The sequence below is a fragment of the Bubalus kerabau genome, chromosome 5 (assembly GCF_029407905.1).
Source record: "Bubalus kerabau isolate K-KA32 ecotype Philippines breed swamp buffalo chromosome 5, PCC_UOA_SB_1v2, whole genome shotgun sequence".
Classification (NCBI taxonomy): Eukaryota; Metazoa; Chordata; class Mammalia; order Artiodactyla; family Bovidae; genus Bubalus; species Bubalus kerabau.
In genome coordinates, this window is record NC_073628.1 from 109,294,003 (window position 1) to 109,366,091 (window position 72,089).

Genomic DNA, 72,089 nt, shown 5'->3' on the forward strand with positions numbered 1-72,089 from the left:
AGAGATCTAACCAGTGCGTGTTTTCCAGGGATATGAAGCAGAGGAAGGACATTAAAGGGTAAGGAAGGCCCTGTCAGAAGAAACTGAACAAGAACACCAAAGGATGTAAACTTCTAGCCCAAAAAGATCATGAACTTTCATGTTTTCTGAAATAATTTTGCAAAGTGTGTTAGGGGACCCCATAACACTAGGCTATGATCCAGGTAGCCTGGATTCTCTGCTCTAAACTATTTTATGGCCTTCCAGTGAAACTAGAGCTGGTTGGTTCAGTCTCTCAGATTTGTTATTTTTTTATCATCTATAAAATGGGGGTAATATTTGTCTTACTTATCTTGCAACATTTGGTGAAGATCAAATGAAAGAATGAATGTGAAAATATTTTCAAAAGTATGAATCATCATACATCAAAAAAAGAAGAAGAAGAATTATACTTTAAGGATGTCTAAAAGAGTCTCTCCAGACTGGGGTAACTTGAATTTCTAGGGTTGTGCTAAACTAAGTGATGAAAATTTATTGAATAGCTAGGTCATTTCCAAATAAAATAAGATTTTAAAACATTAATCACTAAGCACTAACTCACTCTTACAGAGAAACTAAAGAGATTTTGGACTATTAATAATTATGCTTGGTGCCATCCTGAGATGTTCTGTATAACAAAGCAAATGTTTTTAGAAATTATCACTGGTATTTATGTTCACCAGTCTACAGAATGCTAATATGAAGGACAGTTTATGGTTACTTAAGGCAAGTAGCATGTGTGTTTTTAGTAAAAAAAAGTGTAAAAAATGAAATTACATTTTATTAAGGAAAAAGAAAGGAGGCCTGACTTAAAGGTGGCTGTTTCTAATTGAACAAAGTGTTAAAAATACAAAGAAAAAGAGGTCTATGAAAAGTGGACCCCAAGAAAAGAATTTTGTGTTTTCTTGAGATGTTGAACTGCCCTTGATAACGGATTTTAAATTTCTTTACCTCTAAAGTGATCTGTTCTATGTTTACCTTTGAAAGCTTCTGTTACTTTGGCTAAGTGAATAACTGTTGTTTCACAGTGACCTTTTATTATCCTATCTGAATGAGTGTTATAAACCCTTTTGATATTTTTTGGCAGACCTTCCTAAAATTAAATTCTAATGAAGTTCTTTTGACCTCTAGCTGACTTTCAGGTGCTTCAGAAGGCCCATGAGACATCCTAAAGAGAGATATTAAACTGCATGTGTTTATTTGACATGTTAAATTACATGCAAAGTATTGTTGGAGGACTGATAAGTTTTCTTAGATTATACTGTATGATTGATGTTGCTAATATCAGTATCCTAAAAATTAGGTGGAAATCTTAAAGATTTGATATGTCCTGATAAAATATTGTCAATTATAGTTCTCACTATCATATTAAAGAGTTAGGTGTCACAGCAATGACCAGGTTGCTTTGTCAATTCCAATACAATCACATTTTTTTTTTTTTTTTTACAATCACATTTTAAACATGCCTTCTATGATTTCACTCTGATGCCTTTGGAAGAATACTGCTACTTCTCAAAAATTTATGGAAAAGATGTTTTAACACTAACCAGATAAACAAATTTTGTTATTAACTGTAAGCTGATACACACAGGAATTTGGTTTTCTCTCTCTGTTAAGAGAACAAAGTTTTCTTAGAATGTGGCTGTTGATAACAGATTGTGAATTTCTTTGCCTTTATGTGATTTATATTTGTTTTAAAAATCTTTTGTTATTTTAGTAAAGTAAATAAGTATTATTTCACAATGATCTGTGAAGACTATGGTATGTGTAGATAAAGCTCATTCTGCTTAAACAAAATTAACACCTCACTGTCAAACTATTGCTATCCTGATGTCCTTAAAACATGGACATACCACTGAAGACTAGCTTGAAGGATTTTGAGCATAACCTTACTAACATGTGAAATGAGTGCAATTGTACAGTAGTTTGAACATTCTTTGGCATTACCCTTCTTTGGGATTGGAATAAAAACTGACCTTTTCCAGTCCTCTGAACACTGCTAAGTTTTCCAAATTTGCTGATATATTGAGTGCATCATTTTAACAGCATCATCTTTTAGGATTTGAAATAACTCAGCTGAAATTCCATCACCTCCACTAATTTTGTCCTGGTAATTTTTCCTAAGGATTCTTCACTCAAGGATGTATGGCTCTAAGTGAGTGTTCACAACAGTGTGGTTATCTGGGCCATTAAGACCCTTTTTATATAGTTCTTCTGTATATTCTTACCACCTCTTATTCCTCGATTCTGTTTTTATTACATCCCATTTCTGTCCTTGATCTTGCCCATCCTTGCATGAAATGTTCCCTTGATCTCTCCAATTTTCTTGAAGAGATCTCTAGTGTATCCCATTCTATTGTTTTTCTCTATTTCTTTGCATTGTTCTCTTAAGGCCTTGCCTCTTCTTGTTTTTCTCTGGAATGCTGCATTTAGTTGGGTATATATTTCCCTTTACAAATCTTCTACCTTTTAACAGAGGAACAAGAAGAAGAGCTGATGTAGGGCCGAAAATGAGGGCAACAGAGGGAAATTGCAGATAAGGTGGAGATCGGGTACTTTGGCTGTCACAGGGCTGTGTCCTTTCAAGTCTGGGGACTTGTGTCTAGACCTCTGAGGGTCACTGCAGGCCTGGATTTGTGCTTGTGAGTTCCTAAAAAACTAGAACTTTCTTACACTGACCTGCATTAGACTACATTGACTGACCCACCCCAACTCCAAAGGTACAGAGTGGCCAATGGCAGTTTGGAGAGAGAGTGAATAGCATCCATTCTGTTTTGTTGTTTTTAATTTTATTTTGAATTGGGGTAGAGTTGATTTGGGGCTTCACTTATGGCTCAGATGGTAAAGAATCTGCCTGCAATGCAGGAGACCCAGGTTTGATCTTTGGGTCAGGAAGATCTCCTGGAGAAGGAAATGAGAATCCGTTCCATTGCCAATCCAATCTGAGTATTCTTGTCTTGCCTGTAAAATTCCATGGAAAGAGGAGCCTAGCAGGCTACAGTCCATGGGGTCACAAACAGTCGGACACTATTGAGTGATTAACAATGTGTGACTAACAACTGAGTGACTAACACACACATAGCAGATTTACAAACAATGTTGTGACAGTTTCAGGTAAACAGTGAAGGAACTCAGCCATACATGTACATGTATACATTTTCCCCCATACTTCTCTCCCACCCAGGCTGCCACCTTACATTGAGCAGAACTCCATGTGCTATACAGAAGCTCCTTGCTGGTTCTCCATTTTAAATACTGCAGTGTGTACATATCCATCCCAAACTCTCTAACTACCCCTTTCTCCTATCCTTCCGCCAGGGAAACCACTCTCTAAGTCTGTGAGTCTCTTTCTGATTTGAAAGTAAGTTCATTTTTATCATTTCTTTTTAGATTCCACATATAAGGGATGTCATACCATATTTATCCTTCTCCGTCTGACTTATTTCACTTGGTAATTAATGTCCATTCTGGATGCAAAGATGAGATGCAGTTTGGGTGGTAAGTGGAGGATCCCCCATCTTGGTTGAGGCCAAGGAAAGGGATGAATGTTCTTTGGAAATTTGCAATTTAGTCTTCTCATACATCACAGCCTTCAGACTTTGAGAATTGTGCTTTACAGAAGGAAATGAGAAACTATGAGGCCTAGTACCGTGTTGTTGTCATCCAAGTGATACCAGGTTGTCTGCTTTGATCCATAGAAATGTCATGGGAGATGAAAGTCAAAACACATCACTTTGGTTGCCTGACACAGATCAAAGAGGAACATAGGGACCTGCAGTGGCTTCAGTGGCCCTGGCCTGGCCTCCCCTTTGTGGGAAAACTTCTTTACTGTCCAGAGCTGAGGACGGTAGGAACCAGTGAAGATGCTGATGGGTAGAGTGACTGCCCCACTCCAGTACTTTTGCCTAGAAAATCCCATGGACGGAGGAGCCTGGTAGGCTGCCGTCCATGGGGTCGCTAAGAGTCAGACACGACTGAGCGACTTCTTTCACTTTTCACTTTCATGCATTGGAGAAGGAAATGGCAACCCACTTCAGTGTTCTTGCCTGGAGAATCCCAGGGACGGGAAGCCTGGTGGGCTGCCGTCTATGGGGTCGCACAGAGTCGGACACAGCTGAATCGACTTAGCAGCAGCAGCAGCAGCAGAGTGACTGCATGTTGTGGGATCATGTGTTAATGAGCCCTCAGTGTACTTTCTTCGCAGTTTTACTTTGAACCAAAAATTACTCTAAAAAAGAAAATCTAGTTTTACAAATATAACTGTAACCCTTCCTGCTCTAAAATTTTATTATACTAAATATTTTCTAAAGTAGAAGAAAAACTAATGCTCATTGATTGTCAAAATCAGTTTCTAAGTCCTATGTTTTTGAGATGCCTAACCAAGTTAAACATTTTGAAGAATCCACATTAAAATAAAACTAAAATTTAAAAAATTAATTAAAACTCCAAACAAAACAGTTATATCCTTTATAACTTTTTGAAGAGCATTTATATCTTAGGTATTTAAATGAATATTATTTAGTCACACAATTATTTAGTAAACTAGCATTTACAGAAAAGTGACTTCCCAGGTGACTCAGTTTGTAAAGAACCAGTGTATGATGCAGGAGACACAGGAGACTGGGGTTTGACCTGGGTCTGGACAATCCCCTGGAGGAGGAAATGGCAACCCACTCCTATATTCTTGCCTCATGGAGGGACCAAGGCAATCACAAGGACTGCTCATGTCCAGGGTCATGGCCTGAGTCAGTAGTGAGGCTCCTCCTGGGGTCTGCACTCGAGTGGCTCACTGTACACAGCATGTTCCTCTCAGTGTGTATAAACCCCCTGAACAGCCCCAGAAGTGAGCAAGAAGGTCAGAGATGCCCCATATAGAATAAGGAACTGGTGGGAGTGTTAAGGTTTTAGATCATAGACAACTTAGTGGCTTTTAAAAAAAAAATCAGTGTTTGGAAATTCCCATGGTATGAACTGAAAAATTAAGACAATATATCATGCACAGCAGCAGCAGTAGCCTTACAGTGAGGGTCTCTTTATTTCTGACAATTTATTTATAACTATCTACCCAGGGATAGCTTCAACATGTGAGTCTCAACCTCAAATCCACCTAAAGAAATTTAGGTTCCTATTTCTGACTCTGCAGGACACATGTCCACAAATATTCCATTACCACAGAGACTACATTTCCCCCTGCAATCTTGCTCCCTGCAAGATCACATTTCCTTTTCACATTCACATTGAGAAGATGTCTGACACCAAGGGTCTGTTTTCCCTTCACAATGTACTTTGTCCTAGATTTCAGTTCCCAAGTACTCAGAAGAAAGCTTTTCACTGATGCACCCAACTAGGTAAGGGTTTTATTGCTGTATATGATGGGCTCAGGTTGACAGAATGTGTTATCTCCACAGTGTGGACAGGGGGTGAAGCAAATCCAGATGGTCCTGGGACGTCCCAAGTCCTTCAGAATCTCCAGCAGTCCAGTCCGACACTGGGAAAGTCTACTTGGTTGGAGGATTCCCTGAGAGCTGAAACTCTCCTGAGGGGCAGTGTACAGCTCTCCACTTAAACTGGGCAGTCCAGAGGTGTGTCGCAGCATCTTCTCCATTGTGGCCATGGAGAAGAAGTTTCCACGCAGACTAAAGGATGTGAGGTGGATGCAGAGGCTCAGGGCTGACAGAAGGAATTCCAGGTGGAAGTCCTTGATCCCACATTGCTCTAGGTACAGCTCCTGGAGAGTGGCTGAAACTTTCTCCAGCAGAGCTGGGAGGAGCTCAGGACTAGAGTAGGTCATCATAACACCACTCAGATTCAGGCCCTTTAGCTGACTAACTTTCGGGCTCTGGGACAGATGGGTCAGGTCTGAATCTGTAAGGAGGCAGCGAGTTATCGCAAGGGTGTCCAAGGGGGTCATCAGGCACCTGGGGAGAAAGAGAGGAATTAGGTCTTAGAAACTGAGGTGGAATTTGACTGCAAGTTGAGAGACAAGTGATCTGCCCAAGCCCAAGTTTGGTCAAATCATCCAATAAGGATTAATACCCAGAATGACCAATCTCAATTCAGTCAGTCATTTCACCTTCTCTTTGTGACTGGGTCAAGTACATAGAATCTTTTTTTTTCCCTTATTAGCAGATATTTTTATTCATGAAAAAGATCAAGCTATCAATTTTTTTTAGGTTGACATTTTAAGGAATTTTCTTTTATTTTTTAATTTATTTTAATTGGAGGCTAATTACTTTACAATATTGTGATGGGTTTTGCCATACATTCACAAGAATCAGCCATAGGTGTACATGTGTTCCCATCCTGACCCTTCCTCCCACCTCCCTCCCCATCCCATCCCTTAAAGTATATAGAATCTTAAAAGCTCTCTCTCCTCACTACTCAAGCAGAGTAAAACTTACTTTGCTTCCTTATGAGGATGAATGAAGACAATGGAATGCACTAGGACAAGCTCAGAGGAGAGCCTGACATTTTACTTCAATCAATAGTGGACATCACCAAATGTTAATAGTAAGAGATATACTTAAAATGCTTCCTAGGCAGGCTTCATCCCATCAGGCTTTGGCCCTGGACACCCATCTCAGGCAGGTGAGGCTTCTGGGTGACATGTGTAGAGGACCAACCTGGGCAATATCCCATGACATCCACTGAGGTTGACAGTCTTCAGGGGCTCACCTACATCCCTGCTTTATCTACAAACTATCTACCAAATTTTATGATCCCTTTGACCCCTGCTCTATTACTATCAACTTCAGGATCATGTATTTTCCATATATTAATTGCATTATCTGGATCCACAAACAAGCTTTTACACAGAGCGTATTTGATTCCCTGCCCCCTCCGTGGTATCAGGTTTTTTATATATATATATAAATTCATTTATTTTAATTGGGGGCTAATTAGTTTACAACATTATATTGGTTTTGCCATACATAGACATGAATCGGCCACAGGTGTACATATGTTCCCCATCCTGAACCCCTCTCCCACCTCCCTCCCCATCCCATCCCTCTGGGTCATCCCAGTGCACCAGCCCCGAACATCTTGTATCATGCATCAAACCTGGACTAGCGATTTGTTTCACATATGATATTATACATGTTTCAATGCCATTCTCCCTAATCATCCCACCCTAGCCCTCTCCCACAGAATCCAAAAGACTGTTCAATACATCTGTGTCTCTTTTGCTGTCTGGCATACAGGGTTATCATTACCATCTTTCTAAATTCCATATATATGCGTTAGTATACTGTATTGGTGTTTTTCTTTCTGGCTTACTTCACTCTGTATAATAGGCTCCAGTTTCATCCACCTCATTAGACCTGATTCAAATGCATTCTTTTTAATGGCTGAGTAATACTCCATTGTGTATATGTACCACAGCTTTCTTATCCATTCATCTGCTGATGGACATCTAGGTTGCTTCCATGTCCTGGCTATTATAAACAGTGCTGTGATGAACATTGGGATACACATGTCTCTTTCAATTCTGGTTTCCTCGGTGTGTATGCCCAGTAGTGGGATTGCTGGGTCGTATGGAAGTTCTATTTCCAGTTTTTTAAGGAATCTCCACACTGTTCTCCATAGTGGCTGTACTAGTTTGCATTCCCACCAACAGTGTAAGAGGGTTCCCTTTTCTCCACACCCTCTCCAGCATCTATTGCTTGTAGACTTTTGGATAGCAGCCATTCTGACTGGTGTGAAATGGTACCTCCTTATGGTTTTGATTTGCATTTCTCTGATAATGAGTGATGTTGAGCATCTTTTCATGTGTTTGTTATCCATCTGTATGTCTTCTTTTGAGAAATGTCTGTTTATTTCTTTGGCCCATTTTTTGATTGGGTCATTTATTTTTCTGGAATTGAGCTGCAGGAGTTGCTTGTATATTTTTGAGATTAATTCTTTGTCAGTTGCTTCATTTGCTATTATTTTCTCCCATTCTGAAGGCTGTCTTTTCACCTTGCTTAGAGTTTCCTTTGTTGTGCAGAAGCTTTTAATTAGGTCCCATTTGTTTATGTTTGCTTTTATTTCCAATTTTCTGGGAGGTGGGTCATAGAGAATCCTGCTGTGATTTATGTCAGAGTGTTTTTCCTATGTTCTTCTCTAGGAGTTTTATAGTTTCTTGTCTTATGTTTAGATCTTTAATCTATTTTGAGTTTATTTTTGTGTATGGTGTTAGAAAGTGTTCTAGTTTCATTCTTTTACAAGTGGTTGACCAGTTTTCCCAGCACCACTTGTTAAAGAGATTGTCTTTAATCCATTGTATATTCTTGCCTCCTTTATCAAAGATAAGGTGTCCATAGGTGTGTGGGTTTATCTCCGGGCTTTCTATTTTGTTCCATTGATCTATATTTCTGTCTTTGTGCCAGTACCATACTGTCTTGATGACTGTGGCTTTGTAGTAGAGCCTGAAGTCAGGCAGGTTGATTCCTCCAGTTCCATTCTTATTTCTCAAGATTGCTTTGGCTATTCAAGGTTTTTTGTATTTCTATACAGATTGTGAAATTATTTGTTCTAGCTCTGTGAAAAATACCATTGCTAGCTTGATAGGGATTGCATTGAATCTATAGATTTCTTTGGGTAGTATACTCACTTTCACTATATTGATTCTTCCAATCCATGAACATGGTATTTTTCTCCATTAGTGTCCTCTTTGATTTCTTTCACCAGTGTTTTATAGTTTTCTATATATAGGTCTTTTGTTTCTTTAGGTAGATATATTCCTAAGTATTTTATTCTTTTCATTGCAATGGTGAATGGAATTGTTTCCTTAATTTCTCTATTTTCTCATTATTAGTGTATAGGAATGCAAGGGATTTCTGCGTGTTGATAGGGTATTTGAAATAGGCTTATAGTGGTCACAGAACTGGAGGGCACACAGCTTCAGTTTATAAATGCAGGCCTGGTTGAGTTGTCCATCTTTGATGCCACATTCCCTTACCCATTTTCCTAAGTCATCTAGGAAAGATAACGCTAACTAAAAAGGAAATCAAATACCCACCCCACTATATTCTAACCCCTAGTCTATAGCTTCCTAACAGGCTGTCCCTTTCCAGAACTTCTGTCCCAGTTTGGACCCCTACCTTGATTTGATGGTTGTGTGATACCACATTTTGGGATAGAACAGCAAAGAAGATAGTGCATTTGATATCCTAGTGTTGTTTGCTGTTACCTGGCCAGCCATGCACACTCACCTGAGCATCTGGTCCAGGCAGCCTTCAAGGTAGAAGGGGGATTCCAGATGAAGATCCTGGAGGTGGTGCAGCCTCAGGAACTGAGATGTAATTTTGACAACGTGCTGCTTGTCCTGCTCCCTGGGAGCTGGCGGGTGAATGTGGGAGATGAGGAGTCTCTGCACTTTGCATATCTGGCCCAGGAGAGGAGCAAAGATGGCCAGGGTGGGCAAATACCAGGTGCAATTCACATGTACCTCCTGGATACAGTCCAGTCCCACCATGCTTAGCACCTTCTTAATATTTTCCATGGGAAATGAAAGAATGCTTAGTTTCTTACAGCACAGGTGTATGGAAGCTTTTCTCTCCTCCACCCACTTTATGAGGTAGGTGAGGAATCCATCCATGCTCCTTTCCTTGAGGTGAAGTTCTATGAACACCTCGAAGGGAACCAAGGGCTTCTCGGCCCTCAAACTGTCCACAACCCCTGGTGCCATTGATGAGCTTGAAGACACATGGATCTTGGATCCAGACCACATTTTCCAGGAGTTCTGGCCAGAATTCCTTAAATCCAGCACCTGCAATTTGCACCTCCTGTGGGGAAACAGCAGATTGGCAAGGATGATTTAAGATCCACACAAAATTTAGGCAACACTCTGACTTCCCACCTGAACTTTTACTTCATATTCCTGATATCACCTGCTGCCTTGCCCCCTTCTTCTGTCTTGCCTCACCTTCCTTCATCTCCTTTTCCTCTTTCATTTCTCCTAGCTTTATACTTCTAGTGCCCTTATGCATCCCTGGGAGGAGGCTGGGACATACTTTTAGATTCCCTTGCGTCTTGGACACTGATGCACTGCTGAAAGACATGTGCTTAGTCCCTTCAGTCATGTCTAACTCTTTTGCCACTCCTTGGGTTGTAACCCAGGTTCCTTTGTTCATGGACTTTTCCAGGCAAGAATACTGGAGTGGGTTGCTATGCCCTCTTCCAGGGGATCTTCCTGACACAGGGATTGAACCCATGTCTCCTATGTCTCCTGCATTAGCAAGCAAGTTCTTTACCACTAGTGCTACCTGGTATTTCTCAAAGTGAGCTCAGCAATGGCCACATCTCTGTATCTCTTCATTGGCATCATCAGAGGCCACTGGCCCATCGATTTGCTATCTACTCTCCTGACTTCCCTGATAACTCAGTTGTTACAGAGTCTACCTGAAATGCAGGAGACCCCGGTTCTATTCCTGGGTCGGGAAGATCCACTGGTGAAGAGACAGGCTACCCATTCCAGTATTCTTGGACTTCCCTTGTGGATCAGCTGGTAAAGAATTTGCCTGCAGTGCAGGAGACCTGGGTTTGATCCCTAGGTTGGGAAGGTCCCCTGGAGAAGGAAAAGGCTACCCACTCCAGTATTCTGGCCTGGAGAATTCCATGGACTACAGTCCACGGGGTTGCACGGAGTCAGATGTGAGTGAGTCACTCAGTTGTGCGACTTTCACTCACTTCACTCCTGACTTTGGCTGTCTCTTCAGGACTGCCCATATCTTACCAGGTTACCTGCATCAGACTCACCTGGGCTGATCCTTCTGTGCAAGCAGAACATCAAGGCCATCCAGGACTGCTTGTAAGGTTCCCAAATGAGGCGTCTGCACCAGGCCTCCCAGAGGCAAGCGGACAAAGGGCCAGGCTTGCACCAAGGCCTTTAAGGTCTTTCTGTGTCTTCCACAGAATGCTTCCATGAAGAGCGGGGGGAAGAGCTCGATGGGCAGATACTCCAGAGCAGAAATTGCCAAGGCCTCATTGGCTAGTAGGCTCTTTCCTGCGAGGTTCAGGAGTCTCAGGGGGTTCTGGACACTCATCCTGAATCTGCTCCTAAAGGAATCCTGTGAGAACTTGCAGGGAACAAGGCATCTTTCTCAGGTAAGCATGAACACCCCTTCATCTTTCTCCCCACCCTTCAGAGGAACTTACAGTCAAAGTCACTGCTCTGGCAGTGGTGGAAGAGCCTCAGTTTTTGTACAATTTCACTCTGGGCTCAGTGGGCAGAAAACCATAGTTCTGCCCCTACAGGCACCAGAACAAGCATCTCAGAAAGACCAAGGAGGAAGAAACACAACCCACTAATCCATCCATTTCCATCCACTACTTTGCTCATGGGAAACTTATACCATGAGTTGAATGTTAAGCTCCATCTTTTTAAGGGGAAGAAAACTTTAAATCATCACTTATAGCCTAAAACTATGGGATTAATAGCTTCATGTACCCAACACAGCCTTTACCCTCAGTTCCCACAGTTAACATGCTGGGATGAAACAGATACTCCTTATGTGAATGCTACTTGCACAAACTATTTTCAATGTTGAGAAATAAAATTTCAAAAATTTAGATGTTTTCTTTGAAAAATAAAAGCTTGTTGATTAAGATATTTTTAAATGACATAAACCAAAGCACAAATTCAGATGTTTGGGATTAAGGCAAAATTACACGTAGAGGCAAAACCAAAGCCTTACGTTTACACATCTGGAAAGAAAGAAAAAGGAAAATCTCCTTGACATCCATAGCTGCACACCACCAGTGGAAACCTGCTGACCATAGGTAAGATGAGGGTGTCCTTTGCTGAGGTCTGTAACTTACCAGCTCTGCTGTGGTTGGCAGTGTGCTCAGATGGATCCCAGGCAGTGACTCCAGAGAAAGAAACTACTGCACCTCTTCTTTGATGCCTGGGGTTTTTATAAGCCTTTCTGATCACATCATTTCCCTGTCCAACTGCTACCATCCAATCAGAAAGTGATGCCTGATTAGATTTGGGACTGTCCTCCAGGAAAATCCTGATTAAATCTTCACATATAACCAGATGAATTGATTTAGTCAGATATTCATTCAGGAGGGAATATATGGGGGGGAGAGGAATCAAAGACTCAATCATGGATTCACTCCTGGAACATTGATTTTCACTAGTAGGTCACTTCTGGGGGCTTCCCAAGTATCTGAGTGGTAAAGAATCTGCCTGCCAAGCAGGAGACTCAGGTTCTGCCGAGGTTGGGAAGATCCCTGGGGAAGGAAATGGCAACTCACTCTAGCATTCTTGCCTGGGAAATCCCATGGACAGAGGAGCCTGGTGGGCTATAGTCCATGAGGTCGCAAAAGAGTTGGACACAACTTAGCACTAAACAATAACAACAAATGGGGTCTGTTATAGCCATGGGTGTGAGACAGGAAAGCCATTATTTGTTCCTGCCATTGGAAAGCTAAAATGAAGTTTGAAAGCATCATTATATTGTTTGGGAATGCTTTGACAGATCGATATACACAAAATGTCCCACTATTAGAGCAGCTTCAAAAACATGGTAGTGTCATTCCCAAAGGAAACAACATAAATTCCTCTGTGTCAAGTTGTCACTTTGGCTTTACATCAGAAATAGCAGATCATAAGCCCATTAAAAGGAGCAAGGGAAATGCAATTGGGCATATGCTTGGTTCTCTGGGCTTAAGCCAAGGCTTCTCTGAAAGAGCTGGCTCTAAATCACAATAAAGAGTAAGGGTGGGGACTGGGTAGTGAGGCAGGGGGCTGGGCGTGGGGGGGGGGGTGGTGTTCCTAAAGGGTCCCTGTGAATGACACAGTGTAAAATATCATTTGTCTTTTTTTTGTTGTTGTTTTTTGTTTTTCCTCTTGGAGAACAAAAAGAATAAAAAGATTTTTGGTGGGGTTTAGCAATTAAAACCCTTTTACAAATCACTGCCTTATCGTCGCAAAAAGGCTTGCGTAATTCAGTGAAACTATAAGCCGTGCCGTGCAGGGGCACCCAAGACAGATGGGGCATAGTGGAGAATTCTGACTAAACATGATCCACTGGAGGAGGGAATGGCAAACCATCCCAGTATACTTGCCGTGAGAACCTCATGAACTGTATAAAAAGACAAAAATATACGACACTGAAACATGAGCTCCCCAGGTCAGAGGTGTCCAATATGCTACTGGGAAAGAGCAGAGGACAACTACTAATAGCTTCAGAAAGAATGAAGCAGCTGGGCCAAAGTGGAAATGATGCTCAGCTGTGGGTATTTGGTGAAAAACGTAAAATTTGATGCTCTAAATAACAGTATTGCATAGGAACCTGGAATGTTAAGTCCAGGAATCAAGGTCGAGATGGAGATGACCATCTTAGGAATCAGTGAACTAAAATGGATGGGACTGGGTGAATTTAATTCAGATGACCATTATAGCTACTACTGTGGGCAAGAATCCCATAGAAGAAATGGAGTAGCCCTCACAATCAACAAGAGTCCAAAATGCAGTACTTGGGTGCAGCCTCAAAAACAATAGTGTTCTTGATTCATTTTCAAGGCAAACCATTCAACATCACAGTAATCCAAGTCTATGCCCCAACCACTGGTGCCAAAGAAGGTGAAGTTGTCCAGTTCTATGAAGACCTACAAGACCTTCTAGAACTAATAACAAGAAAAGATGTCCTTTTCATGATAAGGGATTGGAATGCAAAAATAGGAAGTCAAGAGATGCCTGGAATAAAAGGCAAGTTTGGCCTTGGAGTACAAAATGAAGCAACGCAAAGGTTAACAGAATTCTGCCCAGAGAATCCACTAGTCATAGTGAACCCCCTTTTTCAACAACACAAGAGACAACTTTACACATGGACATCACCAAATGATCAATACCAAATTCAGATTGATTACATTCTTTGTAGCCAAAGATGGAGAAGCTGAAATCAGTCACCAAAAAATAAGACCCAGAAATGACTGTGGCTCAGATCATCAGCTCCCTATAGCAAACTTCAGGCTTAAAATAAAGAAAGTGGGGGAAACCACTAGGACAGTCAGGTGCTGACTTGAATCAAATTCACTATGAATATAGAGTGGAAGTGATGTATAGATTCAAAGGATTAGATCTAGTAAACAAAACGCCTGAAAAACTATGGACAGAGGTTCTTGAAGAACACTGAACAGGAAGCAGTGGTGGAAACCATCCCAAAGAAAAAGAAATGCAAGAAGGCAGGCTGGTTGTCTGAGGAGACTTTATAAATAACTGAAGACAGAAAAGAAGCAAAAAGTAAGGGAGAAAGGGAAAGGTACACCCAACTAAATGCTGAGTTCCAAAGAATACCAAGGAAAGACAAGAAAGCCTTCTTCAACGAACAATACAAAGAAAGAGAGGAAAACAACAGAAGGGGAAAGACTAGAGATCTCTTCAAGAAAGTTGGAAACATCAAAGGAACTTTTCATCCAAAGATCATCACAATAAAGGACAGAAATGATAAAGACATAATAGAAGCAGAAGAGATCAAGAAGAGATGGCAAGAATACATAGAAGAACTGTACAAGAAAGATCTTAATGACCCAGAAAATAACAATGGTGTGGTCACTCACTCAGAGCCAGACATTGTGTAGTAAAGTTAAGTGAGACTTAGGAAGCATTCCTGCCAATAAAGCTAGTGGAGGTGATATAATTCAAGCAGAGCGATTTTAAAGCCTAAAAAATTATGCTATTAAAGTGTTGCACTTAATATGTCAGTAAATTTGGAAAACCAGCAGGGGTCACAGGACTGAAAAAGGTCAATCTTCATCCCAATTCCCAAGAAGGACAGTACTAAAGAATGTTCAAGCTACCAGACAATTGCACTCATCTCCTATGCTAGTAAGGTTATGCTCAAAGTCCTCCAAGCTATGCTTCAGCATTACATGAACTGAGAACTTCCAGACAATCAAGCTGGTTTTAGAAAAGGCTGAGGAACCAGAGATCAAATTGCCAGCATTCCCTGGATCATGAAGAAAGCAAGGGAATTCCAGAAAACAAACAAACAAACAAACAAAAAAACATCTACCTCTATTTCATTGACTATGCTAAAGCCTTTGACTCTGTGGATCACAACAAACTGTGGAAAACTCTTAAAGATATGGAAATACCAGACCACCTTACCTGTCTCCTGAGAAACCTGTATGCAGGTCAAGAAGCAACAGTTTGAACCTTATATGGAACTGACTGGTTAAAATTGAGAAAGGAGTACTATAAGGCTGTTTATTGTCACCCTATTTATTTAACTTATATGCAGAGCACATGATTTGAAATGTCAGGCTGGGTGAGTTACAAGCTGAAATCAAGGTTACTGGAAGATATATCAACCACCTCAAATATGCAGATGATACCACTCTACAGTAGAATGTGAAGAGGGACTAAAAGGCCTCTTGATGAGGGTGAAAGAGGTGAGTGAAAAAGTCAGCTTAAAACTCAATATTAAAAAAACTAAGATCATGGCATCTGGTCCCATCACTTCATGGCAAGTAGAATGGGGATTTAAAAGGTGGAAGCAGTGACAAATTTCCTCTTCTTAGGTTCTAAAAATCACTGCAGATGGTGACTGCAGCCATGAAATTAGAAGACAATTGCTTCTTGGCAGACAAGCTATGACAAATCTAGACAGTGTATTAAAAAGCAAAGACCTCCCTCACTTTGCTGACAAAGGTCCCTATAGTCAAGGCTCTGGTCTTTCTAGTTCAGTTCAGTTCAGTTCACTCGCTCAGTCGTGTCCGACTCTTTGTGACCCCATGAATTGCAGCATGCCAGGCCTCCCTGTCCATCACCAACTCCCGGAGTTCACTCAAACTCAAGCCCATTGAGTCGGTGATGTCATCCAGCCATCTCATCCTCTGTCGTCCCCTTTTCCTCCTGCCCCCAATCCCTCCCAGCATCAGAGTATTTTCCAATGAGTCAACTCTTTGCATGAGGTGCAAAGTACTGGAGTTTCAGCTTTAGCATCATTCCTTCCAAAGAACACCCAGGGCTGATCTCCTTTAGAATGGACTGGTTGGATCTCCTTGCAGTCCAAGGGTCTTTCTAGTAGTCATGTACAGATGTGAGAGCTGGACCATAAAGAAAGCAAAGTGATGAAGAATTGATGCTTTCAAACTGTGGTGCTGGAGAAAACTCTTGAGAGTCCCTTTGACAGCAAAGAAATCAAACCAATCTTAAAGAAATCAACCCTGGATACTCATTGCAAGGACTGATGCTGAAGCTGAAGCTCTAATACTTTGGCCACCTAATACAAACAGCTGACTCATTGGAAAAGACCCTGATGCTGGGAAAGATTGAAGGCAGAAGGAGAAGAAGGAAACAGCAGATGAAATGGTTGGATGGCATCACAGATTTAATGGACATGAGTTTGACCAAACTCCGGGCGATGGTGAGGGACAGGGAAGCCTGGCATGCTGTAGTCCATGGGGTCGCAAAGAGTCAGATATTACTAGTGACTGAAGACCACAACAAATAAATTAAAAAGGAAACAGGATCATCTTTGAGGGTGTCTCCTTCCAGAAAGATGGGATCAACACAGTAAATTGGCATGAAAGAATGTGAACAGAAGGAGAGCTGGGAAGCCATACATGTCTAAGACTGAGAGGCACTGGTGGTGGGCACTGTGGGTTCTTCGGGAACTTGGACCCAGTGGAGAAAGTGAACATAGATAACTTGCATCTAACCCTTCCCTCATCATGGTTGCTGCTACCAGTATACATTTTTTTAGGTTCTTCCCAGGTGTCACAAGTGGTAAAGAACCCACCTGCTAGTGTAGGAGATGAAAGAGATGGGTTCGATCCCTGGGATGGGAAAATCCTCTGGAGGAGGGAATGACAATTCACTCCAGTATTGTTGCCTGGAAAACCCAATGGACAGGGGAGCATGGCAGGCTACAGAGTCACTAAGAGTCAGACGTGACTGGTGGCATTTAGCACACATGTCAGCACACACAGTAGATACAACCGATGGCAGTTTGCTCCAGCCTTTTTCCTGGGGGCTTGGCAGTGAAACCATAATCCTACTGGCCCCTTTCCAATATGTTTTGATAATTCTATTTCCTCAAAATTAGAAAAGTTAAAAACAATTCTGGCCAAAGTAATGCCATTAACTACAAAATAAAATTCTGTTCTTCTCCTCCCAGTATGCACTGTTCACAAATATCAACACCTTTCCCTACAAAATTCAGAGGCTCTCTCTCCATATATGTGTATTAAGGATCTGCCATGCTCAGGGATGATTCCCACCCTGGACTGCATCCCAAAGAAATTAGAAAAAATTTTTGCAGTTTCAGAATGCAGAGAAAGACCCTCCCTCTACCCCCAAGAGATCTCCATGTCTGTCTTTCCTCCATTCACTGAGATGTCCAAGTAATTCAGTTATAAAACAGCCCCAAAAAGCTAGGAGTTTTATTTTACTACTTACTTACTTTATTTATTTATTTTTGGCTGTGCTGGATCTTTGTTGCTGCACAGGCTTTCTCTAGTTGCAGCAAGCAGGAATTCTCTTCATTGCTGTGTTCTGGCCTCTCACTACAGCGGCTTCTCTTGTTTCAGAGTATAGGCTCTAGGGTGAGAAGTTTTCAGTGTTGTGGTACACAGGCTTAGTTATCTGGCAGCATGTGGAATCTTCCCAGTCCAGGGATCAAACCTGTGTCCCCTGCCTTGACAGACAGATACTTGTCCACTGAAGCATCAGAGAAATCCAGGACTAGGAGTGCTGAAGAGTGTTCTCCCGCTTGGTATCCTTCAGGAGGATTCCTTTCACCATATTTCTACCACAGATATAAATGGCTTTTGCATAAAGTAAGGTTAAATTGGATTATACTCATTAGACATTTTAACTCCCAGACCACCAAAAGCCTTTATTAATGACCTTCCATAGAGTGAATTAGTAACAAAGATAATTATAAACATCTCTGTTTACTGAACACCAACTGGGTGAGCAAAAGTGCCAGCACTTTTTACCCACTACCTCAAGTAAGCCTCACAGGAAATGTAAAGCTAGCTGCTCTTTTCCCATTTTTAAGCAGGTAGATTCAGGACTGGGCTTGGGAGAGGAAATTGCCAACTTCTACATGGTAGAGTCCCTCAGGTAAAAGGTTCAGAAGGCCCCCCAAGTTGTCAGACAACCTAAGTGTTCGGGTGGACTGACTGACAGACTTAATATGATGTCAGTGGAAAATAGGAAATATCAGAGTCCAAGCTGAGGATATTTGTATGGAATTCTGGCTTCTGTGATAGCCAAGAAAGTAGGAGCACTCCAAGTATTGGAGTATTCTAGAAATTATAAAAGCCCAGCCCTCTCCCTTCCCCCTGAGTAGAATGTAACATCCTCTGTCCATCTCCACACAGAGCCTGCTTGCTCAGGAGACACTCTGTGTCAAGGAGAAGGGAACCCATGTGTACAGAGGTGCTGTTCTTCCCTCCCCTGCCCCCAGTTCTGGGCCAGTAGGACTCCCAGGGTCTGGTAAGGAGCCTGGGTTTGGCAATTCTGCCCTGTCCTGGTTTCCTCTCTTCATGATCGTGTTTGCTGCCCTGCTTAGGGCAGCCCCTTGAGCCCATCAGGGGATTGTCCTGTTCTGATGCTCCAGTGACAGGATCCCAAGTGAGATTTCAAAACAGCCTCTGGCTCCCTGCTCTGGCATTTAGAATGTTTCTTTCTGTGCATCCAGTTTCCTCTCCCAGAATGAGCTGGCTCAGAGCTCTCTTTCTTCAGCCCACCACCATCTCCTCTCCTAGAATCCGGAGCGTGGCTACAATGTTGGGGCACCCTTCCACTGGGACCAGTAGGAATCAAGGGATTCTTCTCAAATTCCTCTGGATTATTTGAAGTTTATGACTAACCTCAAGGTGCAGAGTTCACCACCGCTCCTCTGGATCTATTCAGCACCCAGGAATGCAGGAGGCAACTCCACCCGGGTTACAGAGGAGGACCCTGACTCCTCTGCTCTTCCTAGAGGTGACAACTCTTGGGAGACCCTTGGGGCCAGACCCCTGCAGAGGTCCTCCCCTCTGTGGCTCTCCTGTTCCAGTGCTGGAGCTGACAAAGTTTTCCAGGTCCAATAAGTCTTTTACTCTCCCAACTCAGATCTCTTCTTGCCCTGAAATGTCTTGCCCTTTGTGCTTTTTTAAAAGTCCAGGTGTCTGGATCAGCCTTCCTTTCTCCTTCCAGTTCTCAACAGGCTCTGGTTCCACTTTTACCATCTTTGCGTAAGCAAGGAGTTGTTGCTCTTTCTTTCTCCTCAGTAAAGGCTTGATGACATCATTACCCTGGGTCCAGGCAATTAATCTTGAGGGATAGGCATACAGATACATGGCGGTTGGGGAGGATGTCTGGGACTCTCTCCTGGTGGTATTGGAAAACAGGGATTGGAAGCAGCTGAACAAGAGACCATGTCTTCTGACTCTCACAGGGCTGTGTCCCTTAAAGTCTGGGGACTTCTTTCTGAGACCATTGGGGGCACTGAGGACCAGAGTTTGGAAGTGTGAATTCCCAAGAGACTGGATTTGCTTGCCCTGGCCTGCATTAGGCTCCAGTGTCTGCCTCTACCCCCAGCCCAAGGGCACAGAGTCACCAATGGACAATCTGGATAGAGAGAGTGAAGAGCATCCAGAATGGATGCAAAGACAAGGAAAAAGTTGTGTGGGATATGATGCAGGGTTCCTATCTTGGTTGAGGCCAAGGCAAAGGATAAATATTCTTTGGAAATTTTGATTGCAGTCTAGTCTCCTCACTCATCACAGCCTCCAAACTTTGAGAAGTGGGCTTTTCAAAAGGAAATGAGAAAGAAGGAGGTCTGGCACTGAGTCCTTGTCATCCAAGTGACCTCAGATTGCCTACTTTGACCCATAGAAAGGTCATGGTAGATGAAATCTCATGTGCCACTGGCTGCCTGGCACAAATGAAGGAGGAGCACAGGGAGCTGCAGGGGCTTCAGGGGCACTGGCCTCCCCTTTGTGGGAAAACTCCTCTAATGTCCAGTGCTGAGGACAGCAGGAGCCCAGCGTGAGGGACTCTGTGCCACCTGCACGAAGTCTCCAGTACACGACACCCCTAACACTCAACATCTGATATTGCCCCTCACTCCTCTCTACCTGATTCATTTCAAAATCCTTGGGTTTTTCTTTTTTTTTTAAATTTAATTTTATTTTTAAACTTTACATAATTGTATTAGTTTTGCCAAATATCAAAATGAATCCGCCACAGGTATACATGTGTTTATTTTTTTTATAACTGAAATTTTGTACCCTTCAACTTCTTCTCTCCATTCTCCCTGGCCCAGTGCCTGGCAACTACCATCCTATTTCTGTTTCTGTGAAATCATTTTTTTGTTTGTTTCATTTTGTTTTTATTTTTGGATTCTATTTTTTTTCAAGACCTTAATTTTTATTTATTTTTATTTTTTTATTTATTAAAAAATTGTTTATTATTATTTTTTACTTTACTAAATACAAATGATTCCATAAAAAATTTGTCTTTTTCTCTCTGGCTTACTTCAGTTAGCATAATGTCCTGCAAGTTCATCCACGTTTTCACAAATGGCAGGATTTCCTTCTTTTCATGGCCTAGCAATACACTGTTACATACATATATATATACTTTTACTTACTCATTTATCCACCAAAGGACATTTAGATTGTTTCCATATCTTGACTATTGTGAATAATGCTGCAGTGAATATGTGTGTTCGGATATCTCTTCAAGGATCTAAGACACACATGGTGACTATAGTTAATAATACAATACTGTATAGTTGAAATTTGCTGTAAGTAGATTTTAAGCATTCTCACAACCCACACACACACAACAGTTAACTATAAAGTGACAGATGTCTTTTTTTAAGGTTTTCCCATTTATTTCATTCTTATTTTATATATTATTTATTTATTTGGCTCCCTTGGGTCTTAGCTGCAGCATGCAGGATCTTCACTGCAGCCTGTGGGACTCTCTAGTTTTGGCATGTAGGCTCCAGAGCTTGTGGGCTTCAGTATCTGTGGCTCAGAGGATTAGTTGCCCTGGGGCACATGGGATCTTAGTTCCCCAACCAGGAGTCGAACCTGGGCCCCCTGCATTGCAAGGTAGATTCTTCACTAGACCACCAAGGAAGTCCCAGATAGATGTCTTAAGTCTCCTGATCTTGATAATCATTTCACAATGTTTTTGTCTATCCCATCATCACCACTGTGTATTTTAAATATCTACAATTACATTTATCATTTATTACACAATTAGAAAAGTATATAAATGTATTTACTTAGTGTCTAGGGTGTGCCAACTAATACTCTGGGTGTCAGGGAAATATTCTATCAATGTGACATGATACTACTCTCATGTTACCTCTATGAATAGTACTTACATTCTATTGGTTTAGACAAAAAATATATAAACTGAAAAGCAAAATTAAGAAAATTCTGAAAGAGATGGGAATACCAGACCACCTGACCTGCCTCTTGAGAAATTTGTATGCAGGTCAGGAAGCAACAGTTAGAACTGGACATGGAACAACAGACTGGTTGCAAATAGGAAAAGGAGTACGTCAAGGCTGTATATTGTCACCTGCTTATATAACTTAAATGCAGAGTACATCATGAGAAATCCTGGGCTGGAAGAAGCACAAGCTGGAATCAAGATTGCCGGGAGAAATATCAATAACCTCAGATATGCAAATGACACCACCCTTATGGCAGAAAGTGAAGAGGAACTCAAAAGCCTCTTGATAAAGAGGAGAGTGAAAAAGTTAGCTTAAAGCTCAACATTCAGAAAAAGAAGATCATGGCATCTGGTTCCATCACTTCATGGGAAATAGATGGGAAAACAGTGGAAACAGTGTCAGACTTTATTTTTGGGGGCTCCAAAATCACTGCAGATGGTGGCTGCAGCCATGAAATTAAAAGATGCTTACTCCTTGGAAGAAAAGTTATGACCAACCTAGATGGCATATTGAAAAGCAGAGACATTACTTTGCCAACTAAGGTCTGTCTAGTCAAGGCTATGGATTTTCCAGTGGTCATGTATGGATGTGAGAGTTGGACTGTGAAGAAGGCTGAGCGCTGAAGAATTGATGCTTTTGAACTGTGGTGTTGGAGAAGACTCTTGAGTGTCCCTCGGACTGCAAGGAGATCCAACAAGTCCATTCTGAAGGAGATGAGCCCTGGGATTTCTTTGGAAGGAATGATGCTAAAGCTGAAACTCCAGTACTTTGGCCACCTCATGCAAAGAGTTGACTCATTGGAAAAGACCCTGATGCTGGGAGGGATTAGGGGCAGGAGGAGAAGGGGATGACAGAGGATGAGATGGCTGGATGGCATCACTGACTCGATGGACCTGAGTTTGAGTGAACTCCGGGAGTTGGTGATGGACAGGGAGGCCTGGTGTGCTGCGATTCATGGGGTCGCAAAGAGTCGGATATGACTGAGCGACTGAACTGAACTGAACCTATACTATAGTAGTGAAGGAGGGTGACGGTATTAAAACGCCACCCCCAAAATGTGCCATGTTGGTATGCATTTTTTTCTTTTTTTGAGCTGTAGGCAATCCAGACACTACCAATTGAAACAAAGAAAACTTTCTTTCTCTGAACTATCTGAAAGAAATTAGAAAGGGAGCCTGAGAGAGCTATTACCAAGAGACAACTTCATCTGAATGACATCTGTATGGCAGATTGCTATTGTGGTTATTTAGTCACTAAGTTGTGTCTGATGCTTTTGTGACCCCAAGGACTGTAGCTCACCAGGCCCCTCTATCCATGGGACTTTCCATGCAAGAATACTGGAATGGGTTGCCATTTCCTTTTCCAAGGGATCTTCCCAACCCAGGGATTGAAGCCACATCTCCTGCATTGGCAGGCAGATTCTTTACCACTGAGCCACCTGGGAAGCCCCCTGTATGGCAGGATAAACTTATAATTATCAAATGCCTGCTTTTCTATAAATCACCCTTTTCTTTGAAGCCCAGGACCCATCTCCCTATCCATGTCCTGAGCTCATACCTAAGCTTCAATTTCTTGGCTTCTGCTGGGGACTTACTGTGCTTGTCGGATTTACAAACATTTCTGTTTAAACTTCTTTTCTTTTTTCATTTTAATCTGTCTTATGTCAACTTCATTACTAGACCAATTAAAGAATGTAGGGAGATTAGAGGAATTATTCCTCCCCACATTGATAAAAATGAATATGCAAACAGAAGCTACAATACTATGTTAATAATCAGTACAAAAAATTACGATTATTGTCCAACCTTTAAAAAAATTTGAGAACTTTCTTGCTGTGATTATAAATATGCAGATGAATGAAAACTAGTAAATTAATATTTACTTGCTGCTAAGTCGCTTCAGTCGTGTCTGACTCTGTGCGACCCCATGGACTGCAGCCTACCAGGCTTCTCCGTCCATGGGATTCTCCAGGCAATAACACTGGAGTGGGTTGCCATTTCCTTAATATTTACTTAGCACACTGTAATTTAAAATGTAGAGAAATGCAATGTTTTGTTTCTTTGTGAGAAACTTCTCTAAAGAAGTGTGAGCAGTGACTGCTTTCTTCTCATGGCATAGTTGAAAACAGGATCTGAGCATCTCTTTTATGCTTTGTAAGTTGTCATCCTGAGTTTGGATCAGCCTCCCACATTGGATCCTTCATCCTTCCAATGTCATGAAATTCCCTGAAAGTTCTGTGAGTGTGAAGTTTTGGCCCAGCATCACCTCCTCTGGGGCTTCTTTGTTTTTAATTTTTTTTTTGGTTTAATTATTTATTTCCTTCTTTGCTGTGATGTACCTTTGCTGCACGTGGACTTTCTCTACTTGCAGAGATCGAGAGCTACTCTCTAGTTGGAGTGCTTGGGTTTCCCAATGTGATGGCTTCTCTTACTGCAGAGCATGGACTCTAGGGTGCCTGGGGCTTCACTCTTGTGGCTGGGGGGTCCTAGAGTGTACAGCTTGCAGTAACCGTAGCATGAGGGCTCTGTAGTTGCAGCACTTGGTCTTAGTATCTTTCAGGCATGTGGAATCCTCCTGGCCCAGGGATAGAACCCATGTCCCCTGCATTTACAGGCAAATTCTTATTCACTGTATCACCGGAATGTCCTCTTCATTCATTCATTTCTTCATGCAATTTCCTCCTTCCTGCCTCTCTGGGAGAAGGTGAGTGCAACCTTGAGAGGAACAAAAGCCATGGGGAGAGGGTCACCCTTGACTGATTCAAAGTCACACGTGGGAAAATGAAGGAGAAAGGGTCTGATTTACATACTTTTTATTCACAGGAGGTGCCTCACCATGTTGTCTCCCCATGCAGGCTGGCTTCACTGAAGGAGAAAGAACACTCCTCAGAAAGTCACTGGAACATCAGGCAGGAAGCATTCCTACCAGATTTAATGGGGTGTAGCTGATGGAAGCTGGTTTCTGTTTGTCAGCAGAAACTCACAGGACACTGGGGAACAAGGATCAAATGAACCATGGAGTTGGGAGGAGTTTTTTCTCCTTGGGCTGGGAAGCCATGGGGCTGGGGCAGTGTTTGAGGCCACACCCACCCACTGAGGACTCAGGAACTCTGGGAGGAGGAGGATGAGGGACAGAGACAAGAACCCACCCCATGCCCTGAGTACAGGTGAGCCCTTTCCTCTCTCCCCTCTATCAAGTGCAGAGTCGGAAGCCAGCTGGGGCAGGGGTCCCCATGCACCCCAAGTTCCTGCTGTAAAGGAGTCTCAGCTTCAGGACACCTGCATCTGGCCCTGTGCAAGAGAGGATCCCAGAGCCCACCTGGTCCAAAATACATATGGGACCAGAGTCATTTGTCAGTGGGTGTAGGTTGTGGGCGAGTTGTCTCCCTGGTCCCCTCCCCTCCTTTGAGTTCACAGAAGGTTTCTTTCCCTTTAAGTACTTCTGGGATCCTTGCGCTTGGAAATCAGGCCAGGGTCAGTCATGGTCCGGTATGAAGGAGAAATTCTACTCAATATTCTTTAATAACTTATATGGGGAAAGAACCTGAAGAATAACGGATATATGTGCATGTATAACTGAATGACTTTGTCATACCCCTGAAACTGACAGAATATTGTAAATCAACTATTTGTTGTTGCTGTTCAGTCACAAAGTCCTGACGGGCTAACTCTTTGCGACCCCATGGACTGAAGCCCATGAAGCTCCTCTGCCCATGAGATTTTGCAGGCAAGAATACTGGAGTGGTTTGCCATTTCCTCCTCCAGGGGATCTTCCTGACCCAGGGATGAAACCCACATCTTCTGCTAACCCACATCTCCCATGTCTCCTGAATTGGCAGGCAAATTCTTTACCAGTGAGCCACCTGGGAAGCCTGTGACATATGTATATATTGTGAAATAATCACAAGAAATAAGTTATCATCCATCACATCATCAAATCATGTTTTTTTTATGATTAGAACTTCAAAGATCTACTCTCTTAGCAATTTTCAAGCACAAGATACAATATTGTTAACATGTGTCACTGTGCTGTGACAGACACATTACATCCCCATGGCTTATTTATCTTATAACCGGAAATGTGTTTTGCTTTTGCTCCATCTCTTCATTCTTTCTGGAGTTATTTCTCTACTCCTCTCCAGTAGCATATTAAGCACCTACCAACCTGGGGAGTTCATCTTCCAGTGTCATATCTTTTTGCCTTTTCATACTGTTCATGGGGTTCTGAAGGCAAGAATACTGAAGTAGTTTGCCATTCCCTTCTCCAGTGGACCACATTTTGTCAGAACTCTCCACAATGACCTGACCATCTTGGGTGGCCCTACACAGCATGGCTCATAGTTTCATCGAGTTGGACAAGGCTGTGGTCCATGTGATAAATTTGATTAGTTTTCTGTGATTGTGGTTTTCATTCTGTCTGCCCTCTGATGGATAAGGATAAGAGGCTTATGGAAGCTTCCTGATGGGAGAGACTGACTGGGGGTGGGGGGGGGGATTTGATCTTGTTATGATGGGCAGGGCCATCATCATCATCTTTGAGACAACCTAGAGGGGTTTGGGGGTGAAATCCAAGAGGAGAGGGACATATGTACACTTACAGTCAATTCACATTGTTGATGGAAGAAGCCAACACAATATTGTAAAGGAATTATTCTCCAATTAAATACAAATTTAAGTTTTAAAGAATACAAGAAGGAAATTTTGAGAAACCAAAGAGAGGCTTTGGTGAGTATAAGGGTTTTTTCACTCTATGGCTGATAGAACAGAAACAATTGCATGCTAAGTCGTTTCAATCATGTCCCACTCTTTTTGACCCTACAGACCATAGCCCACCAGGCTCCATTGTCCATGGGATTCTCCAGGCAAGAATACTAGAGTGGGTTGCCATTTCCTCCTCCAGGGGACCTTCCTGACCCATGGATCGAACACACATCTCTTATGTCTCCTGCATTGGCAGGTAGGTTCTTTACTAGTAGCTCCACATTGGAAGCCCCAGAGAGACAACTGAAACAACCAAAATTTACAGGAGCAGGCAAGAGGTTAAACTGTGGAGCATTTGTTTTCTGAACTACTATATGCCAGCTAATAGAAAGGAGGACAGATTTTTAAAAGATTTTTCACTGCATTTTTGTCTGTGCTGGGTCTTTGCTGCAGTGCACAGTCTGGCACTTCATTGCTGTGCCTGAACTTTCTCTAGTTGAGGCTTGTGGGCTTCTGGTTGTGCTGGTCTCTCTTGTGAGGAACATGTGCTCTAGGGCAGATGGGCTTTAGCTGTTGTGGGGTGTAGGTTCTGAGTTGCAGCACTCAGGATTAGTTGCTCTGCAGTATGTGGGATATCAGTTCTTGGACCATGGATGGAACCCATGTCCCCTGTACTGGCAGGTGGATTCATAACCACTGGACCACTAGAGAAGTTCCTGAGACCTACTCTTTTTTTTCTTTTTTTAATTTCTCATTTTATTATTATTATTTTAGTAAAAAATGCATACCATCCTATATGCACCCGATAGTGTCTGACCTTGGAAGCTAGGCCTGGTTAGTACTGAATGGGAGACCTACTCTTAAATGGGTAAAAGCAAGGTGACCAAAACCATGCTAGGTGCTTGTTCTATAAGAGAAGATATACCAGACATTTGTACATGCACATAGAAATGTACAGAAAATCAGAGAAAAGCCTGGAAAGTACTCCACATGGGGAAGCCTGAAGAAGGGCCTGGGATGAGAAGGAAGTACAGTAGAGATGCTTATTCTCTCTGCATTATTGGGATTTTTTTCAATGAGAATATAGTCCTGTCTTACTTGGGCATAATGAAAAAAGAAAACACATACACACAAACAAAAACAAAAGAAGGTTGTTTTTTTTTCTCTCTCTCTCACTGAATCAAACTTGGGTCTGCACACCAGCATGCAATGAAGCCAGTATTCTGACAGTAAGATTGGTGAAGGAACGTGCAGGATTTATTGCAGATGCCAAGGAAAGATCAGAGACAACTATTGCTCAGAAAACCTAAATTCCTGGATAGCTATCAGGGAAAGACTTTAAAAGACAGGATGAGGGAGAGGTTTGTGGGATGTGTGATCATCTCATGGCCATTCTTCTGATTGGTTGTGCTTGTGCTCAGTCACTCAGTGGTGTCTGACTCTTTGTGGCCACATTGACTTGAGCCCACCAGGCTCCTCTGTTCATGGAATTTTCCAGGCCAAGAATACTGGAGTGGATTGCCACTTCCTACTACAGGGCTTCTTCCCAGGCCAGGGATCAAAACTCCATCTCTTGCATCTCCTGCCTTGGCCAGGATACTTCACCACTAGTGCCACCTGGGAAGGTGGTGTTTAATTGAGAGTCAACATCATCAACTTTCTGCGTTCAACTGGCCTTTGGTCTACTTGCCAGTGGTCCGCATAAAATTAACTTCTCCCACCTGGTAGGGATTTCAATATCTGTAAAACATGTCATGATATTCTCTATAGCCCCTGAAGACGTTTTTGTTTCTGGTTTCTTTTTGTTAGGCAAAGAACTTTTTATTCTTTTTTCTTTTTACTGGAGTATAGCTGGTTTACAATGTTGTGTTAGTTTCAGCTGTACAACAAAGTGAATGAATAACACATATACATATATCCCTTCTTTTTAGATTCTTTTCCCACACAGATCATCACAGAGTATTGACTGGAGTTCCCTGTGCTATACAGTAAGTCCTTATTCATTATCTATTTTAATATAGTGTGTATATATCAATCCCAAACTCCCAATTTATTCATCCCCCTTTCTTTCTGGTAACTATAAGCTTGTTTTCTACATCTGCGACTCTACTTCTGTTTTGTAAATAACTTCATTTACCCTTTTATAAGATTCCACATATAAACAGTATCATATATTTGTCTTTTTCTGTCTGACTTAGTATGGCAATTTCTAGGTCCATCAACATTGTTGCAACTGGTATTATTTCATCCTTTTTATGATTGACTACTATTCCATCAAATATATGTACTACATCTTCTTTATCCATTCGTCTGTAGATGGACATTTAGGTTATTTCTGTGTCCTGGCTATGGTAAAGAGCACTGCAATGAAAAGTTGGGTGGATGTAGCTTTTTGAATTATATAATGATCTTCTACAGGACATGCACAGGCAGACTGTTGGATCATATTGTTGTTGTTGTTTCTCAGTTACTCAGTTCAGTTCAGTTCAGTTCAGTTACTCAGTTGTGTCCAATTCTTTGTGACCCCATGGACTACAGCATGCCAGACTTCTTGTCCTTCACTATCTCCCGGAGTTTGCTCAAACACATATCCATTGAGTCAGTGGTGCTATCTAACCATCTCATCCTTTGCCACCCACTTCTCCTCCTGCCCTCAATCTTTCCCAGCATATGGGTATTTCGATATGGTAGCTCTATTTTGAGTTTTTAAAGAAACTTCCGTACTGTTCCACAGTGGTTGTACCAATTTACATTCCACCAAGTGTGGGAGCGTTCCCTTTTCTTCATATCCTCTCTAGCATTTACTGCTTGTAGATTTTTTGATGATGGTCATTCTGAGGATGTGAGGTGATACCTCAATGTAGTTTTGGTTTGCATTTCTTCTATAGTTAGTGATGCTGAGCATATTTTCATGTGCCTTTTGGCCATCTGTGTGTCATCTTTGGAGAAAAGTCTATTTAGATCTTCTGCCCATTTTCTTGATTGGCTGTTTATATATATATATATATATATATATACACACACACATACATATGCATAAATATATATACACATACATATATAAATATAGAGAGAGAGCTGTATGAGAATTTTGTATATTTTGGAAATGATAATCCTCTGCTGGTTGCTTCATTAGCAAATATTTTCTCCCACTCTGTGTTGTCTGTTTTTTGTTTTTTTTTTATGGTTTCCCTTGCTGTTCAAAAACTTTTAAATTTATTTAGGTCCTATTTATTTGTATACTTTCATTACTCCAGGAGGTGGATCCAAAAATATTTTTAATTAATTTACTTTAATTGGAGGCTAATTACTTTACATTAGTGGTTCTTGCCATACATTTATGGGTGTACATGAGTCCCCCATCCTGAACTCCCCTCCCACCTCCCTCCCCATTCCATCCCTCAGAGTTGTCCCAGTGCACCAGCTTTGAGTGCCCTATTTCATGCATCAAACTGACACTGGTCATCTATTTCATATATGGTAATGTACATGTTTCCATGCTATTCTCTCAACTCATCCCACCCTTGCCTTCTCCCATAGAGTCCAAAAGTCCTGTTCTTTACATCTGTGTCTCTTTTGCTGTCTTGCATATAGGGTCATTGTTACCATCTTTCTAAATTCTATATATATGTGTTAATATACTTTATTGTTTTTCTTTCTGATTTACTTCAGTCTGTATAATAGGCTCATTTAATCCACTTCATTAGAACTGATTCAAACATGTTCATTTTATTAACTGAGTAATATTCCATTGTGTATATGTACAACAGCTTTCTTATCCATCTGTCTGCCAATAGACATCTAGGTTGCTTCCATGTCCTAGCTATTGTAAACAGTGCTGTGATGAACACTGGGGTACACGTGTCTCTTTCAATTCTGGTTTCCTCAGTGTGTATGCCCAGCAGTGGAATTGCTGGGTCATACGGCAGTTCTATTTCCAGTTTTTTAAGGAATCTCCACACTGTTTTCCATAATGGCTGTACTAGTTTGCATTCCCACCAACAGTGTAAGAGGGGTCCCTTTTCTCTGCACCCTCTCCAGCATTTATTTTTTGTAGACTTTTTGATAGCAGCCATTCTGGTTTTGATTTGCATTTCTCTGATGAGTGATGTTGAGCATCTTTTCATGTGTTTGTTACCTATGTGTATGTCTTCTTTCGAGAAATGTCTGTTCAGCTTTTTGGCCCATTTTTTAATTGGGTGGTTTATTTTTCTGGTATTGAGCTGCATGAGCTGCTTGTATATTTTGAAATTAATACTTGCTATTATTAATGTCAGAGAATGTTCTTCCTATGCTTTCCTCTAAGAGTTTTCCAGTATCCAAACTTACATTTAGTTCTTTAGTCTATTTTGAGTTTATTTTTGTGTTTGGTGTTAGGGAATGCTTAATTTTTATTCTTTTTATGCTGTCCAATTTTCCAGCACCACTTATTGAAAAGACTATCTTTTGTCCATTGTATATGCTTGTCTTCTTTGTCAGAGATTAGATGACAACTGATGCGTGGGTTTACCACTGGACTTTCTATCCTGTTCCATGGTTCTATATTTCTGTTTTTGTGCCAGTACTGTTTAATTGCTATAGCTTTGTTGTAAAGTCTGAGGTCAGAGAGCCTCATTTTTCTGTCTCATACGGCTACATTTTTCTCTCTCAAAGTTATTCTGGGTATTCATAGTCTTTTTTGTGTCCATACAAATTGTAAAATTTTTGGTTCTAATGCTGTAAAAAATGCTATTGGTAACTTGATAGGGATTGTGTTGAATCTATAGATTTCCTTGTGTAGTATGGTCATTTGACCATATTGACTCTTCCAAAAAAAAAATACATGGTCTATCTTTCCATCTGTTTGTGTTATCTTTTATTTCTTTCATCTATACCTTATAGTTTTCTGAGTACAGGTCTTTTGCCTCCTTAGATAGATGTATTTCTAGGTATTTTATTTTTTTATGCAATACTAAATAGGATAATTTGTTTGATTTCTCTTTCTGATATTCTATTGTTAGTATATAGGAATGCAACAGACTTATGTGTATTAACTTTGTAAACTTTAATATTACCAAATTCATTGATGAGGTCTACTGGTTTTCTAGTAGTATATTTAGGATTTTGTATTTATACAGTCATGTTATCTGTAAACAGTGAGTTTCACTTTATATTTTCCAAACTGGATTTTTTTAAAATTTCTTTTTCTTCTCTGATTGCCAAAGCTAGGACTTTAAAAACTATGTGAAATAATAGGGACAGGAGTACACATCCTTGTCTTGTTCCTGGTCATTGAGGAAATGCTTTCAGTTTTTCACTGTTAAGAATGATATTTTCTGTGAGTTTGTCATATATTTATTATGTTGAGACAAGTTCCCTTTATGCCTACTTCCCTGGGACATTTTCCATAAAAATAAGGTGTCACTTGTAACTTCTTCTTTTTCATTTCTAATTTTATTGATTTGAATCTTCTCTGTTTTTTACTTAAAGTGTCTGGCTAAAAGGTTTACCAGTTTTGTTTGTCCTTTCATTTTAATCATAAATGGGTGTTGAATTTTGTCAAAAGATTATTCTACATCTATCGAGATTTTTTCATAGATGTTTTTCATTCTTCAGTTGGTTAATGTGGTGTGTCATGCTGATTGATTTGCATATACTGAAGAATCCTTGCATCCCTGGGGTGAATCCCATTTGATCATGGTGTATGATCTTTTTGATATATTGTTGGATTCTATTAATATCTGGTAGTGTTTTGTTAAGGATTTTTGTGCCTATGGTCATCGGTGATATTGGCCAGTAATTTTCTTTTTTGAGCATATCTTTGTGTGGTTTTGGTATCAGGGAGATAGTGGTCCCATAAAATGAACTTGGGAGTGTTTCTTGCTCTACAGCTTGATGAAATAGGGGAAGGATAGGTGTTAACTCTTTAAATGTTTGATAGAATTCTCCTGTGGAGAATTCTACCTCTGGTCCTGGACTTTTGTTTTCTGGAAGTTTTTAAATCACAGTTTCAAATTTTCAGTTTTCCTGGAGAAGGAAATGGCAACCCACTCCAGTACTCTTGCCTGGAGAATCCCATGGAGGGAGGAGCCTAGTAGGCTACAGTCCATGGGGTCACAAAGAGTCGGACAGGACTGAATGACTTCACTTTCACTTTTCAATTTTAGTGTTTGTGTTTGGTCTGTTCATGTTTTCTCTTACTTCCTGGTTCAGTTTTAGAAGGTTGTACCTTTCTAAGGATTTGTCCATTTCTTGTAAGTTGTCCATTTTATTAGTAAATAGTTGCTTGTGGGAGTCTGTCAATCCTCTGTGTTTGTGTTGTCAGTTGTAACTTATCTGTTTTCATTTCTAATTTTATTGACATGAGTCCTCTCCCTCTTTTTCTTGATAAGTCTGGATAAAGGTTTATCAATTTTGCTATCAGTTTTTAGTCTCATTGATATAAAAAACAAAACTCATTGATCTCTTTTATTGTTTTCATTTCTATCTCATTTATTTCTGCTCTCATCTTTAAGATTTCTTTCCTTGTACTAACTTTTGTACTAACCTTGTATACCTAGTTTCTGTTAGTTTTTTTATTACCAAGCTAACAAGCCCTACTTGTCAAAGTAATTTTTATCCTTTGGTCTGATCTATAAGCAAGTAGCCTAGGAGATCTGAGGCTCAGAATGTCTATCCCGAGAGATAACTCCGATCTCTCCTGTGCATTCTCCAACCTTCCCAGCAGTGGCTGAGACTTATGGACACAGCAGGAGAAGCATGAGGACTGGTCATGTCCAGGATCATGACCTGAATCAGCAGTGAGGGCCCTACCAAGAGCTCTTCAATGGCTCATTGAACACTGAGTATGTTCCCCTTTCTGTGTATTAACCCAGTGATCAGCCTCAGAAATAAGTGCAAAGGGAAGAGACAACAGAGAAAGAATACAGAACTTCCTTAAATGGTAATGTTTCAGATCATAGACAATTCAGTGCCTTAATCTTTTATCAGCGTCTGGAGACTCCTGATGTATAAAATGAGAAAACTGAATAATACATCAGAGAAACAGCAGTAAGTTTACACTGAGAGCCTCTTTATTTTTGACCATATCTTTAGAAACATCCAACCATGGGTAACTTCATATGTCAAAAGCTCCAAATCCACCTAATGAATTTAGGTTCATCTTTCTGGCTCTTTAGGACACTTGTCCTCCAAGCCCCCTTTTCCTCTTTTTTCCCTTTGCAATCCTGCACCTTTGCTGAATCACTTTTTCTTCTCATATTCACATTGAGAAGATATCTGAAACCATGAGTTTCTATTCCCTTATGATGCAAATCTGTACTAGCTTTTAGTATCCAACAAAATTTGTGATATAGGCAGTCAACTAGGCAAGGATATTTCCCTGGTATATAATGGGCTCAGGATGATAGAATGCATGACCTTCACACTGTGGACAGGAGATAGAGCTAATCCAAATGGTCCTAGGACGTCCTAAATCCTTCAGAATCTCAAACAGTTCAGCCCGACACTGTGCAAGTCTCTGTGGTTGATGGATTTCCCCAGAGAGCAAACTCTCCTGAGGGATAGGATACAGCTCTTTATTTAAACTGGGCAGTGCGGAGGTGTGTCGCAGCATCTTCTTCATGATAGCCATGGAGACGAGGTTTCCACACATGCTGAAGGACTTGAGCTGGAAGCAATGGCTCAGGGCAGGCAGGATGGCTTCAAGATGGAAGTCACTAATCCCACACATGTTTAAGTCCAGTTTTTCAAGTGTGCCTGCAACTTTCTCCAGCAGAACTGAGAGGTGCTCAGCATTGGAGTATGTCAGGAGGTCACCAGTCAGATCCAGGCCCTTTAGCTGACTGATGTTTGGACATTGGGACAGATGGGTCAAGTCTGAATCCGTAAGGAGAGAGTGAATTATAGCAAGGTTATCCAAGGGAGTCATCAGGCACCTGGGGAGAAAAATAGCTGTCTTTTAAAATCTGGGGTGGACTGTAACCTCAAGTTAAGAGATAAAAGATCTGTCCAAGGCCAAGTGTGGTCTGACCATCTGATAATGATCAAACCCAGAATGCCCAATTTTATTTCAACCAGAATCATTTCATCCTCCTTGTGTGACTGGATTAAATACATACAATCTCAAATACTCTCTTTCCTGAGGTGTCAAGAAGAGTAAAACATATTCCACTTCATTATGAGGATGAATGGACATAATGGAATAGACTAAAACAAATTCAGGAGAGCCTGACATCTTGTTGCAACCAAGTATGTGCTGTGCTGTGCTTAGTTGCAGTCAAGTCCAACTCTTTGTGACCACATGGATTGAAGCCTGCCAGGCTCCTCGGTCCATGGGGATTCTCCAGGCAAGAATACTGTGGAGGAGATTCTCTCCAGGGGATCTTCCCAACCCAGGGATCGAACCCAGGTCTCCCACATTGCAGGCAGATTCTTTACCATCTGAGCCACCAAGGAAGCCCTAATAAAGTATGAGCATCACTGAATTTTGGTCATAAGAGACATACTTAGGGGGCGGTCCTAAGATTGTGGAGCAATAGGACAGGGAGACCACTTTCTCCCCAACAAATTCATCAAAAGATCGTTTGAATGCCAAGCAACTTCCACAAACCAACTTCTGAACACTGCTGGAGGACACCAGGCACCCGGGAAGGCAGCCCATTCTCTTTGAAAGGAGGTAGGACAAAATATAAAAGACAAAAAGAGAGACAAAAGAGGGGTGGAAACCTGTCCCGGGGAGGGAGTTGTGAAGGAGAAGTTTCCAAACACCAGGAAACCCTCTCACTGGCAGGTCTGTGGGGAGTTTTAGAATCTCAGAGGGCAGCATAACTGGGAGGGCGGAAAAAAAAATAACAATGAATATGCACCTAACTGCAACTCCCAGCAGAGAAGTAGCCCAGAAGTTTGCATCCGCTACCACCGAGTGGGGGCTGAACAGGGAGGCATGGATTGCATGCTTAGGGTAAGGACTGGGCCTGAATGCCCTGAGGACAATCTGAGGGAGCTAACTTGAGATAGCAACTGAAACTGTGGGATAGCCGGAAACAGAAAAAAAAGAGAGAGAGAGAGAGAGACAGAGTACATTCCCTTGAAAAGTTCTAACCTAAGGTGCAGCCTGGCCCACTCACAGAACACAGGACTGAGCAAACACCAAAGGAGAGCTAGCTGGCTGTGGACCAGCCCATCCCCCCGCCAGAGGAAGAGAGGCAGGCGGGCGGCAGCCAGAGTCAGAAGACAAGGGGCAATTTCAGCCCCAGAGATGGCATCCTACACCAAACTGTGAGCAGGCTCCCAGTTGCTAACCAAGTCTTCCTGGGATCCTGGATGACTGACATCTGCCAGGAGGGTCTCAGCCAGAGATCAGCTCCCCAGAGGAGACACATTTCACACCTGAGACGGTGCTCTTGCAGTGCACCCAGGAAACTGAGCAGGGACCGGGGAGGTGATTAAGACACACTGGCCACCTGGGACAGTGCACTCACCAAGCATCTGGTCGCCTGAGCTGCTTGGACCTGGGAAGGGCACAAAACGCACGCCCAACTGAATCTGTGCCTTTGCGGCATACCTGAGACCCTGAACCTGAGCAGCTTAGACCTCAGAAGTGCACAAAACCTAGGGCCCACTTAGGACAGTTCCCCTATAGAGAAACCTGGAGCCTGAGCAGTGTAGACTGGGAAAGCACAGGCTGTGGTGAGCTGAGGCAAACCCAGTGTGGTCCATACACTGCAAAAATTCCCCACACACGCCAGTGATATATGTTTACAGTGTTTCTCCCTCCCCATTTCCCAACTGAACAAGTGAGCCTAAATAAATGATCACCTTCGCCCCCTTGTGCCAGGGTGGAAATTAGAAACTGAAGAGACTTGCAAACAGAGGAAGCCAAAATAAAGAAGAGAGACCTGCCCTGGAAGTGACAGGTGCAACAGATTAAAACCCTGTAGTTAGCATTGACTAAGCATTGGAAGGGGTCTATAGACCTTGAGAAGAAGTATAAGCTGGAACAAGGAACTATCTGAAACTAAACTGACTCCACACTGCCCTCAACAGCTCCAGAGAAATTCCTAGATACAGTTTCACTATTATCACTTTTTACTTTTTTAGTTCTTTATTACTCCTTTAATTTTCATTTTTATAACTTACTATTACTTTTCAAAAAAGACCCTATTTTTAAAGCAAATTTCATATATATTTTTTATAGTTTTTGTGATTGATTTTGCTTTGTATTTTTAATATTGTATCTTTGAGAGTCTAACCTCTACTCTAAATTTTTAAGCTTTGCTTTTTGGTATTTATTATCAATTTTGTACCTTTAAGAATCTAATCTTCAGTACCCATTTTTACTTAGGGTTATGATCACTAAATTGGTTGCTCTCTCCCCCTTTGACTCTCCCTTTTCTCCCCTAGGTCACCTCTGTCTCCTCCCTCCTCCTTCTCTTCTCTACTTAACTCTGTGAATTTCTCTGGGTGTTCTTGGCTGTGGAGAACACTTAGAGAACTGATTACTGGCTAGACTGGTCTCTCCCCTTTTGACTCCCCCTCTTCTCCTCCTGGTCACCTCTATCTCCCTCCTTCCTCTTCTTTTCTCTGTGTTAACTCTGTGAACCTCTCTGGGTGTCCCTCACTGTGGAGAATCTTTTCACCATTAACCTAGATGATTTATCATCTGTGCTGTACAGATGGAGAAGTCTTGAGGCTACTGTAAGAATAAGACTGAAAGCCAGAGGCAGGAGGCTTAAATCCAAAACTTGACAACACCAGAAAACTCCTGACTTGAGGGAACATTAATCTACAAGAGCTCATCCAAAAGCCTCCCTATCTACACTGAAACCAAGCTCCACCCAAGAGCCAACAAGTTCCAGAGCAAGACAGTGCCATGCTAATTCTCCAGCAATGCAGGAACAGAGCCCTGAGAGTTAAAATATAGGCTGCCCAAAGTCACACCAAAAACATAGACACTTCAAAGCTCACTACTGGACACTTCATTGCACTCCAGAGAAAAGAGATCCAACTCCACCCACCAAAACACCAACAACAAGCTTCCCTAAATGGGAAACCTTAACAATACACTAGTCCAATTCCACCCACAAGGAGCAACCTCTACAATAAAGAGGAACCACAAACTTCTGGCATACATAAAGGCCACCCCAAACACAGCAATCTAAACAAAATAAAAAGGCAGAGAAATATTCAGCAGGTAAAGGAACATGGTAAATGCCCACCAAACCAAACAAAAGAGGAGGAGATAGCAAGTCTATCTGAAAAGAATTCAGAATAATGATAGTAAAGATGATCCAAAATCTTGAAGACAAAATGGAGTTACAGGTAAATGGACTAGAGAAAAGGATTGAGAAGATGCAAGAAATATTTAATGAAGACCTAGAAGAAATAAAAAAGAGTCAATCAATAATGAATAATGCAATAACTGAGATCAAAAGCACTCTGGAGGGAAGCAACAATAGAATAGTTGAGACAGAAGATAGGATAAGTGAAATGGAAGATAGAATGGTGGAAATAAAGGAAACAGACAGGAAAAAAGAACTAAAAGAAATGAGGACAACCTCAGACACCTCTGAGACAATAGTAAACACCCAAACATTCGAACCATAGGACTCCCAGAAGAAGAAGACAAAAAGAAAGGCCATGAGAAAATACTTGAGGAGATAGCAGTTGAAAACTTCCCTAAAATGGGGAAGGAAATAGCCACCCAAGTCCAAGAAACCCAGAGAATCCCAAACAGGATAAACCTAAGGCGAAACACCCCAAGACACATATTAATAAAATTAACAAAGATCAAACACAAAGAACAAATATTAAAAGCAGCAAGGGGAAAGCAACAAATAACACACAAGGGGATTCCCATAAGGATAACAGCTGATCTTTCAACAGAAACTCTTCAGGCCAGGAGGGAATGGCAGGACATACTTAAAGTGATGAAAGAAAATAACCCACAGCCCAGATTACTGTACCCAGCAAAGATCTCATTCAACTATGAAGTAGAAATCAAAAGCTTTACAGACAAGCAAAAGCTGAGAGAATTCAGCACCACCAAACCAGCTCTCCAACAAATGCTAAAGGATCTTCTCTAGACAGGAAACACAAAAAGGGTGTATAAACTCAAACCCAAAACAATAAAGTAAATGGCGATGGGATCATACTTATCAATAATTATGTTAAACATAAATTGGTTGAATCCCCCAACCAAAAGACAAAGACTGGCTGAATGGATACAAAAATAAGACCCCTATATATGTTGCCTACAAGAGACCCAACTCAAAACAAGGGACACATATGAACTAAAAGTGAAGGGCTGGAGAAAGATATTCCATGCAAATAGAGACCAAAAGAAAGCAGGAGTAGCAATATTCATATCAGATAAAACAGACTTTAAAGCAAAGGCTGTGAAAAGAGACAAAGGACAACACTACATAATGATCAAAGGACCAATCCAAGAAGAAGATATAACAATAATAAATATCAGTTCAGTTCAGTTCAGTCTCTCAGTCGTGTCCGACTCTTTGCGACCCCATGAATCGCAGCACACAAGGCCTCCCTGTCCATCACCAACTCCTGGAGTTCACTCAGACTCACTTCCATCAAGTCAGTGATGCCATCCAGCCATCTCATCCTCTGTTGTCCCTTTCTGCTCCTGCCCCCAATCCCTCCCAGCATCAGAGTCTTTTCCAATGAGTCAACTCTTTGCATGAGGTGGCCAAAGTACTGGAGTTTCAGCTTTAGCATCATTTCTTCCAAAGAAATCCCAGGGCTGATCTCCTTCAGAATGGACTGGTTGGATCTCCTTGCAGTCCAAGGGACTCTCAAGAGGCTTCTCCAACACCACAGTTCAAAAGCATCAATTCTTCGGCACTCAGCTTTCTTCACAGTCCAACTCTCACATCCATACATGACCACAGGAAAAACCATAGCCTTGACTAGACGGACCTTTGTTGGCAAAGTAATGTCTCTGCTTTTGAATATGCTATCTAGGTTGGTCATAACTTTCCTTCCAAGGAGTAAGCGTCTTTTAATTTCATGGCTGCAGTCACCATCTGCAGTGATTTTGGAGCCCAAAAAAATAAAATCTGACACTGTTTTCACTGTTTCCTCATCTATTTCCCATGAAGTGATAGGACCAGATGCCATGATCTTCGTTTTCTGAATGGAGCTTTAAGCTAACTTTTTCACTCACCACTTTCACTTTCATCAAGAGGCATTTTAGTTCCTCTTCATTTTCTGCCATAAGGGTGGTGTCATCTATATATCTGAGGTTATTGAAATCATAGCGCATAGTGTGGGCAGCTGCAACTGGCACACATAGCGTGGCCGAGATGAGCTACCCCACGTCCGAGGTCAGTGGCGGCAGCCAAGAGGAGCTACCCTGTGCCCGAGGTCAGGATAAGCAGCCGAGAGGAGCTACCCTGTGCCCGAGGTCAGGGGTGGCAGCCAACAGTGCCAGGCTGCGACAGCACAGGAACAGCCGAGAGGAGCGACCCCACGCCCGAGGCCAAGGGCAGTGGCTGGGAGGAGCAACCCCATGCCCATGGGGCAACCCAAGATGGGCGGGTCATGATGGAGAGATCTGACAGAATGTGGTCCACTGGAGGAGGGAATGGCAAACCACTTCAGTATTCTTGCCTTGAGAACCCCATGAACAGTATGAAAAGGCAAAATGATAGGATACTGAAAGAGAAACTCGCCAGGTCAGTAGGTGCCCAACATGCTACTGGAGATCAGTGGAGAAATAACTCCAGAAAGAATGAAGGGATGGAGCCAAAGCAAAAACAATACCCAGCTGTGGATGTGACTGGTGATAGAAGCAAGGTCTGATGCTGTCAAGAGAAATATTGCATAGGAACCTGGAATGTTAGGTTCATGAATCAAGGAAAATTGGAAGTGGTCAAACAAGAGATGGCAAGAGTGAACGTCGACATTCTAGGAATCAGTGAACTAAAATGGACCGGAATGGGTGAATCTAACTCAGATGACCATTATATCTACTAGTGGGGACAGGAATCCCTTAGAAGAAATGGAGTAGCCATCATGGTCAACAAAAGAGTCCGATACGCAGTACTTGGATCCAATCTCAGAAATGACAGAATGATCTCTGTTCGTTTCCAAGGCAAACCATTCAATATCACAGTAATCCAAGTCTATGCCCCAACCAGTAACGCTGAAGAAGCTGAAGTTGAACAATTCTATGAAGACCAACAAGACCTTTTAGAACTAACAACCAAAAAAGATGTCCTTTTCATTATAGGGGACTGGAATGCAAAAGTAGGAAGTCAAGAAACACCTGGAGTAACAGGCAAATTTGGCCTTGGAATATGGAACAAAACAGGGCAAAGACTAATAGAGTTTTGCCAAGAAAATGCACTGGTCATAGCAAACACCCTCTTCCAACAACACAAGAGAAGACTCTGCACATGGACGTCACCAGATGGTCAACACCGAAATCAGATTGATTATATTCTTTGCAGCCAAGGATGGAGAAGCTCTATACAGTCAACAAAAACAAGACCAGGAGCTGACTGTGGCTCAGACCATGAACTCCTTATTGCCAAATTCAGACTTAAATTGAAGAAAGTAGGGAAAACCACTAGATCTTTCAGGTATGACCTAAATCAAATCCCTTATGACTATACAGTGGAAGTGAGAAATAGATTTAAGGGACTAGATCTGATAGATAGAGTGCCTGATGAACTATGGACTGAGGTTCGTGACATTGTAAGGGAGACAGGGATCAAGACCATCCCCATGGAAAAGAAATGCAAAAAAGCAAAATGGCTGTCTGGGGAGGCCTTACAAATAGCTGTGAAAAGAAGAGAAGCGAAAAGCAAAGGAGAAAAGGAAAGATATAAACATCTGAATGCAGAGTTCCAAAGAAGAGCAAGAAGAGATAAGAAAGCCTTCCTCAGTGATCAATGTAAAGAAATAGAGGAAAACAACAGAGTGGGAAAGACTAGAGATCTCTTCCAGAAAATTAGAGATACAAGGGAACATTTCATGCAAAGATGGGCTCGATAAAGGACAGAAATGATATGAACCTAACAGAAGCAGAAGATATTAAGAAGAGATGGCAAGAATACACAGAAGAACTGTACAAAAAAGATCTTCACGACCCAGATAATCACGATGGTGTGATCACTCACCTACAGCCAGACATCCTGGAATGTGAAGTCAAGTGGGCCTTAGAAAGCATCACTACGAACAAAGCTAGTGGAGGTGATGGAACCCCAGTTGAGCTATTCCAAATCCTGAAAGATGATGCTGTGAAAGTGCTGCACTTAATATGCCAGCAAATTTGGAAAACTCAGCAGTGGCCACAGGACTGGGAAAGGTCAGTTTTCATTCCAATCCCGAAGAAAGGCAATACCAAAGAATGCTCAAACGACCGCATAATTGCACTCATCTCACACGCTAGTAAAGGAATGCTCAAAAGTCTCCAAGCCAGGCTTCAGCAATACATGAATCGTGAACTTCCCGATGTTCAAGTTGGTTTTAGAAAAGGCAGAGGAACCAGAGATCAAATTGCCAACATCTGCTGGATCATGGAAAAAGCAAAAGAGTTCCAGAAAAACATCTATTTCTGCTTTATTGACTATGCCAAAGCCTTTGACTGTGTGGATCACAATAAACTGTGGAAATTATAAATATATATGCACCCAACATAGGAGTACCGCAATATGTAGGGCAAATGCTAACAAGTATGAAAGGGGAAATTAACAATAACACAATAATAGTGGAAGACTTTAATACTCCACTTACACCTATGGATAGATCAACTAAACAGAAAATTAACAAGAAAACACAAACTTTAAATGATGCAATGGACCAAGTAGACCTAATTGATATCTACAGGATATTTCACCTCAAAACAATGAATTTCACCTTTTTCTCAAGTGCATATGGAACATTCTCCAAGACAGATCACATCCTGGGCCATAAATCTAACCTTGGTAAATTCAAAAAATTGAATCATTTCAAGCATCTTTTCTGATCACAATGCGGTATTTTAGATGTCAACTGCAGGAAAAAAAAAACTATTAAAAATACAAACATATGGAGGCTAAACAACATGCTTCTGAATAATCAACAAATCACAGAATAAATCTAAAAAGAAATCAAAATATGCTTAGAAATGAATGAAAATGAAAACACAACCCAAAACCTATGGGATTCAGTAAAAGTAGTACTAAGGGGAAGGTTCATAGCAATACAAGCTTACCTCAAAAAAAAAACAAAATAAAAGGCAAATAAATAACCTAACTTTACACCTAAAGCAACTAGAAAAAGAAGAAATTAAGAACCCCAGGGTTAGTAGAAGGAAAGAAATCACAGAAACTAGGGCAGAAATACATGAAAAAGAAACAAAGGAGACTGTAGAAAAAAATCAACAAAACTAAAAGCTGGTTCTTTGAGAAGATAAATAAAACAGACAAACCATTAGCCAGATCCACCAAGAAAAAAAAGGAGAATAATCAAATCCACGAAATTAGAAATGAAAATGGAGAAATCATGACAGACAACACAGAAATACAAAGGATCATTAGAGACTACTATCAGCAACTATATGATAACAAAATGGACAACTTGGAAGAAATGGATGAATTCTTAGAAAAGTATTAGCTTCCAAAACTGAGCCCAGAAGAAATAGAAAATCTTGACAGACCCATCATAAGCACGGAAATCGAAACTCTAATCAAAAATCTTCCAACAAACAAAAGCCCAGGACCAGACGGCTTTGTAGGTGTATTCTACCAAAAATTTAGAGAAGAGCTAACACCTATCTTAATCAAACTCTTAAATTGCAGAGGAAGGTAAACTTCCAAATTCATTCTATGAGGCCACCATCACCCTAATACCAAAACTAGACAAAGATGTCACAAAAAAAGAAAGCTACAGGCCAATATCACTGATGAACACAGATGCAAAAATCCTCAACAAAATTCTAGCAAACAGAATCCAACAACACATTTTAAAAAATCATACATCATGACCAAGCGGGCTTTATCCCAGTAATGCAAGGATTCTTCAATATTCGCAAATCAATCAGTGTGATACACCACATTAACAAATTGAAAGATAAAAACCATATGATTATCTCAATAGATGCAAAGAAAGCCTTTGAAAAAATTCAACATCCATTTATGATAAAAGCCATCCAGAAAGCAGGCATAGAAGGAACATACCTCAACATAATAAAAGCCATGTATGATAAACCCACAGCAAACATTATCCTGAATGGTGAAAAATTGAAAGCATTACCCCTAAAGTCAGGAACAAGACAAGGGTGCCCACTCTCACCACTACTATTCAACATAGTTTTGGAAGTTTTGGCCACAGCAATCAGAGAAGAAAAAGAAATCAAAGGAATCCAGATTGGGAAAGAAGTAAAACTCTTACTGTTTGCAGACGACATGATCCTCTACATAGAAAACCCTAAAGACACCACCAGAAAATTACTAGAGCTAATCAATGAATATAGTAAAGTGGCAGGATATAAAATCAACAAACAGAAATCCCTTGCATTACTATACACTAACAATGAGAAAACAGAAAGAGTAATTAAGGAAACAATTCCATTCACCATTGCAACGAAAAGAATAAAATACTTAGGAATAAATCTATCTAAAGAAACAAAAGACCCATATATAAAACGCTATAAAACACTGATGAAAGAAATCAAAGATGACACAAATAGAAGAAATATACCATGTTCATGAACTGGAAGAATCAATACAGTGAAAATGAGTATACTACCCAAAGCAATCTATAGATTCAATGCAATCCCTATCAAGCTATCAACAGTATTTTTCGAAGAACTAGAACAAATAATTTCACAGTTTGTATGGAAATACAAAAAACTCGAATAGCCAAATCAATCTTGAGAAAGAAAAATGGAACTGAAGGAATCACCTGCCTGACTTCAGGCTATAATACAAAGCCACAGTCATTAAGACAGTATGGTACTGGCACAAAGATGGAAATATAGATCAATGGAACAAAATAAAAAGCCCAGAGATAAATCCACACACCTATGGACACCTTATCTTTGACAAAGGAGGCATGAATATACAATGGAGAAAGACAATCTCTTTAAAAAGTGGTGCTGGGAAAACTGGTCAACCACTTGTAAAAGAATGAAACTAGAACACTTTCTAACACCATACACAAAAATAAAATCAAAATAGATTAAAGATCTAAATGTAAGATGAGAAACTATAAAACTCTTAGAAGGAAACATAGGCAAAACAGTCTCTGACATAAATCACAGCAGGATCCTCTATGACCTACCCCCCAGAGTACTGGAAATAAAAGCAAAAATAAACAAATGGGACCTAATTAAAATTAAAAGCCTCTGCACAATGAAGGAAGCTATAAGCAAGGTTAAAAGACAGCCTTCAGAATGGGAAAAAATAGCAAACAACACAACTGACAAAGAATTTATCTCAAAAATATACAAGCAACTCCTGCAGCTCAATCCCAGAAAAATAAACGATGCAATCAAAAAATGGCCCAAAGAACTAAACAGACATTTCTCCAAAGAAGACATACAGATGGATAAAAAACACATGAAAGAATGCTCAACATCACTCATTATCAGAGAAATGCAAATCAAAACCACAATGAGGTACCATCTCACACCGGTCAGAATGGCTGCTATAAAAAAGTCTACATAAAATAAATGCTGGAAAGGGTGCAGAGAAAAGGGAACCCTCTTACACTGTTGGTGGGAATGCACACTGGTACAGCCACTATGGAAAACAGTGTGGAGATTCCTTAAATAAATGGAAATAGAACTGCCATATGACCCAGCAATCCCACTGCTAGGCATACACACTGAGGAAACCAGAACTGAAAGAGACCTGTATACCCTAATGTTCATCACAGCACTGTTGACAATAGCTAGGACACAGAAGCAACCTAGATGTCCATCAGCAGACAAATGAATAAGAAAGCTGTTGTACATATACACAATGGAATAGTACTCAGCTCTTAAAAAGAATGCATTTGAATCAGTTTTAATGAGGTGCGTGAAACTGGAGCCTATTATACAAAGTGAAGTAAGTCAGAAAGAAAAACACCAATACAGTATATTAACGCATATGAATGGAATTTAGAAAGATGGTAACGATGAACCTATATACAAACAAAAGAGACACAAATGTAAAGAACAGACTTTTGGATTCTATGGGAGAAAGCAAGGATGGGATGATTTGAGAGAATAGCCTTGAAACATGTATATTACCATATGTGAAATAGATCACCAGCCCAGGTTCGATGCATGAGACAGGACACTCAGTGCTGGTGCACTGAGATGACAGGATAGGGTGGGAGGGGGGTTCAGGATGGGGAACACAGGTACACCCATGGCTTATTCGTGTCAATGTATGGCAAAAACCACTACAATATTGTAAAGTAATTTGCTTCCAATTAATATAAATAAATTTTTTTTTAAAAGAGACTTACTTAAAGTGCTTCCTATTCAAGCTTACTTAGGCACATGACTTGCCCTGAGGCAGTCTTCTCTCTCAGCCTTCCCAGGTGGCTCAGTGGGTAAAAAATTAGCCTGCAGTGCAGGAGTCATAAGAGAGGTGAATTCAATCCCTGGGTTGGGAAAATCCTCTGGAGAAGGGCATGGCAACCCATCCCATATTCATGCCTGAGAATCCCATGGATAGAGGAGCCTGGCAGGTTATAGTCCATAGGGTTTTAAAGAGCCAGGCACAATTGAAGTGACTGAGCTTGCACACACACCCTTATCTCAAGGCATCTGGGTGATATGCATAGAGGATCAGTTTGGGGAAGATCCTACAACATCCATTGGAAATAACAGTCCACAGTGGCTCACTTACATCCCTACATTATTTGCAAGGCACCTACCAATTTTTAAGATCTCTTTTGACTCCTGCTCTATTATCATCATCTCCTGAATCATGCATTTACTATCTGTTAATTACCTTATCTGAATAAAAAGATAACCTGTTACAGACTTGGAATTTGAGACAGGTTCCTTGCGGTCACAAAACTGGAGAGCATGGAACTTTCATTAAGAAATGCTCAGGACTAATGCAAATTTCCCTTTTCAAAGTCCCCCTTCGCTTATCTATTTTTCCAAAGTCATCTAGGAAAGATATCTCTTCCTACTGGAGAAATTGTGCTGTGCTCAGTCGCTTCAGTCGTGTCCAACTCTTTGCAACCTATAGACTGTAGCCGGCCAGGCTCCTCTGTCCGTGGCATTCTCCAGGCAAGGATACTGGAGTGGGTTGCCATGCCTTCCTTCAGTGGATCTTCCAGAGCTAGGAATCGAACCCATATCTCCAGTATCTCTTGCACTGCAGGCAGGTTCTATACCCACTGAGGCACCTGGGAAGACCAGTGAAAAAATTACATACCTACTACCCGTACATCCTAACACTTAGTCTGTATCTTCCTAGAAGAGTGGCCCTTTCCATATCCTCCATCCTAGTTTGGGCCGCTACCTTGATTTGGGTGGTTATATGTTATCACACTGGATGGAATCACCGACTCAATGCACATGAGTTTGGGTAACTCCAGGAGTTGATGATGGACAGGGAGGCCTGGTGTGCTGCAATTCATGGGGTCGCAAAGAGTCGGACACGACTGAGCAACTGAACTGAACTGATGATATCACAGTATCAAAGGGAGGAGTGCTTTTGACTTTCTAGTGTTGGGTACACTGTTACCAGGCCAGTGGTGCACACTCACCTGAGCATCTGGTTCAGGCAGCCTTCAAGGAAGGAGGGAGTCTCCAAATACAGATCCCGGAGGTGGTACAACCTGCGGAACTGAGAGGTAATTTGGACAGCATGGTGATACTCTTCCTCCTCTTCAAATGCTAGCCCATGGATGTGGGAGAGATGGAGTCTCTGTATATTACTCATTTGGCCCAAGAAAGGAGCAAACATGGCCAGAGTAGACAGATGCCAAATGCAACTCACTTCCACTTCCTGAATACAGTCCAGTTGCACTATACCCAGGACCTGCACAATATTTTCTAAGGACATTGACGCGATCTTCAGCTTATTAGAGCACAGGTGTATGGAAGCTTTTCTCTGCTCCACCCACCTCATGAGGTAGATGAGGAAGTCATCTATGATACTTTCCTTGAAGTGCAGTTCTATGAACACCTCTAAAGGAGCCAACGGCTGCTCTGTCCTTGACCTGACCTCAGCCACTGGTGTCATTGATGAGCTTGAGGACACATGGACACTTGATCCAGACCACATTTTCCAGAAGTCCTGGCCAGTATTCCTTAAATCCAGCACCTGCAGTTTGCACCTCCTGTGGGGAAACAGCAGATTGGCTGTTTGAAGGAAACCACAGAATAAAACCACAGACTTAGAATTGAGGCTACACTCTGACTTCCCACCTGAGATTATACTTGACATTCCTACAGCCTTGCCCTCTTCTTTCCTCTCCGCCTCACCTTCCTGCTTTTCCCCTTCCATCCTTCCTCAGTCTCTGCTTCTAGTACCCATAAGCATCACTAGAAGGATGTCAGGCATGTTCTTTTAGGTTTCCTGGCATCTTAGGCACTCTCTCATTGCCAGGAGGCATTTCCCCAAAGTGAGCTCAGCAATAGCCAAGGACTCTGAAAGTCTTCATTGGCATCATCAAAAGTCTCTGGTCCATTCTTTGACCATTCACTCTCTTGACCCCAAGTGTTTCTTCATGATGTCTATCAACCTACTAGGCTACCTGGATTTGACTTACTTGGAATGATTTTTCTGGGCAAGCAGGATATCAAGACCATCCAGAACTGCTTGTAAGGTCCCCAAGTGAGGCTTTTGCATCAGGCCCCCCAGAGGCAGACGGACAAAGGGCCAGGCATACACCATGGCCTTCAGGGTCTCACTTCGACTCCCATAGAAGGCTTCCATGAAGAGTGTGGGGAAGAGTTCGATGGGCAGGTACTCCAGAGCTGTGATGGCCAAGGCCTCATCCCTCAGCAGGCTCACTGCTGCCAGGTTCAAGAGTCTGGGTTGGGTCTGGAGACTCATCCTGACTTGGTTCCAAAAGGAATCCTGTGGGTACTTCCAAGGAACAAGACATTCTTTTCAGGCAAATCAGGAGCACACTTCAGTTTGTTTCTCCCACCCTTGAGAGGAGCCTACTCAGGGCCAAGGCCACTGCTCTAGTGGTGGTGGAACTGTTGCAGGGAAGAGCCAATTCACTCTCCAAAATAGATCTCTCTCATTGACTTGAATCTGTTGCTTTTGTTATTACAATCATACATAATGGTCTGCTTCAGGGAACTCTGGCCCTCTGCCTGAAGACTAAACTAAAAGCATCTTTTTTCAGCTCACAGGGAGATAATTTGCCCCTGCCCAACTGTGAAGGACTGCAAGAATGAAGAGATTAACACACCCCTTCCCCAAGGATGGACATTCCAGGAGATACTTGCAAGATATTATTGCCTTTCTACTTTACTTCCTCAACTCCTCCTCCTCTCTGTTCTATAAAAGAATCTGGCACCCAGCCTCCAACAAGATGGTTATTTTGAGACATTAGTTTGCCATCTTCTTGGTCAGGCTGTTTTCTGAATAAAAGTCATATTCCTTGCCTCAACACCTAGTATCTCACCTCTTGAATTCATTGGCCTGTTGTGGGAGTGAGCAGACCAGGCTTGGACCTGGTGATAGAAGTGCCTTAGTGCCAGTTGCCTGTCACAAGTAGAGGGGGAAAAATGCAACCACTGATTCATCCACTGCTTTGCTTAATAACATTCCACTGGGAAGTAGTTACTGGGAGCTGGAGGCTGAGCTTCATCCTTTCAGAAAAAAATGCTTAAAATATCACTTAGAGCCTTAAAAGTATGGGAATAAAAACATCATGTGGACCAACACAGCTTCCATCTTGAGTTCCCACAGTTAACTGGGGTGGGAAAGGTCAGGAGATACCCCTAAAATGAATGCTGTATGTGTACAAATTAAATATTTTAAATTTCAGGAAATAAAATTCCAAGCAAACATCTTTCATTAAAAGGGCATCTGCTTGATTAAGACATTTAAAAATGATATAAGCCAAAGCACCAATCCAAATATTTGGGATTAAGTCTAAACTACTTTAGAGGCCAAACCAAAACCTTAAATGAGTACACCTGAAAGTATACTTCTATTCATTTATTTTTATTTATTCATTTTGGCCACATCACCTGTAGGATCTTTGTTCCTGGACCAGAGGTTGAACAAGTTCCCCCTGCAGTGGAAGAGCAGAACCTTAACCACTGGAGCCCCAGGGAAGTCTCAAGAAATACTTTTTAAAAGCTCTCCTGCCATCCCAAGGTGCATGCCACCATTCAACACCAGTTGACCATGGGTAAAATGAAGGTGTCCATAGTCTGTAACTTACCAGCTCTGATGTGGGTGGTAAGCCTGGTATATTACCAGGCTACTCAGATCTCAGACATGATGGAGAGCCCAGGTGGTACCTCTGGAGCTGGAAGATTCTGTATCCTTTCTTTGGTACTGAGGGCTTTTATAGACCTTTCTAATCACATCTTACTCTTTCCTACTACCAACAGCCAATCAGAAAATGATACCTGATAATGTTTCACACTGCCCCTCTGGTTAATCCTGATTGAGTCTTTGTCAATCTGCAGAGGAATGAATGGAATCAGATTACATTTAGGGAAGATAAAGAATGAGGGAGGGCTATTGAAGTCAAAGAAGGCTCCTTCCTAGGTTCATTCTAGAAATATTGACTGGGCTTTACCAATACTAGTAGTAGTAGCTGTGGGTGTGAAACCAGGAAGGAGTTATTGATTTGTGACAGCAGATAAGATAAATAAAACTTTAAAGCATCACTGGGGATCTTTGGCCATAAAAAATTATCAAAATGTCCAAGAATTAAAGCTACTTCACAAAGACAGTAGTGCTGTTCTGAAAAGAAATAAAATAAGTCATCCACTTATCAAGTGTCAATTAGATATTGTGTGATACATGGAGATCAGGAATCTATTCAGGAAGGAAAGGGAAGTGCTTTGGGAGATGTGATTGGTTTTCTAATCTTAGGTCAAGACTTCTCTGAAGGAGATCAGTTCAAAATCACGTTGAGAAGTAAGGGTGGAGGCTAGGTAGTTGGAACTGGGCATTCCAAAACAGAAAATGTAGCTCAAATAGTGTAAAATGAACTTTCTTTTCCTCTCTCTCAGGGAAGAAGAAGATTTAAAGCCTTTTCTCTGGGTTTTGTTTGTAAATTAAAGGGAGTGACTAAAAGGAAACTGTGTCACTTTTGAGGGTGTTCTCTCCCAGAAATTTGGTATCACCACAAATTGGCTTGAAAACATTATTTGCTTTCACTTTAAAATTTTTAAATGAGAAATTGAAACTGAGTGGGGCCCTGTGGGTCTCCCAAGCACAGAGCTCTTTCTGTCCCCCATTTCTTGTAGGCAAAACTTTAGCCTCCATGAGCTTACCTGAGTTCCCAGGATGGATTCCAACAGTTGCTAATCAAGGGAGGATCAGGCAAGAAATCACCTGAGGAAAGATTAAAGGGACCTTGAAGCTCATCAAGTTTAGGAGACCAGAACACCCTAGACGCTGCACACACCCTAATCTTATCAGAGACCCAACCTTTGACTCACTGTTGTCAAAACTCTCATCAAGTTCTCTGGGTTTGAGACACATCATAGTTTTTGAGGCAGAAGCCTGGTGTGTCTACCTTTGCCTGCCAAGGCAATAAAGCTGTTTTTCTACTTTACCCCCAACTCTTCCTTCAGGATTTCAATGTCACATTGGAATAATAGCAGATCATGAGCCTGTTAAGGGAGCAAAGGCAGTGCTTTTGGGGATATGGTTGGGTCCCTAGGGTTCAGTCATGGCTTCTCTAATGGATATCAGATCAAAATCACAGTGAGTAATGAGGGAGGATTCAGCCAGTCTGGAGCAGGGCACTCCTAAAGGAACCCTGTGAATGACTCAAGACAGTTTAAAGTACGATTGTATTGTATTCTTCGGCTGCAACCGGCGCACTAAGCGCGGCCGAGAGGAGCTACCCCACATCCGAGGTCAGGGGCAGAACCCAGGAGGACCCCGTGCCAGAAGGGTGGCGACCAAGAGGAGTTACCCCATGTCTGAGATCAAGGGCAGTGGCCGAGAGTGCCAGGCTGCGACGGCACAGGAACAGCTGAGAGGAGCTACCCAAGTCCAAGGTCAGGGGCGGCGGCCAGGAGGAGCAACCCCACGTCCAAGGAGCGGTGGCTGCGCGGGAGCAGGAGGGCCTAGAGGAGCTATCCCGCGTTGAAGGTCAGGAAGGGCGGCGGTGAGGAGATACCCCTCATCCAAGGTAAGGAGCAGCAGCTGCACTTTGCTGGAACAGCCGTGAAGAGATACCCCACGTCCAAGGTAAGAGAAATCCAAGTAAGACGGTAGGTGTTGCAAGAGGGCATCAGAGGGCAGACACACTGAAACCATACTCACAGAAAACTAGTCAATCTAATCACACTAGGACCACAGCCTTGTCTAACTCAATGAAACTAAACCATGCCCGTGGGGCAACCCAAGACGGGCAGGTCATGGTGGAGAGATCTGACAGAATGTGGTCCACTGGAGAAGGGAATGGCAAACCACTTCAGTATTCTTTCCTTGAGAACCCCATGAACAGTATGAAAAGGCAAAATGATAGGATACTGAAAGAGGAACTCCCCAGGTCCGTAGGTGCCCAATATGCTACTGAGATCAATGGAGAAATAACTCCAGAAGAATGAAGGGATGGAGCCAAAGCAAAAACAATACCCAGTTGTGGATGTGACTGGTGATAGCAGCAAGGTCCGATGCCGTAAAGAGCAATATTGCATAGGAACCTGGAATGTCAGGTTCATGAATCGAGGCAAATTGAAAGTGGTCAAACAAGAGATGGCAAGAGTGAATGTCAACATTCTAGGAATCAGCGAACTCAAATGGACTGCAATCGGTTAATTTAACTCAGATGACCATTGTATCTACTACTGCAGACAGGAATCCCTCGGAAGAAATGGAGTAGCCATCATGGTCAACAAAGAGTTCGAAATGCAGTACTTGGACGCAATCTCAAAAATGACAGAATGATCTCTGTTCATTTCCAAGGCAAACCATTCAACATCACAGTAATCCAAGTATATGCCCCAACCAGTAAGGCTGAAGAAGCTGAAGTTGAATGGTTCTATGAAGACCTACAAGACCTTTTAGAACTAACACCCAAAAAAAGATGTCCTTTTCATTTTAGGGGACTGGAATGCAAAAGTAGGAAGTCAAGAAACACCTGGAGTAACAGGCAAATTTGGCCTTGGAATATGGAACAAAGCAGGGCAAAGACTAATAGAGTTCTGCCAAGAAAATGCACTGGTCATAGCAAACACCCTCTTCCAACAACACAAGAGAAGACTCTACACATGAACATCACCAGATGGTCAACACCGAAATCAGATTGATTATATTCTTTGCAGCCAAGGATGGAGAAGCTCAAAAACAGTCAACAAAAACAAAACCAGGAGCTGACTGTGGCTCAGATCATGAACTCCTTATTGCCAAATTCAGACTTAAATTGAAGAAAGTAGGGAAAACCACTAGACCTTTCAGGTATGACCTAAATCAAATCCCTTATGACTATACAGTGTAAGTGAAAAATAGATTTAAGGGACTAGATCTGATAGACAGAGTGCATGATAAACTATGGAATGAGGTTCGTGACATTGTACAGGAGACAGGGATCAAGACCATCCCCATGGAAAAGAAATGCAAAAAAGCAAAATGGCTGTCTGGGGAGGCCTTACAAATAGCTGTGAAAAGAAGAGAAGCAAAATGCAAAGGAGAAAAGAAAGATATAAGCATCTGAATGCAGAGTTCCAAAGAAGAGCAAGAAGAGATAAGAAAGCCTTCCTCAGCGATCAATGCAAAGAAATAGAGGAAAACAACAGAATGGGAAAGACTAGAGATCTTTTCCAGAAAATTAGAGATACCAAGGGAACATTTCATGCAAAGATGGGCTCGATAAAGGACAGAAATGGTATGGACCTAACAGAAGCAGAAGATATTAAAAAGAGGTGGCAAGAATACACAGAAGAACTGTACGAAAAAGTGCTTCATGACCCAGATAATCACAATGGTGTAATCACTCACCTAGAGCCAGACATCCTGGAATGTGAAGTCAAGTGGGCCTTAGAAAGCATCACTACGAACAAAGCTAGTGGAGGTGATGGAATTCCAGTTGAGCTATTCCAAATCCTGAAAGATGATGCTGTGAAAGTGCTGCACTTAATATGCCAGCAAATTTGGAAAACTCAGCAGTGGCCACCGGACTGGAAAAGGTCAGTTTTCATTCCAATCCCAAAGAAAGGCAATGCCAAAGAATGCTCAAACTGCTGCACAATTGCACTCATCTCACATGCTAGTAAAGTAACGCTCAAAATTCTCCAAGCCAGGCTTCAACAATACGTGAATCATGAACTTCCTGATGTTCAAGCTGGTTTTAGAAAAGGCAGAGGAACCAGAGATCAAATCGCAAACATCTGCTGGATCATCGAAAAAGCAAGAGAGTTCCAGAAAAACATCTATTTCTGCTTTATTGACTATGCCAAAGCCTTTGACTGTGTGGATCACAATAAACTGTGGAAAATTCTTCAAGAGATGGGAATACCAGACCACCTGACCTGCCTCTTGAGAAACCTATATGCAGGTCAGGAAGCAACAGTTAGAACTGGACATGGAACAACAGACTGGTTCCAAATAGGAAAAGGAGTATATCAAGGCTGTATATTGTCATCCTGCTTATTTAACTTATATTCGGGGTACATCATGAGAAACGCTGGACTGGAAGAAACACAAGCTGGAATCAAGATTGCCAGGAGAAGTATCAATAACCTCAGATATGCAGATGACACTACCCTTATGGCAGAAAGTGAAGAGGAACTCAAAAGCCTCTTAATGAAAGTGAAAAGTGAAGAGTGAAAAAGTTGGCTTAAAGCTCAACATTCAGAAAACGAAGATCATGGCATCTGGTCCCATCACTTCATGGGAAATAGATGGAGAAACAGTGGAAACAGTGTCAGACTTTATTTTTTTGGGCTCCAAAATCACTGCAGATGGTGATTGCAGCCATGAAATTAAAAGACACCCACTCCTTGGAAGGAAAGTTATGACCAACCTAGATAGCATATTCAAAAGCAGAGACATTACTTTGCCAACAAAGGTCCAGCTAGTCAAGGCTATGGTTTTTCCTGTGGTCATGTATGGATGTGAGAGTTAGACTGTGAAGAGGGCTGAGCACCGAAGAATTGATGCTTTTTAACTGTGGTGTTGGAGAAGCCTCTTGAGAGTCCCTTGGACTGCAAGGAGATCCAACCAGTCCATTCTGAAGGAGATGAGCCCTGGGATTTCTTTGGAAGGAATGATGCTAAAGCTGAAACTCCAGTACTTTGGCCACCTCATGCGAAGAGTTGACTCATTGGAAAAGACTCTGATGCTGGGAGGGATTGGGGGCAGGAGGAGAAGGGCTCGACAGAGGATGAGATGGCTGGATGGCATCACTGACTTGATGGACGTGAGTCTGAGTGAACTCCAGGAGTTGGTGATGGACAGGGAGGCCTGGCGTGCTGCAATTCATGGGGTCGCAAAAAGTCGGACTCGACTGAGCAACTGAACTGAACTGAACTGTATTGTAATGTTTTGTTTTCCCATGGTTGACTTACAAAATGCACAGTGTAAGAGCTGCAAGTCAAGTTTTGCCAACCCCATGGAATCCAGCACACTAGGCTCTTCTGTCTTTCACTATCTCCCAGAGTTTGTTCAAACTTCTGTTCATTGAGTCGGTGATGCTATCCAACAATCTCATCCTCTGTCACCCACTTCCCCACCATCTTCCATCTTTACTAGCATCAGGGTCTTTTCCAGTGAGTTGGTTCATCACATCAGGTCAAAATATTGGAGCTACAGCTTCAGCATCATTTCTTTCAATGAATATTCAGGGTTGACTACCTTTAGGATTGACTGGTTTGATCTCCTTGCAGTCCAAGGGACTCTCAAGTCTTCTCCAGCACCACAGTTTGAAAGGACCAGTTTCTCCCTTATGGTCTGATGCTTACATGTCTAGTGGAAAAACCATAGCTTTGACTACACAGACCTTTGTTAGAATAGTGAAGTCCCTGCTTTTAATACACTATCTAAATATGCCATAGCTTTTCTTACAAGGAACAAGCATTCTTTAATTTTATGGCTGAAGTCACACTCTGCTGTGATTTTGGAGCCCAATAAAAAAATATCTCCAACTGTTTCCACTTTTTCCCCTTCTATTTGCCATGAACTGATGGGACTCTATACCATGATTTTAGTTTTTTAATGCTGAACTTTAAATCAGCTTTTTCACCCTCCTCTTTCATCTGCATCAGGAGGCTGTTTAGGTCCTTTTCAATTTTTGCCATCAGGATGGTACCATCTGCATATCTGAGGTTGCTGATATTTCTCCTGGCAATCTTGATTCCAACTTGTGACTCATGCAGCTCAGCATTTTCCATGATGTACTCTGCATAGGAGTTAAGTAAGCAAGGTGACAATACACAGCTTTGATGTATACCTTTCCCAATTTTGAACCAGTGTACTTGTTCCATGTTCAGTTCTAACTGTTGCTTTTTGAACTGCATACAGGTTTCTTGAGAGACAGGTAAAGTCATCTGGTTTTCTCATCTCTTTAAGAATTTTCCACTTTGTCATGATCCAATCAAAGGCTTTTGCAATAGTTAATGAATCAGTAGTAGATGTTTTTCTGGAACTCCCTTGCTTTTTCTATGATGCCGCAGATGTTGGCAATTTGATCTCTAGTTCCTCTCCCTTTTCTAAACCCAGATTGTACATCTGGAAGTAATTGATTTAGGTATTGCTGAAGCCTAGCTTGAAGCATTTTGAGCATTACCTTGCTAGCATGTGAAATGAATGCAATTGTACTGTAGTTGGAACATTCTTTGGCATTGCCCTTCCTTAGGATTAAATGAAAATTGACCTTTTCCAGTCCTGTGGCCAATGCCGAGTTTTCCAAATTTGCCGACATATTGAGTGCAGTCACTTTCCAGGGGCCTGATATGTGGAACTGAAACCATTTATCTCAGACTGGTTCTTGAACCCATGTACTATCTTACGGAAGCATTATCTTTTATAATTTTAAATAACTCAGCTTGAATTCTATAACATCCATTAGCTTTGTTCATTGTAATGCTTTCTGTAGCTCCCCTAACTTCACACTCCAGGATGTCTGTGTTCTAGGTGAGTGACTATACCATCATGGTTATCCTGGTCACTAAGATCTTTTTTGTATAGTTCTGTGTCTTCTCGTAATCTCTTCTGCTTCTGTTAGGTCCTTACCATGTTTTGTCCTTTGTTATGCCCATCCTTGCATGAAAAATTCCCTTGATACCTCCAATTTTCTTGAAGCAATCTCTAGTCTTTTCCGGTCTATTGTTTTCCTCTATTTCTTTTGCATAGTTCACTTAAGAAGACTTTCCTATCTCTCCTTGCTATTCTCTGAAACTCTGCCTTCAGTTAGATGTATCTTTCCCTTTCTTCCTTTCCTTTTCTCTTCTTTCCTCAGCTATTTTTAAAGCCTCCTCAGACAACCACTTTGCCTTCCTGCAATTGTTTGTTTGTGGGGGATGATTTTGGTCACTACCTTCTGTACTACCTATCTTATGGATAGGAAATTTTTTTTTTTTTTTTTTTTTTAAGTTTTTTCCGGACCCAGCGGGCCGCGCCACCGCCCCCTGTCCGCTCCGGCGGCCCGGGACCGGCTCCAGCGGCTGCGCGGCGGCGGCGGGGGGCGGGCGGCCGTGCCCGCGGGGCGTGGGGCCAGCGGGGCGAGGGAGGGCTGGGGGGCCCGCGGCCCGGCCGCCTCCATCGCCCAGCCCGCTCCCGCCGCCCCCTCCCAGCCCCGCCGTGGCCGGGTCGAGCTGCAGCTCCGCCATCTTGGGCCGCCGCCGCCGCAGCCGCTTGCTGGATAGGAAATTCTATCCATAATTCTTCAGGCACTTTATCTACCAGATCGAATTTCTTTAATCTATTCATTACTTCCACAGTATAATCTTTTCAGATTTGACTTAGGTGATACCCGGTCCTCTTGCCTGGAGAATCCCGTGGACGGAGGAGCCTGGTGGGCTGTAGTCCATGGGGTAGCGAAGAGTCGGACACGACTGAGCAACTTCACTTTGACTTTTCACCTTCATGCATTGGAGAAGGAAATGGCAACCCACTCCGGTGTTCTTGCCTGGAGAATCTCAGGGACGGAGGAGCCTGGTGAGCTGCCGTCTATGGGGTCGCACGGAGTCGGACACGACTGAAGCGACTTAGCAGCAGCAGCAGCAAATGGCTTAGTGGTTTTCCTTACTTTCTTCATTTAAAGCCTGAATTTTGCAAGACTTTGTAAAACAGGTTATTTTGTTTCTTATTGAGTAAGAGAGAGATTAAAAGATTTGTCTCTGTGTGGAGTTTAGAAACTAAAGTGTATTTCAAAGAACAGTGTCACCCTTAAGAGTGTTACTTTCCAGAAAGATGGGATCAATTAGGCAAACTCATTTGAAAAGCTAAATCTGAGAATGTCACTGGAGGGAAAGGGGGCTAGTCCTGAGACATTTCTAAGTCTGAGAGTCACTGGTGAAGGTACTATGGGCTCTTTGAGAACTCGGGCCCAGGGGGAGAATTAAACATGGGTCAGTCCCCCATAACCTCGTCATCATCATGGCAGCTGCTACCAGAAGTTATCTTCCACTTTCTTGCTACAGAGGATGTTTCCCAAAGGGAGAATTATCCCAGTCACTTTCCAGGGGCCTGAGATGTGGAACTGAAACTCTTCATCTTAGACGGGGACTTGAACCCTTGTGCTCTCTCATGGCAGAAAGAATTGGGCAAGAGACAAAGTGATAGATAACAAGTGGACTTATTTGGAAAGAAATACATTTCACAGACAAAAGTGTGGGCCAACCCAGAAGGCAAGTGTGGGCATGGGAAAATGCACTTTACAGACACAAGTGCCTGCAGTCCCATAGGGTAAGTGCAGCCTTGAAATATGGCATCATTAGTTTTTATGGGCTGGGCAATTTCATAGACTAATGAATGAGAGGAGTAGTCCAACTATTTTGAAGAAGCAGTAGAGATTTCTAGAAATTGGGCCACTGCCCACTTTTAGGTCTTTTAAGTTTGGCCTTGGAACAATCATGGTGTCTATGGGTGTGTTGTTTAGCTTACTAATGTGTTACAATGAGCCTATCCTGAGGATCAAGTTCTAGTTGAAGTTGGCTTGTCTGCCAAACTTGGCTTGAATCCATTTGATTCTAATCAGTTTATATTGTGTCCTCAGGCTATGTAATTCTTTCAAAGGTTATGCCCTGCCCCCTTCCCTCCTGTTTTAGAACCATAATTCCATTGGTCCCTTTCCAAGTATATTTTGATGATTACGGTTTCCTCAAATTAAGTAGGCTTCCCAGGTGGCTCAGTGGCAAAGAATCCACCTGTCAATGCAGGAGACATAGGAGACATTGTTTCAATTCCTGGGTTGGGACATCCCCTGGAGAAAGAAATGACAACCCACTCAAGTATCCTTGCCTGGAAGATCCCGTGGACAGAGGAGCCTGGTGAGCTATAATCCATGGGGTTGCAGAGTCAGACATGACTGAGCTCAGTTCAGTTCAGTTCAGTTCAGTCGCTCAGTCGTGTCTGATTCTTTGCGATGCCATGAATCGCAGCATGCCAGGCCTCCCTGTCCCACCAACTCCCGGAGTTCACTCAGACTCACGTTCATCGAGTCAGTGATGCCATCCAGCCATCTCATCCTCTGTCGTCCCCTTCTCCTCCTGCCCCTAAGGAGCAAACTTAAGTAAATTCGATACAGATTCCGATCAAGGTGATCCCATTAGGCACAGAAATACAATTTTGTCCCCCTTTCATATCAAGCAATGTTCACAAATACCAATACTGTTCACTTTTCCTGCCCCAAATTCAGAAGTTATATTTTATGTCTAATAATATGCTGTGATCAAAGATGTCTCCCACCCTGGCTGGATCACATGGAAATTTTTGAAATTCCTGACACAAGGAAAGTGAGACCCCAACCCTCTACGGCCAGGATTTTCTAAACCTCTCTCTCTCTCTCTGCATCCCCATTCAGTGTATTGCCCAAACAATTCTTATATAACACTGGTCACCAAGACTAGGGCTTTTTGAAACATGTTCTTCATCTTGATAACTTTATGGAAGATTTCTTTCACCACATTTCTACCTCTGATAGGGCCTTCACATAAAATTGGGTTAAGCTGAATTGTACAAAATAGATATTTTAACCCCCAGGCCACAAAACACGTTTATTAATAAGCTGTAATAGAGTAATATTAGTAATAAGGATAATCATAAACACTTTTGTTTATTGAACACAAACTGAGTGAGCAATGGTACTAGCACTTTTTATCCACTACTTCAAATAACCTTCACAGAAAATGTAAAGCTCATTGCTTTTTCTTTCTTTCCTTTTATATGTTTTTTGTTTGTTTCCTGTGTCTTTTTTTTTTCCCATTTTTAAAGTCTTTTTCTTTTTTTGTTTTTTCTTTGCTTTTTTTAAAGTTCACTGCTCTTTTCCAAATTTTTAGGTTGATGGATTTCAGACTGGGCTTGGAAGAGCACGTTCTGACTTCCCCACTGTAAATAATTGCTCGATTTCCTCAGGCAAGTGGTTCAGAAGGACCTCTGAGTTATCAGACAACCTAAGTTTTAGGAAAGACTGTCTGACAGACTTCACATGATGTCACTGTAAATGAGCAAATACCAGCGTCCAAGCTGGTGATGCTTCCATAGGATCCCAGCTTTTGTGAGATCCAAACAGGTAGGAAGGGCAAGGTGTTGGAATGTTCTAGAAATTATAAAAACCCAGCCTTCTCCCTTCTCCTGTGTCTGAGGACCTCCTCTGTCCACCTCCATACAGAGCCTGCTTGCTAAGTAGACACACTGGGCATCGAGGAAGAGGAGGGAGCCCATGTGCACAGAGGTGCCATTCTTCCCATCCAATTCTGGCCCCAAAAGAAGACTCTCAGGGCCTGGAGAGATGCTACAATTGCCATTTCTGCCCTGTCCTGGTTGCCTGTCCTCATGATCTCATTTGTATGCACAGGTCAGGGCAGCTCTCTGAGTTCATCAGGAGGACATCCCGATTTCCTTCTCTAATCACAGGTTCTCAAGTGATTTTTAAAAACTGCTCCAAAGACCCTGTGCTGGGGTTTGGAATATTTCTGTGCATACAGTTCCCTCTCCCAGCATGAGCTGGTTCAGAAGTCCTCTTTTTATGCAGCCTACCATCTTCAGTTCTGGAATCTAGAGCCTGGCTACAGTGTTGGGACACCCTTCCAAAGCGATCAGCAGAAATCCAGGAATTCTTCTCAAGTTCTACTGACCTGTGGTACTGAATTCCCCACTGCATTTTTGGATCAACTGAGGCACCCAGAAATGTTGTTAGGGCAACTCTTCCTGGATTACAGAGGAAGACCCTCTGGTCTTCCTAGAGATGACAGCTGATGGGAGGCTTTGGGGACCAGTCCCCTACAGAGTGTCTCCCTTCTGTGGCCCTCTTGGTCCAGTCCTGGAGCTGACAATGTTCTCCTCAGAAGATATGGAGAACATCTCTCCACAAGTCTTTTTTCTCTCCTAACTCAGATTTCTTTTTGCCCTGAAATATCTTGCCCTCTCTGCCTTTTTAAAAGTCCAGGTGTCTGTGTTGGCCCTCCTTGTCTCCTCCAGTTCTCAACAGACTCTGGTTCCACTTTAGATCCACTAATGTCTTGCTGTAAACAAGGAACTATTGCCCTTTCTTTTCATCAATAAATCCTTGATGACATTACCCTGAAAGAAAGTGAAAGTCACTCAGTGATGTCTGACTCTTTACAACCTCATGGACTAGTCCATGGAATTCTCCAGACCGGAATACCGGAGTGGGTAGCCTTTCCCTTCTTCAGGGGATCTTCCCAACCCACGGATCGAACCCAGGTCTCCCACATTGCAGGCGGATTCTTTACCAGCTGAGCCACAAGGGAAGCCCAGCATCACCTTGGGTCCAGGTAATTAGTCCTGAGGGATGGGCTTGAAGGGACATGGTGAGTGGGGAGGATGGCTGAGACTTTCTCCAGGTGTGATTGGGCCACAGGGACTGAATCAAGGAAAAGAGAAGAGAGCAGATAGTATCCCAAGCAGCTAGGATGGGGCCCAGAATGTGGGTCAAGGCAGGAAAATGCAACTGAGCAGGAGCCCATGTCCCATGACTAGCACAAGACTGTGTCCCTTCAGGTCTAAAGAGTTGTGTCTGAGCCCATAGGGGTTCCTGGGGTCCTAGATTTGAGATTGTGAATTCCCAATGGACAGTATGCTTTAACTGGATGGATTGCATAGTATTAAAATATAAATTATATCCCAAAAAAAGTTCTATTTTTTTAAATGTGACACCATTCTACATTTTTTAATATTAGAAGACATATCTACTTTTGGTAAAAATATGTTATTTATAGTCAAATGTAATGGGTTTGGAAGAGTTATACATAAAATTGAATTAATAAATAAGTTCTTAACATATTCCCCATTTAATTAAATGGTAAATGTTGATAGATACAAATAGTTTTAGAATATCATGGAGTCTTGAGATTGAAAACTTGAGAAATGCTGATCTAGAAAGAAAGTTGGCCAATAATAAAAGCAGTAGATTTTGCCTACTGTTGAGAAAGTTAGGTGAATGGGTCTTCACTTCTCTATTATTTGATTCATATAGATGCCATTTAAGCATGTCTGGTATATCTGAGTGGTGAGAGCACAGGATGATACAACCACACTCTCTCTACTCATTCTCAGGTGATTCTCTTGAGAATCAATAAGCTAAATCAATCAGAAGTGCAGCCATGAAATTAAAAGACGCTTACTCCTTGGAAGGAAAGTTATGACCAACTTAGATAGCATATTCAAAAGCAGAGACATTACTTTGCCAACAAAGGTCCATGTAGTCAAGGCTATGGTTTTTCCTGTGGTCATGTATGGATGTGAGAGTTGGACTGTGAAGAAGGCTGAGTGCCAAAGAATTGATGCTTTTGAACCGTGGTGTTGGAGAAGACTCTTGAGAGTCCCTTGGACTGCAAGGAGATCCAACCAGTCCATTCTGAAGGAGATCAGCCCTGGGATTTCTTTGGAAGGAATGATGCTAAAGCTGAAACTCCAGTACTTTGGCCACCTCATGCAAAGAGTTGACTCATTGGAAAAGACTCTGATGCTGGGAGGGATTGGGGGCAGGAGGAGAAGGGGACGACAGAGGATGAGATGGCTGGATGGCATCACTGACTCGATGGACGTGTGTCTCAGGGAACTCCGGGAATTGGTGTTGGACAGGGAGGCCTTGTGTGCTGCGATTCATGGGGTTGCAAAGAGTCGGACACGACTGGGCGACTGATCTGATCTGATCTGATCTTTAAAAAAAAAAAAAAAAAAGGCTTGTCTGTCTTATTCCCTTTTTTCAACTTTTTGGCATATTTTCGTAGGATAATATTTTTCCAGGGTTAGTGAGATTATGCATGCATGCATGCATGCTAAGTTGCTTCAGTCATGGCCAACTCTTTGTGACCCTTGGTCTGTAGCCTGCCAGGGATCCTCTGTCTATGGGATTCTACTGGCAAGAATACTGGAGTGTGTTCCCATACCCTGCTCCAGAAGATATTTCCAACCCAAGAGTCGAACGCTCATCTCATATTTCTCCTGCATTGACAGACAGGGTTCTTTACTGCTAGCGCTACCTGGGAAGCCCTGCTGCTGCTGCTGCTGCTGCTAAGTCGCTTCAGTTGTGTCTGACTCTGTGAGACCCCATAGACCTAGTGAGATTATAATTGACATATAACACTGTATTTGTTTTAGGAGTACAACAATGAGTTGGTGTATGTATATATTTCAAAGTGATCACCATAATAAATTTCTGGAACATCTGTCATTCTCATAGTTATATATTTTTCTTCTGATGAGAACTTTTAAGATCTACTCCTTTAGCAACTTTCCAATAAAGGATATAGTATTGTTAATTTTTGTCACCATGTTGTACCTTGCATACCCATGATTTTTTATTTATTTTATAACTAGAAGTTTGTACCTTTTTACCACCTTCATTAATTTCCCCCATGCTCCCACCCCTGCATCTGACAACCTCCATTCTGTTCCCTGTATCTATGAGTTTCTTTTCTTTTATCTTTTTAGATTCCACATATAAGTGAGAACATAAAGTATTACATTTCTCTGAGTCATTTCATATAAAATAATGCCCTCAAGGTCCATCTGTTTTGCAGAAAATGGCCGACTTTGGAAACAACCTAAATATCCATCAGCAGAGGAATAGATAAAGAAGATGTGGCTATATATATAATGGAATATTATATATATATATATAGAATATATATATAGAATATATATATTCTTTTTAACAAAAAGAATGAAAGAATGTTAAAAAGAATGAAATAAGGCCATTTACAGCAACATGGATGGACCTAGAGAGTGTCATACTGAGTGAAGTAAGTCAAACAGAGAAGTAAGTCAGACAGAGAAGGAGAAATATCATATGACACCCCTTATATGTGGAATCTAAAAAGAATGATACAAATTAACTTAATTACAAAACAGAAAAAGACTCACAGACTTAGAAAATGAACTCAGGGTTGCAGAGGGGAGGGATACTTAAGGACTTTGGAAAGGTCACCGTATACACTGCTATATTTAAAATGGATAACCAACAAAAACCTATTATATAGCACATGGAACTCTTCTCAATTTTATGTGCCAGCCTGGATGGAAGGGGAGTTTGGGGAAGAATGGATACATGTATATGTAAAGCTGAGTCCCTTTACTGTTCACCTGAAACTATTAAAACATTGTTAATTGGCTACACCCCAATACAAAATGTTTTTGGTGTTAAAAAAATTAAAAATAAAATTTTAAAAAGAGAAAATGGCAGAAGTTCCTTCTTTTTATGGTATATATATGTGTGTGTGTGTGTGTGTGTGTGTATAATGCCATTTTCTCCATCATCCATAGACAGACACTTAGTTTCCATATCTTGGCTTTTTAAAATAATGCTGCAATGAACATGGGAGTGCAGATATCTTTTTGAAATAATAATTTCATAAAATTCAGATATAAATCCAGAAATAGATTGCTTGATAATATGATCGTTCTATTTTTAATGTTTTGAGGAACTCCCATACTGTTTTCTTGGAGAAGGCAATGGCACCCCACTCCAGTACTCTTGCCTGGAAAATCCCATGGACGGAGGAGCCTGGTAGGCTGCCGTCCATGGGGTCGCTAGGAGTCGGACATAACTGAGTGACTTCACTTTCACTTTTCACTTTCATGCATTGGAGAAGGAAATGGCAACCCACTCCAGTGTTCTTGCCTGGAGAATCCCAGGGACGGGGGAGCCTGGTGGGCTGCCGTCTGTGGGGTCGCACAGAGTCGGACACGACTGAAGGGACTTAGCAGCAGCAGCAGCAGCTTACTGTTTTCTGTGATTAGAAATTTAAATTAGACCAATGATTTAAATTAGACTAGTCATTAGACCAATTTAAATTCCCACCAACCATGCACAAAGGCTTCCTTTGCTCCACAACCTCCTCAACACTTGTTCTCTCATCTTTTTGATTGCTGTCATTCTAAAAGATATGAGGTGATATCTCAAGGAGGCTGTGACTTGCATTTATCTGATTAGTGATGTTGAGCATCTTTCATGTAACCTGTTGATCACCTATATGTTTTCTTTTCTGGGATTATATTTAGTATGAATCCTGAGGTCACCTTTAATTTGCCAGCATATAGAGAAATAAGAGTTGCAGCTAAACCTGAAGTGGTTTTTGTAGGTTCAGGCAAACCTAGGGTCTGGGGTGGAGAATAGCTCCCCCAGGAAGCCTCTCAACATCGGGATCCAATAGAATGCTTTCCATCACCTAGTCCCAACCCAGGCCACACAGCCAGCCTTGTGGTACCTTAACTGGTCATCTGCATTGCCATTTCATTATTGTGGTTTACACCTGGAACACACACTACCTCCTGAAATGCCACCTAAAAAACCAAGTCAACAAATGTCACAGGGGTCTTGGGAAGTAAGAGATGTTCCTTGTACTTCTGAGGAGAAGCGCAAGTTCTCAACTTTATAACTGGTGTTTCCTCATCAGCAGCCCTGGTTCTCACCGTGCACAGTCATGGAAGTCACCTATGAACTCTTCCCACCCATATTCATTATATAGTTCTTCAGACCTTGGAAAAGTGGACACATAGGGTGGACTGAGATCCTGCAATTGTGTCTTCAGGGCCCAGTCAGCCCCAAATTTCCAAAATGATTCCCATTAGAGTCACTGACCCCCTGTGTAGTAATCCAATGCCACTTCTGTCTCCAGGAGCTGCCCACACCTGGCCTCTACCCATGGAAGAGACCACCTGTGGGAAGGAGCTGACTCAGAGTCCAGATCCCAGGAGATTCACTGATAACTCACTCAGACACAGCCTCTCCTGCCCATGTTGGACATAGGTCTGTGATTGAGCTTAAACACTTCTGAAGGCAACTGTTCTCCATTTCCATTACCCAGCAAGTAGGTGCATCTCAGGGAGAACTGAAGTAGACTTCTCTTTCCAGTCACACTTGTGGTCTTCTCCTAAGCTTTTGCTTGTGGACAAAGAATGCCTCCTGCCATTTCATATATGATGAATGCTTCAGCCAGAGAGTTTTCAGCCATTGCAGCTCCTCCAACAGAGCACCCTGAGGGGAATTCAAGATGGAGAAACAGGATACTGGCCCTAGATAGTTAAGATGCGTATCAAAGGAATGGCTTCAATAAGCCCAGACTGTTATACCTTCCCATACATAGAAAAGTGTCCTAATCACTAATTTGAGATATCTGGTTTTTGTGATTAGCAATAAATTTTTGATGTTTGACTTTTTTTTTTTTTTCCCCCCATCAAGGTCTTCTATATACCCTGACTCCTCCCTTACCTCTTTGAAACAGTTCCTCACAACTATTTGAGATTTCTCCCTGGACTGTAGTTCTCAGTAAGGCCACTATATAAAACATAATTCTCAACTTTCAGGCTGTGTACATTTTTTCAGGAAACAGTTTTGGTGACCACGAAAGGAGCCAGAGCTGACTTCTCTCCTTCACCTAACTCTACAAAGAAGCAGAGCCTTGGTACCAACACAGTCCCCTTTTACCAGATACTTGCTGGGAGACTCCAGACTATGTTGGATTAGTCTCTCCTGATTCTCAGATCCTCAATTATTGAATCCTGATCCTGACTTTTATATGATGGTTAATAGCAGGCACTTGGCCCCACAGTTGAAAGATTCTAAGGGAGTCCAACTGGAAGGCACTGGGACTTACTTAATTGAAAGACAGTGAGCAGTCTTGGCTGAGTGGTTAAGTAGGAGGCTGACCTGACCTCTTTCTTCAATTTGGCTGTCTTAATATAAGTGGTTGAGGTTAAAGTGAAAACAACACATGAGCATTTTGCTCCAATTAAGAGGGAGGAGATTCTTCCCAGTTGGTTAGAGTGTTCTCAAGTGACTCAGAGACTGAGGGGAGTGGTGGAGGAAGAGTATTCATACCTTACTGTTGTCCCACAGGGAAACCCACTTAGTAATTAAAAGACTTGCTTGTCCCGGGATGAGGTAGAAGAATTGGACATCAGTAAGCTGAGCACCCACAGCATTTTTAATTGGCTAGAGGGAGCTGCTAAGTTGCTTCAGTCGTGTCCGACTCTGTGTGACCCCTTAGACAGCAGCTCACCTGTCCCTGGGATTCTCCAGGCAAGAACACTAAAGTGGGTTGCCATTTCCTTCTCCAATGCATGAAAGTAAAAAGTGAAAGTGAAGTTGCTCAGTCATGTCCAACTCTTAGCCACCCCATGGACTGCAGCTGGCTACCAGGCTCCTCCATTCATGGGATTTTCCAGGCAAGAGTGCTGGAGTGGGGTGCCATTGCCTTCTCCGGGCTGGAGGGAGAATCAGAGACAATTCAGAGAGCTGCAACGTCTTCAGGGTGACACCTAGTGGAGTTAAGCTCGCAAGGAGCACACTGACCCACCACACAGTTTAAGTTTCATCCTTAACAAATACAATTTGATAGTGGGTTTCTCTGGTGGTTCAAACGGTAAAGACTCTGCCTGCAATTCGGGAGACCTGGGTTTGATCCCTAGGTCAGGGAAATAACCTGGAGAAGGGAATGGCTACCCTCTCCAATATTCTTGCCTGGAGAATCCCAGGGACTGTAGCTTCTCAGTCCATGGGATGGCAAAGAGCCAGATGCAACTGAGTGACCAACACTTCCTCAGTTCCACTTCAATAGTAAACAGAGTCTCTCAAACAGAGAAAAGAGTGGTGTCAGAAAGCCAAACTGTAACACTCCAGCTTAATTTGTGTCCAGTATGTATGGAGCATATGCTTTTAAGTATTTGTTGGATAGGGGAAATAATACTAAAGGAAATTTCAGCTTGAAAACAGCAATTTGGGATTCTTTTGATATTCCATAAGTGGTAGCATAATGCTCACAGCTATATATACCCGGCTTGAAAAAAAATTTTTTTTCTTTTTTCTTTTCTTTTTCAGAATTCTGACCTTAAAGATACAAAAGCCCTTCTAGGGGGAACTTACATTTCTCTCCCAGTGTCTGTGAGGTGTAAATGTTTTATCTGAACATCTACGGCATTTTTATTTTCCTGAGTTTGAGAGCTTGGTCTCTGCCACTGGAAAGGTACACATATGGTGTATGCTTGGGATTCTGAACAGTCCTTTTGGCTGTGCCAACTGTCAGGAGCCTTTCTCATCTTAACCTTTGTTACAGCCACCTGTGCAATGAAGGTACTTTCTTAGATTATTTTTTGGAATAAACTTGTCAGATTTTGTGAGGATTCCATATAGCCTTTGCATTTTCTTGTGAGGATATCTCTTGTGTCTTATAGGTTTAAATCACTACTAAAATAGTACTTACAAATGGCCAAAGAGTGGATACATTAAGTTGGAGGAAATTCTAAAATGAAAAATTTTATAGAGAGCTCTCAGCATAAACAATCAATTTATCGGTAACTATGAGAAAGAGTGGCAGAGGATGAGATGGTTGGATAGCATCATGGACTATTGACTACAGAACATGAAGTTGGGCAAACTTTGAGAGACAGTGAGAGACAGGGAACCCCGGTGTGCTGCAATCCATAGGGTCGCAAAGAGTCAGACTGAACAACAACAAATGGGAAAAATCAAAATAGGAAGAGGGGGAAAATATATGTGTAACTATGGGTGGTTTAGCTGGTAAAGAATCTGCCTGTAATGCAGGAGACCGGGGTTCAATCCCTGGGTCAGGAACATCCCCTGGAGAATGGAATGGCAACTCACTCCAGTATGCTTGCCTGGAGAATTCCACAGACAGAGAAGCCTGGTGGGCCCCAGTCCATGAGACTGGAAAGAGTTGGAGATGACTGAGTGACTAACACTTTTACTTTCATTAACCTAATAACTCACATATTTTAAAACAAACAAAAAACCAGTTTGGGAAGCCTCACTTATTATTTCAATTTCTCCTCAATTTGTTTCATAGATGCTAAGAAAAACATTAGGGTCATTAATGTTAATTAGATTTATTAACAAGGAAATTTTTTTAAAAAGAGAGAAATTCTAAAGACTTCTTGCTGCTGCTGCTAAGTCGCTTCAGTCGTGTCCGACTCTGTGCGACCCCATAGACGGCAGCCCACCAGGCTCCCCCATCCCTGGGATTCTCCAGGCAAGAACACTGAAGTGGGTTGCCATTTCCTTCTCCAATGCATGAAAGTGAAACCTGAAAGTGAAGTCGCCCAGTCGTGTCCGACTCTTAGTGACCCCATGGACTGCAGCCCACCAGGCTCCTCCATCCATGGGATTTTCCAGCCAAGAGTACTGGAGTTGGGTGCCATTGCCTTCTCCGAAAGACTTCTTAACAAGCTGGAAATTTTAAAGGTATTCATCTCCTCAAAATAAAAATTTTCAGATGATTATTAAGACATGGAATAAGGAAAACAGATGTTAATGGGGGTTAAAATGTTCTGACACAACACTTCCTAAGGTGGGATGGGTAAAAGGGAGACACCTACATTAAATGACCTCATACAATTCTGCTCTAATTACTCAAGTTTAAATATGCACATATATACTGGCTGAATCCCTGGCAACTTTTTATACAAAAACAGATAAAGTGGTCAGTGGATAAAATGAAAGGAAAGCTTCTAGGACTCCTTATAACACCAAGGCTTGTTGACAGGGTCCTAATGGAATCGAAAATTAAAGTTGTAAATTTGAAAAAAATGGAGATAAAATTTCATAAAAAACTGTGTACTTAAATGGGCTTTATATAAGATGGTTATATCTCTTTTCCCTTATTATATTATGGAATAGACATTATATCTCATTAGGAATTGCTTCCCTTCCTTAGTATAAGGCAGAGCCTATAAATCTGCCCCTCAGGAAAGATTAGTTGAATACACTAAAGGAAACTGATGTTACCTGAACCTGCACAATATAAAGTAAAAACTGGGAGCAAATATCCAGGGGCTAATAAAAATAATGATAGAGGGTTCTTTTTGTTGTGGTTGTTCTGGGTTTAACTTGCACAATCAAAAAGAGAGCCTTTGATGAATGCCTTGTGCCAGTTTTGAGGGCATCATAAATTGAATTCTCAAATTCTAGAATGTAGAACTCTTGACTTTCAGTTTACTTGGAAATCTCACTTGCATATAAAAAAGAAAGTTAATGACTATATGGTTTGAAAAATCAATCACTTCACATCATTTCCCTGGCAGATCAGTTCTTCAGGGAAATAGAAGCAACTGCTTTGTTTTGTGCATCTCTACAAATCCGAGAAATAAACACAGCACACAATAATCTGAGGCTGAACTCCATCAACTCAATCAAGTAAAACCTAAAACTAGTTGGGGCGGGGGGGCGGGGGAAGGTGGGAAAAGAGGCCTTTTTAAACTGCTGGAAAGGCTCCCTTCCCCCAAATCTAATTCATAGCCTCTTAAAGAATTGTCATGCAAAAATACAAAATCTTAAAAAAGTTTTTCTCACATAGTAAAGCCTTAGTCATCTGAGAAAAAATTTTTAACTTTCTCCAAATGTTATTTATAAATGGTAAATTAACATTGTAATACCTGATTCATAACTGTTAAATTGAAGCTATGAGTTCTCTAGTGTTGTCTATTTATATATTCTACGTACATTATACATATGATATATCTCTACCTCTAGTTAATATTAAGATAAATGAATTTATAATAAACCTAAAAGTATGTACAAAGTAAATATTTTAAATATAAAGGAAACGGAGTAAGAATTTTAGTTTATGTGACCTAAGAAATATTCAGTGACTATTCAGAAATATTCAGCCCATTAAAATAATATCTGGTATTAAATCTAGTTTAAAATTGTTGGTTTTATCAACACAGGCATGCCTTAGTTCTTTCTTAGCTTTTTATTTTATATTGGAGAATAGCCAATTAAAAATGTTTTGAAAGTTTTAGGTGGACAGCAAAGGAATTCAGTCATACATATACATGTATCCATTCAATCCCCAAACTCCTGTTATACCCAAGCTACCACATAATGCTGAGCAGATTTTCCTGTGCTATACAGCAAGACCTTGTTGATAATCTATTTTAAATATAGCAGTGTGTGCCTGTGAATCCCAAACTCCCTATCTCTTTCCCCCATTATTCCCCCTGTAAGATCAACTCTGAGTCTGTTCCTGTTTTGAAAATAAGTTCATTTGTATCATTTCTTTTAAATTCTGCATATATGGGATGTCATATGATGGTTCTTTTTCTCTGTCTGACTTACTTCCCTTAGAAAGACATGCCTTACTTCTATTGTTCCTAGGTTTTCTGAAGGTCAATAAGTTCATGTTAGTTCTGTTGCAGAGTTTGCCAGCAAGAGAAAATAACTTGGCAAAATGATGATATTTTCTTAATTTATAGAGTAAAGGTAGTACTTTTCAGGTAAATGTTAGAAATAATTATGTTTTGGGTATGTCTATCTAAAACAGTTTCTCCAGATTTTTGATAACTTAAAACTTTAGAATTTTGCAAAATTAAGTTAAATGATCGTTACTCACTGAGTATCCATTCATTTCAAGTAACATAAAATACAGAAACATTAATTGCTAAAGAGGTCCTGGTTTATTTAATTTTGTCTTCTTACCCAAGGAAATCTAAAGATTTCTGGGTTTATTAAACACACTAAGCCCGGAGAAGGCAATGGCACCCCACTCCAGTACTCTTGCCTGGAAAATCCCATGGACGGAGGAGCCTGATGGGCAGTAGTCCATGGGGTCGCTAGAGTCGGACACGACTGAGCGACTTCCCTTTCACTTTTCACTTTCATGCATTGGAGAAGGAAATGGCAACCCACTCCAGTGTTCTTGCCTAGAGAATCCCAGGAACGGGGAAGCTTGGTGGGCTGCTGTCTATGGGGTTGCAGAGTCAGACACGACTGAAGCGACTTAGCAGCAGCAAACACATTAACGAATGAAACTCTGCTATGAGAAAATACACGGTTCTAGAGACTACAATCTCTTCACGGCTACTACAGCAAAACACAGCCACTGTTCCTTACCTTGGACGAGGGGTATCTCCTCACCGACGCCCTTCCTGACCTTCAACGTGGGATAGCTCCTCTAGGCCCTCCTGCGCCCGCGCAGCCACAGCTCCTTGGGCGTGGGGTTGGTCCTCCCTGCCGCCGCCCCTGACCTCGACGGGGGGTAGCTCCTCCCGGCCGCAGCCCCTGACTTCGACGCGGGGTAGCTCCTCTGGGCCTCCGCCCCTGGCCTCGAACGCGGGGTAGCTCCTCCCCGCCGCCACCCCTGGCCTCGGGCATGGGGTTGGTCCTCCCGGCCGCCGCCCCTGACCTCGACGCGGGGAAACTCCTCTCAGCCACCGCCCTTGGCCTCGGA

At 41.8% G+C, this 72,089-nt stretch overlaps 2 protein-coding genes across 3 annotated transcripts; both read right to left on the reverse strand.

Moving 5' to 3' along the window:
* Positions 1–5,031: 5,031 nt before the first annotated feature.
* On the reverse strand, positions 5,032–11,715 carry LOC129654034 (melanoma antigen preferentially expressed in tumors-like). Its single transcript, XM_055583641.1, has 4 exons — positions 11,697–11,715; positions 10,759–11,078; positions 9,213–9,785; positions 5,032–5,936 (listed from the first exon to the last, which is right to left on the reverse strand). The coding sequence occupies exons 2-4, from the start codon at positions 11,043–11,045 to the stop codon at positions 5,363–5,365; spliced, it is 1,434 nt and encodes a 477-aa protein (XP_055439616.1). The 5' UTR covers positions 11,046–11,078; positions 11,697–11,715; the 3' UTR covers positions 5,032–5,362.
* Positions 11,716–33,152: 21,437 nt separating this feature from the next.
* On the reverse strand, positions 33,153–49,627 carry LOC129653213 (melanoma antigen preferentially expressed in tumors-like). Of its 2 annotated transcripts, none has more exons than XM_055582663.1 (4): positions 49,475–49,627; positions 47,837–48,156; positions 47,189–47,404; positions 33,153–34,038 (listed from the first exon to the last, which is right to left on the reverse strand). In XM_055582663.1, exons 2-4 carry the CDS (start codon positions 48,121–48,123, stop codon positions 33,465–33,467), a joined length of 1,077 nt encoding a protein of 358 aa, XP_055438638.1. In that variant the 5' UTR covers positions 48,124–48,156; positions 49,475–49,627; the 3' UTR covers positions 33,153–33,464. The 2 variants fall into 2 exon arrangements, with proteins under 2 accessions (XP_055438638.1, XP_055438636.1); XM_055582661.1 differs by having other exon boundaries at positions 46,829–47,404.
* Positions 49,628–72,089: the final 22,462 nt, after the last annotated feature.

Excerpts from the sequence above, each read along its gene's own strand:
- LOC129654034 (XM_055583641.1), bottom strand. The coding sequence starts at position 11,045 with ATGAGTGTCCAGAACCCCCTGAGACTCCTGAACCTCGCAGGAAAGAGC. Across the intron at positions 9,786-10,758 it reads GCACAGAAGGATCAGCCCAG|GAGGTGCAAATTGCAGGTGC; the intron begins GTGAGTCTGATG and ends GTTTCCCCACAG. Across the intron at positions 5,937-9,212 it reads TGCCTGGACCAGATGCTCAG|GTGCCTGATGACCCCCTTGG; the intron begins GTGAGTGTGCAT and ends CTTTCTCCCCAG.
- LOC129653213 (XM_055582661.1), bottom strand. The coding sequence starts at position 48,123 with ATGAGTCTCCAGACCCAACCCAGACTCTTGAACCTGGCAGCAGTGAGC. Across the intron at positions 47,405-47,836 it reads GCCCAGAAAAATCATTCCAA|GAGGTGCAAACTGCAGGTGC; the intron begins GTAAGTCAAATC and ends GTTTCCCCACAG. Across the intron at positions 34,039-46,828 it reads TGCCTGAACCAGATGCTCAG|GTGCCTGATGACTCCCTTGG; the intron begins GTGAGTGTGCAC and ends TTTTCTCCCCAG.